Raw genomic sequence first — 72,089 nt, 5'->3', positions numbered from 1 at the left:
CTTTCAGGGTGATAAAACTATTCTGTATGATAATGTAATGGTGGATACACAATAGCATGCACTTTTCAAAATGAACAGAACTATAAAACACGAAGAGTGAATCTTAATGTAAACCATGGACTTGAATTAATAATGATGAGTCAATACTGGTTCATTAATATAACACATATACCACACTAATGCAAGATGTTAATAGAAAAACTGGAGGGAACTATTTGCTCAAATTTTTGTAAATCTAAAACTATTCCAAAAAAGTAAAGTTTAAAGATAAAGTAGAACTCCATCTCCAGTGTTTTTATAGTTGTTTTCACAGCAGACTTTCATGAGAGAGTTTCTATGTTGATGAGAGGGCCTTTTTCTCTAAGACTTAATGATTGAGCTCCGAAGCTCCACAAAATTTCTCTCCTTGGATGTCTTTGTCATATGCACCACAGATTTTGCCTTATTATACTGTCCACTGTCCAAAGGTTTAATAATGGAATGTTGGACAGTGTATTTGATCATTCCTGACACGGTCACACGCAGACATTCTCTTTGTAGGTTTTGGGTCATGGGTCGGTGTAGAAGAGTTGGGAGGCAGGAGAGTGTTTCCTCTACTTCTTTTCCAGCACAGCGTGTGATTTTCACTCACTACTTTTCCCCTCTGAAATCTCCTTTTCAGTGTGGAAAAGGAGACATTATACATAAGTGAACTGACCTATTTAAAATACATCAAACCATCAAATCTTTAATGCCTTGTCAAAACCAGGTTTCCCTCAAGAAACGTGCTTCATGATCCAATGGTTTCACCTGCAGAAATATTTTTTTTCCTGAATTTAAAATGAATGAATTATGTGCCATTTGACCTGCCTATCCCATTTTTTTATTTTGAGCACTGATTCATAATCCTTGGTTAGTTCTTTTCTATGTGGACACAGACACTTTTAACTGAGTACATATAATCATATATTTACAATAAAAATATATTAAGTCTCTTCTCTTATCTGACCTTTCTTCCCCTAATTTCCAGTCTCTACTTCTTAATTGTAAGTAATATAAAATAGTCTGCCAGCTTCTTTCTCATCAAAAAAATTTGCTAAATCTTTCTCCTTAGAAAGTTAGATGGCTCAGAATGTGACAAATCAATCATAAGGCACTGGAAATAAATTCTTACAGTGTGGGTTTTTTCTTCTTTTTATTTATTTATTTATTTTTAATTTTGGTATCATTAATATACAATTATATGAGCAACATTGTGATTACAAGATTCCCTCCATTATCAAGTCCCCACCACATACCGTATTACAGTCACTGTCCATCAGCATAGTAACATGCTATAGAATCACTACTTGTTTTCTCTGTGCTACATTGCCTTCCCCATGCCCCCCGCCCCACTACATTATGTATGCTAATCATAATACCCCTTATTTATAACCTTTCTCCCACCCTTCCCAACCCCCACCCTGAGTCCCTTTCCTTTTGGCCACTGTTAGTCTATTCTTGGGTTCTGTGAGTCTGCTGCTCTTTCGTTCCTTCAGTTTTCACTTTGCTCTTATGTTCCACAGATGAGCGAAATCATTTGGTACTTGTCTTTCTCCACCTGGCTTATTTCACTGAGCATAATACCCTCTAGCTCCATCCATGTTGTTGCAAATTGTAGGATTTGTTTTCTTCTTATGGCTGAACAATACTCCATTGTGTATATGTACCACATCTTCTTTAGCCATTCATCTACTGATGGACACTTAGGTTGCTTCCATTTCTTGGCTATTGTAAATAGTGCTGCAAAAAAAATAGGGGTGCATATATATTTTTCAAACTGGGCTCCTGCATTCTTAGGGTCAGTTCCTAGGAGTGGAGTTTCAGGGTCAAATGGTATTTCTATTTTTAGTTTTTTGAGGAACCAACATACTGCTTTCCACAATGGTTGAACTAATTTACATTCACACCAGCAGTGTAGGAGGGTTCCCCTTTCTCCGTATCCTCACCAGCGTTTGTTGTTCCTACTCTTTTCTATGTTGGCCATCCTAACTGGTGTGAGGTGATATCTCATTGTGATTTTAATTTGCATTTCTCTGATGATTAGTGATGTGGAGCATCTTTTCATGTGCCTGTTGGCCATCTGAATTTCTTCTTTGGAAAATAGTCTGTTCATAACCTCCACCCATCTTTTAATAGGGTTATTTGCTTTTTGGGTGTTGAGGCGTATGAGTTCTTTATATACTTTGGATGTTAACCCCTTGTCAGACATGTCATTTACAAATATATTCTCCCTTACTGTAGGATGCCTTTTTGTTCTGCTGATGGTGTCCTTTGCTATACAGATGCTTTTCAGCATGATGTAGTCCCATTTGTTCATTTTTGCTTTTGTTTCCCTTGCCCTAGGAGATGCATTCAGGAAAAAGTTGCTCATGTTTATATTCAAGAGACTTCTATCTATGTTTTCTTCTAAGAGTTTTATGGTTTCATGACTTACATTTGGGTCTTTGATTCTTTTTGAGTTTACTTTTGTGTATGGGGTTAGACAATAATCCAGTTTCATTCTCTTACATGTAGCTTTCCAGTTTTGCCAACACCAGCTGTTGAAGAGGCTGTCATTTCCTCATTGTTTATCCATGGCTCCTTTAACATATATTAATTGACCATATATGCTTGGGTTAATATCTGGACTCCCTATTCTGTTCCACTGCTCTATGGGTCTGTTTTTCTGCCAGTACAAAATTGTCTTGATTACTGTGGCTTTGTAGTTGAGCTTGAAGTCGGGGAGGGTAATTGCCCCCACTTTATTCTTCCTTCTCAGGATTGCATTGGCTATTCGGGGTCTTTTGTGGTTCCCTGTGAACTTTAGAACTATTTGCTCTAGTTCATTGAAGAATGCTGTTGTTATTTTGATAAGGATTGCCTTAAATCTGTAGATTGCTTTAGGCAGGATGGCCATTTGACTATGTTAATTCTTCCTATCTATGAGCACGGTATGTGTTTCCATTTATTGGTATCTTCTTTAATTTCTCTCATGAGAGTCTTGTAGTTTTCAGCATATAGGTCTTTCACTTCCTTTGTTAGGTTTATTCCTAGGTATTTTTTCTTTTTGATGCAATTGTGAATGGAATTGTTTTCCTGATTTCTCTTTCTGCTAGTTCATTCTTAGTGTATAGGTATGCAACAGATTTCTATGTGTTTATTTTATATTCCACAACTTTGCTGAATTCAGATATTAGTTCTAGTAGTTTTGGTGTGGATTCTTTATGGTTTTTTATGTACAATATGATGTCATCTGCAAACAGGGACAGTTTAACTTCTTCCTTGCCAATCTGGATGCCTTTTATTTCTTTGTGTTGCCTGATTGCCATGGCTAGGACCTCCAGAACTATGTTGAATAAAAGTGGAGAGAGTGGGCATCCTTGTCCTGTTCTTGATCTTAAAGGAAAAGCTTTCAGCTTCTCACTGTTAAGTATAATGTTGGCTGTGGGTTTGTCATATATGGCCTTTATTATGTTGACGTACTTGCCCTCTATACCTATTTTGTTGAGAGTTTTTATCATGAATGGAATTTGAATTTTGTCAATGCTTTTTTAGCATCTATAGAGATGTGATTTTGGTCCCTCTTTTTGTTGATGTGGTGGATAATGTTCATGTATTTTCAAATGTTGTACCATTCGTGCATCCCTGGCATGAATCCCACTTGATCATGATGGATGATCGTTTTTATGTATTTTTGAATTCGGTTTGCTAATATTTTGTTGAGTATTTTGCATCTATGTTCATGAGGGATATTGGTCTGTAATTTTCTTTTTTTGTGGGGTCTTTGCCTGGCTTTGGTATTAGAGTGATGTTGTCCTCTTAAAATGAGTTTGGGAGTATTTCCTCCTTGTCTACTTTTGGAAAACTTTAAGGAGGATGGGTATTAGATCCTTACTAAACAGTGTTGTTTTATATTCTAACTTGACTGGATTTAATGCAGCCAGGTTCAAATCTGACTAAGGAAACCAGATAATTTCTCTACTGGGGGGAATTGGGAAAAACAACCACTCAGAAAACATGAAGAGATCAATCATTCATATCAAAGGTACAAAAAGTGTACAGACCCAGTTAGGCCTAGGAGCTTCCATATTTCTCTCATAACATCATTTATCAAATTATAATGTAACTGTCTGTTTATGTCTTTGTCTCACCCATCTTTAAGCTGCATGAGAATAGAAATCATGTCTACAGTTTTCAAACTTTATCCCTAGCACCTAGCAAAGGGCCTAGTTATATTAGGTGCTCATTAAATAATCATGAAATAAAGTAGGTAAGTAGACGAGATAGTCTAAGCAAATTGCAAAGATTCTAGCAATGTGCCAGGGAATCATACATTGTTATACTCTCTATCCATCTACTTCCAACCAACTCTCAAGCAAGCATAATTAAATATTTTCTATAATTTAAAAATATCTAAAAGTTTCTTATTAACAAATTCTAAAGCACACACAAAAAGTCTCTTTGACCTTTCATCATTTTTTCTACCTTTACTTTACCTCATGTGCCCATTTCTTAGTAGACCCATTGTCACCTCCTAACTCTCTCCATACTTGTAGTTCGTCTCACTAAGAAATAAGCTAAATTATTTTGAGCATATTTGCAGTTTAACAGAACTCAAAGCCCAATCTGGCAGTAAAGTGCTTATACAAGCCTTTAATCCATTTCAAAAATCAGAGTTGTGGCTTTCTTACTGTTACATAGGAGTCTCTTGTCAAATGTATGTATTACAAATACATACTATGGGTTTCTTGTCAAATATATGTATTACAAATATCTTCTCCTACTCCATGGTTATCTTTTCATTCTCAAAGTTGTTTTTGAATAAACCAAGTACTGAATGCAAATCAAGGCCCAGGAACAGTATGATCTTTATGGTCAGTGCTTTTTGTGTTCTATTAAAGAAATTATCAATACAAAGTTTTAAAAGATATTTTATTTTCTAAAATAGACATTGTTGTATCACACTTACTTAGGAATACAATCCATGTGAAACTGTTTGTGTGTGTGAAGTGATGTTTTTTTGTTTAATATACATATGTATTCAATTGATCCAGCTTGTTGGTTCACAAACTGGCCCCCATCCCTGGAGGGCCCGGAGGAACTGAAGCAAGCAGCAGACCACTCCAGGTTGGTGTGCGGCAGTCTGAACAGCAAGGGAACTGATATATGACCATGTCATCTCGTGCAGCCTCAAAATAAGCAGGTCTCCACACCTGCCCACCAGAATCTTATAAGTTTATATAGAGGCCTTAACTGAGTTCAGTCACATACACCATCCAGAGAGTCTCAGTAACATACTGCTTTCTCTAGGCCCATCCTTGAAAATGGCTCCATGGTGGGTATGGTGGGCAGGACACACATTCCAGGGACAGAGGAGAGGGAGAAGAGCCTCCATTGCCTGGGTCCAGCTCATGGGTCAAGTCACATTTCCTGATGACCTCCTTCAACATAGCTCCACTTAGTTCCCCACTGCATGTATCAGAGAAACCTACATCTCACCTTAAGCTACCCAACAAGCAGTCTAGACCAAAGGGTGTATATGCAGATAATTTATTTTTGAAAGTAATTCCAGGAAACTAAGAAGAATCTAAGAAGACCAGAATGAGTAGGGAAGGAAAGCCATTTATGAGCTGTTTATCACTTATTAACTGGGGATCAGTTCCTCTAAAAAACAGTGTAGAATGTGCCTCACAATTACACACATGTGACATGAACAAGAGAATATTTATTCACTGATTCCCATTCCCTGATTAATGGTTGTCTCAAGGGTGTTGAACCCCTTGCAGTTTCAGATGTACATGCATTAGGATGGCTGAGTGGGTTAATGCTGGCTTATAAGATGCACATAGCAGCAGACAATCCTGGAGCAGAAAGCAATAGATACATGGCAGAGATGAAGTGAAGTGTTAATGGCTATATCTCATGCAGCTGGTTACTGTAATGCTCAGAAAAAAAAAAGTGCAACGAGAAGATGTGGATCAGGACAAATAAAATGCCTGGTATACTTCACCCCTTATACCAATCAGATATGTTCAAATCCAGTCCATCACAGAGATGTCCAGAGGCCCACTTTGATCCATTAAAAAAAAGTTTGAATACAAAAGTATGCAAATAACAACTCGTTTGAAGCTGAAATTGATATTTATCACCTTCCTCCCTCAGAAGCCATTCTAGATTTATCTCATCCAGACATCACTTAGTTTCTCCAGGTGGCATGTCCCAAAAGTGACACTAAGTTTCATTACTAATCAATGCATTCATATGACTAACACTTTCTGGGCATGGTTGCTGCAACCTCTCATTTGTAGTTAAAAATGGTCATAGAAACAGGGAGAAAGACTCCGAATGAATCCTCTGAGTTTTAGGCAAATCTTCCCATTTCCCATTTTTTAGCAAAAACCGTTGAAAATCAGTCAAGTACCACCAACAATATATTTTTATCTGCAGGTCAATTTGCATAAGAAGACCAAAAGGATAAGATGATAGTTTTAGTGTCAAATTCAATATTATTCTTGTTTTATCATTAAGCAGAAGCATCCCACTGACCCTGGAAACTAGAACATTTAATCTAGAAGAGCCTGAAGTTGTGAAGAAAGGATGAAACTGCAGTGTGTTTTCTATCTGCTCCATACATCTTTCTAACTCATTAGACTACCAGCTACCTCCTGCACATGAAGTCAAATTAGTATGAAGTCATCAATAAAGTGTCCAACAAAATGTTCTGTGAATGTCAAAATGATCAAGTTCTCTTTGAACCATGTTGTGATTAAGGGTAGAGATTTATTTTATGTACATCAATATAAAAAATTAAAAAAATAAAAATTGGGATAATTATCTTAAAAGGTAGTTGTGATGATTAAATGAACTACTTACATGAATCTCTTAGCACACAACATTGTAAATACTCAATATATGTAATGTTAATAAAGTTACACTCAAAATGGGGTTAAAAAAAAGACTGGAGAGTTAACATAGTCCTAGAACAAGACTGAATGTATACTACTGTCCTTTGCACATTAATATGAACTTTTTGATTATCTTTACCATTGGACATTGGGAAAAGTATATTCGCCATACCAATAGCTACTGTGTTGGTCCATTCCAGAGAAGATGCATTTAGTTAGTTCGATAGTAGTTCAATATTCCAATGACTATGTTCATTGTATGAAATCTTCCCTAGAGCCCCCCAGCTAGAAGTGATTGATCAATCAATCCAAGACTTCTGACCTAGTTAGACCAGTCAGATTTTTTTCAAGGGGATATGGTGTTTAAGATAGAGAGCAACAGAAACTAGAATTCAGGTTAGTGCTGTTAAAGGCTGTTAAGGGCAACTATCTAGAGAGAATATCAGGAAACTCTTAATAAGATTCCTGGAAGACAACCTTTGCTGCTTTCCTTTCTGAGTCCTTAGCTGTTAAATTTTTCCTTTAATTTTTGTGTTATGTTCAATAGTATTCTAATAGACCTACCATTTTCCTTAAGGTAAATAGAGATGGGTTTCCTTTTATAATGAAGTAATCTAATAAATAATATTATGCATCTTTTGATTGAAATATAGTTAATATACATTATATTGGTTTCAAGTATACAACATAGTGGTTCAACAGTTACACACATTATTAAACCCTCACTCCAATTAATGCAGTTACTATCTGTCAACATAGAAAGATGCTAGAGAGCCAATGATGATATTCTTCATGCTGTACTTCTATCCCTGTGATCAACTTGTATTACAATTGAGAATTTTTCTGCCCCTTTATCCCCCTCACTCACTCCGCCCACCTACACTTACCCTTCAAATATGGTAATTACCAGTCTCTTCTCAGTGTCTAAAAGTCTCCTGCTGTTTTGTTCATTCTGTTTTGTTTGTTTTTAGATTCTACAAATAAGTGAAATCATATGGTATTTGTCTTTTTTCACCTAGCTTTTCCACTTAGCATAATATCCTCTAAGTCCATTCATGATGTGGTAAATGTCAGGATTTATTTCTTTTTTATGGCTGAATAATATTCCATTGTATATTTGTACCACATCTGCTTCATACATTTATCTATTGATGGACACTGTTGTTTCCATATCTTGGCTATTGTAAATAATGTGGCAATAAACATAGGGAGCATATGTCTTTTCATATCAGAGATTTTGTTTCCTTCAGGTAAATTCCTAGAAGTAGAGTTACTGAGTCATATGATAATTCTAGTTAAGTTTTTAGTCTTTTTTTAAAAAGAATTAGCAGAGTTTACTGGTCCAAAATCATGACAGATATTCCAACATTTTGCTTTTAGGGTCCTTACTTTGCCCATCATTTTTCTTTCCTCATACTCAACTAGCATATAAAGTGATATCATTTGTCTGTTTAACATACACCTATAGGTTTATAAACATGTTTTGGGACAAAGGATCCAATTGTTCTGACAACAGTAGCAAGCAGTTTGGTTTTTGTTTAGCAAACATACCTGGTAATTACATTAAAATCACAAGATGGTGATTTTGTTCTCCCCAAATCATTGAAGAGTCCAAGTTAAGAAAGGAACAGAAATAAATAGAAAGGAGTACTGGAAAAGAAATTACTTATGAAATTAAATTTACTACTATTAATTCTATGTGATATTATTTGATATACCTGAAAGGAGAAAAGTACCCCTCAATAAGCTGGAGAAATGTTAATTTAAACCAGGTTCACAGATCACTCTAATGCCAGTCATCTCAGAGCCTTTAATACCCAATGCTATTTCCAATATCTGGGGAGATAAGGAATTACTGAAGTTCATATTCTGCATTCTCTTTGACGAACTTTGCCCTGAGATATAATGCTGTGTAATAGATGTTGAAACAATAAGTGAGTAGGTTAATGAGTGAGTACTGTAGTCTTCCCCTTATCCCTGGGACATACGTTCCAAGAACCCTAGTGGATGCCTGAAGGAAGCCCTATATATACTGTTTTTTCCTACATACACATACTTATGATAAAATTTAACTTATAAGATAGGAACAGTAAGAGATTAACAACAACCGATAATAAAATAGAACAATTTTAGTCGTATACTTAATTAAAGCTATGTGAACGTGGTCTCCCTTTGTCTCTCAAAATATCTTACTGTATTGTACTCCTACTTATTTTCCTTGTGATGTGAGATGATGAATGCCTACAAGATGAGATGAAGTGAGATGAATGATGAAGCATTATGACATAGCATTAGGCTACTATTAAATTTCTGATGATACATCAGAAAAAGTGTGATCCACTTCTGGACTATGGTTGACTAAAGGTAACTGAAACCACAGAGGGCAAAACCACAGGTAAGGGGGAACTACTGTATTTGAGTAAATGGTTAAGCCAATGTCATTACAGTGATAGGAAGATGTGACTATTTTTTGTTTGTTTTAGTTTTTTCATCTTTTAATGAAACTTTTTGAATGACTTGAATATATACATACTATACAAAGTAGTTATAGACTTTGTTAGTATTAACTCACTTAAACCTCACTCAAAATCCCATGATATAGGTATTATCATGATTTCCCATCTCACATATTAACAAAGGTAAGCTTAGAAAGCTAAAGTAACTGTCCAAAGATATAAAACTATTCGGTGGAAAGCAAGACTGAGAGCTGAGTTCCTTCTGCCCCTGGATCCTGCATTCCTGGGCAGTATGATAGTTCTACCATTTGATTTTTAAAAAACCCTAATAGGTATAAGAAGTGAACAAGCCCAGTTTTTCTTTCCTTTTGGAATTGAACTTTAAAAAAAGAAAAGAAAAAAGGACCAAAGTTTAAGTGACATCTATGCCTTACTCCCATTCACCGAGGCTGAAAGGTATGATAGAACATTCCCAACAGAAGTCAATGAAAACTGGACTCTATCCCAGCTCTGTAGACTATTAGACCTTTCAGTTTCCTCATTTGTAAAATGAAAATAAGACTTACCTTATAGAGCTGTTCTGGGGATTTTAAAATTATACATATAGAGGGATAAGCATGATAACTATATTATTAACTCTAGAGCCAGACTATCAGGTTTTAATTCCACCCCTAATATTTTCCACTAAGTAATCTTGTGCAAGTAATTTAACCTATCTCTGCTTAGTTTTGTTATCTATAAACTTGATTAGTAATCATCTCTACCACATATGGTTATTGAGAAAATTAGATTAGTCTATAAAGCACTTAAATCAGTGTCTCACTCATGGAAAAGCACTAGGTATGGGGTTCATAATAGGTAATCTACAAATGGTACCTTTTTTATGTATTGGTCCCAACAGCATGTGGGAAAAGCATGAGGTTTTGATAAACTTTCATTTGATTACAGCCTCTGCCATTAGTAGCTTATGACCCTGTCAACTTGTTTAATTTTTCTGACCATTAGTTTTCTATTTTGCATGAAAGAAACAAAAATCCTTTAACTCACAGTATTTTCAAGAGGATTCAATTACTCATCATATGCAAAGTCTGGAACAGTTTTTCAAGAAAAATTAGTACTTTTTCCCCTCCCTCCCTTCTTTCTTTCTATCCTTCTTTCCTTCCACCCTTCCTTCCTCTCACAGCAGGCTTGCTCTGTAAAAGTCTCAAATACCACATAAAGATATACCTTTGATAATTTTTGGTGAATTTTAAAAGATAGAATCATCAAGTACAGTAATGTTTTTAAGAGGGCTCTGGATATTAATAAGTCAATTCAGATACTGTGATAGGAAACACATAAAACTCTTTCTTTCTTTCTTGGAGGCATATATACTTTTTCAACTGATAAATCTTACTAATAAATTTTGCTACTTGCCTTACCAGGATGCTTAAATTGGTAAATAAAGACTCTAAGGAAACTAGGCAAATAGTCTCAAAATCTTGAGAATATTTTAGAGGTGGCAAGAACCTCATTTTCTTTATCAAAGAGTAAACTTTCTTTCAATCCTCTGATTTAATGTAACTTTAGTGAGGTAGAAAAGTGTTGAGTCAAATGATCTCTTACTAATGCTAACCCTCTAGGGCCCTGTGAACTTACTGATAGCTTAATGTACAATCCTCAACACAAGCATTATGGAAAAATTGTCATTATGAATAGTATTGATGCTGTGATTAAAAGCAATCCTGCTTATGTCCTTTGAGAGACTTAACATATTACAAGCTGGAGACGTATAAAAATGTTCTAACCAATCAGCACTAATAATACCTCACATGTATATTGAGTTTCATAACTCACAAAGGAATTTTACATATATTATCACACATCATCTCTGTGAGGTAAGCAGCACAAGTATTATCATCTCAATTTTATAGATTAATAAGACATGAACAGATGAAATGGTATGCCCTAAATTTCGCAGCTTATAAATAGAGATACAACTAGAATACAAGCATTATCTTAGTCTAAAAAATGTCATTTCTGCTGGGCATGCTACTTCCCAACAATGTAGAGGGAAAATCTCTTCAAATATAAAAGAACTGAGTAGTGATATTTTAAAAATAAGTCTTTATCAGTGCTAGTGATTAATACTACACTAGGTTTACTAGTCAAATCAACTCCCTTTTGCCAAAGAATGATCTCTTGCTTTTCCTCACTGTCAAATCCCTGACATCCAGGCACACTGAAATGCTAGGACATGGCAATGGTCTTCTGAACCTAATCTTCCCCTTGGAAGGATCTCTATGTGTCACTATAACACCAAAATGTACAATCCCTTCTCCCAATCTCTTTGAAATAAATGTGTGGCAGAAACAGAGCTGACCCCTACCAATCTTTCAATATTGTTTTTCTTTCTCCTCATTATTTTTTAAGTATACTACAAAGTACCTTTAAAGTCTATAATCTTTACAATGGGATATACAAATCTATCAATAATCATTGCCCTTTGCAGGATGGTTGAGGACTGCTTCACATTCCCTATGATCAATTGATAGTTGATGATGAGAGGGTGGGGGATGACTAAAGACAAATAAGGAGAAAGAAAATTTTTGTATTGGGCATCATTAACTTTCCTTGAGAAAAATAGTAAAGTGCCAAAAGATTTTAAAATAAAATGTTTTCAGTCCTAAGGATGTCTTTTAAGTAATGTGTGAGTGAGTGTGTGTGTTTTAAATAAAAAAGGAGAGCCATCACTCAAAACTGAAAGGTTAAACTTGCATTTAAAAGCAAGAGACAAGTCCTCCTCTGGCACATAAAACTTTTATAATCATAATATTATTTGTTCACTGCTTTTTTTTTTTCTGCCACCCCTATCCCTCGACTATTCTTCACCCTTTACAAACAGAGGTGACTGGTTGCATTGCTGAGAGAAACCCAGAGGGAAAACAATGTTGCTTATTTTTATAGCGCTAGGGTTTCTCTCCTTAATGTCTCATCTCTGAAACTACCATCTGTGCCGGAAGAGATAGCTGGGGAGAGTGATGACAGACCACTGAGAGTAAAGGCGACGATTCCAAAGGGGAAGCGAAATCACCCAGCTGCCAAAGCTTGAGATGCTGAAAATGTCATTTTAATAAATAATCCAAGCCTCTCTCTACAATTTGAAATATGCACCTCTGCTCCAGTGGCCTTAGCCCCACTGCTGCGTGTGGGGAGGGGACTGGCAGTGTAGATCAATGGCTTCACGCTGACTGAACACCCAGCTTTGCTAAAGCTCAGGGGACCTCACAGTGCAGAACAAGTGGATGCCCTTTTTTTGTATTTCCCAGAAAAATTGATTCACCAAACTGTCTCTGGTCACTTCTCCATTCTCTTCTCAGGATTGTCAATTTAAAATATTTATCCCTAGTCAAATCTGCTTGGCAGATAGAGGAACCCTCAAGAAGCATAAAGTGTAGGGGATTCAAAGGGGTAAGTAGTGTAGTAATAATCTGGAATCATAATAGTTCATTTAAAATCCGATTATAATTATTTTGTTATAAAAATAAATACATTGGAATGGAAATTTAAAACAAACTCAGCATAGCTCATAAATCTCCTAATTTCACATTTTCTATAAAGGCTAGAAGAAAGGGATATAATAATATGATCAAGGCAATTTTAGAAGAAAAATTCTATGGCAATGCAGAAATTTCCAGCTAGAGGGATTTAACAGATCACTTTGCATTACCTCCTTACCTCCCACCCTTTACTTTGCAGATTCCAAGTCTCAGGCCCAGAAAACATTTCTGACTTGCTAATTAATGACTGAGCTAGATATAGAAACCATGTGTCTGAATCTTAAGAGTTTTTTTCTTTATACCAAGTAGCATCATTAAATAAAATTATATTGTGAGTTTATATACCAGTCATCAAACCAGACTAGACCAATCTAAATTTTTCAATGAGCTGAAAGTATTTTTTCTATGGTTTATCTAGAAACAGAATCAGGAGGTTAAACATTTGAAAATTCTCTTTGACACTGAAGACCTAAAGTTATTATACTTCCCATTTTTTTCTAACCAGCAAAAGATTGATTTAGGGTCAATTAGTGGTTAGAAAAAAAATCTCACTCTTTTATGCTTAATTGTGATGAAAACTGAGTTTTACCTTTTACTATAACTAGGAAAATGGAAGTTAATATGGCAAACCCTACTAGTACCTTATTATTTAAAAAAATAGATATATCAAGTTCATTTCCTCTGAAGGCTCATTTACCTCTGCACACACACACACACACACACACACACACACAAACACACACACATTTGCCAACTGGGCCATTCAGGGGCTATCAGGCTCAGATTCCCGTATAAATATAGGAATTACAACTCGGGCTCTTGATCAACAACATATTCTCAATATGCTCATGAAATAGCAAAAAAAGAAAATGAAAAGAAACAATCTTCCCAAGTACTAGGCTTGTTATTACCTTATTTTCAATTCCATATGTCAAATGGAATCCTAGAGAGATCAGATATAATACTGGAAAGTACATTAGAAGGAGAAAAAATGCTCTCTATGAGTTTGATGAAAAAACTAGGTGAATAAATATTTCTTTTTCTTCTCCAATTTTCTAGTATGGCTTCCTGCCTGCAGGTAAATTACAAATAGAAGCAACTGAATATCTATGTATCTGCCTATTAGTTTATGGCTACCCAGATATTTTAAAATGAAATGTTCAACTATGTTTCATCCTTATACCTCCAGTGGAAAGAAAAGATTAAAACAATAAAAAAGTGATGGGTATAGTGTTTTAAAAGCTACTAAGGTAGGACCAATCTTGAATTTCAAGAATCTTGAAATGTTTTCATTCATAGGAAATTCTATTGTCGATCACCTGAGTGTGTCATCATATCAAAACGATTGTTAAAAAAAGAAAATGTTCAGGTAACTTCCATTAGATAATTTAATAAAATGTAGATAGTGCTGAAATCCATTGTAAAAAAGAAATGGTTTATTAATGAGTCATGAATTAACATCTGGAATATTTTAAGCACAAAAAAAAGATTAAATGCAATATTCATTCTCAAGCTTTAGGCCAAGTTAGGAATTCCTAAAACTGCTTAATTTGGGTACTTGTATAAGACCATCCCTCATTCTTGGTCTTATGAGATCAGACATTCTTAGAAATGTATCTGGTCTAGATGGATGTGTTCAATTAGAGCAAATGGCTTTAACCAATACTAAAAGTAAGTAATTTTAATTCTTGATATTACTAGTACTTATTGATTGTAAGTTTGGAAAAGAGGGATTTTGAAAAATTGGATTTGCCATGAGGTGATTTTATGTTCATCTGGTCATTTTAAAACTCCAGCTTAAAAATTATCATATATTAAGTCACATAAATCTGCAAAGGACTTTGTGAAACACTCATTCAAACTTTGTCTACTATTAGTTTCTCTGACTCTGTTTCAAGGTTAGAATAACTTTGATAATTGCTATAATCCTAGTTTTCACCAACGGGACCATATGGTGGGTCGAAGCTATTGTGTGGTAACCAAGTCTGTGAACCAGAATATTCTAACTCCACTGCATTTATTCTAAGCCACTACCAAGGGCATTACTGTCCACCACATTTACATTCTGCCTTGCCTTTGTGAGCTACTGGCCAGCAATGGTACATTTTGCTCTCTAGCCTAAAAAAATTGGGTCAGAAGATGTGGTCTAACCAAGCAGCATTAACGATCTTCATGCCAGAACTGCTATTTATCATCAAGGAATCAAGAATGATGAAAAAAACTAGTCAAAAATGCAAGAGAAGTAGAGGTTATTGATTAACATATGTTCATGGCAGGCAGGTTTCATACCTGTCCTGTTCATTACATCAGAAGTATATAGAACCTTCTTAATAAATATTTTTAAGTAAATAAATGAATAATATTAAGAAGGCAGAACTGAAGAAAAAAAATAAGAGGAAGAAAGGCCACCCTGATTCACTTTTCTCCTCATCAAAACCCTTTTCAAGCTACCTATTGCAACTTATCTTCTCAGGCAATCAGGAAAATAATAGTTATTTTTACAAAACATCAGTTATGTGAAACTGTGAAAGAGGATACATAATACCATCAATTCCTGTTTCCTTGGCAAAAATTACAATGTTGCCCAGTAAATATGAAATTAGATTCAGAATCTTTCTTAAGACAATGTGCCACGACTTGTACTACCAAACAAGAAAGTAAAAACACAAGCCACAGACTAGGAAAAAAAATATTTACAAATCATACATTGAAAGGGAACTAGCATGTGGAATATAAAAAGACCTATTAAAACTCAACAGTAAAAAAGACAAATAACCCAATTTAAAAGGGGGCAAGGGATTTGTATATTTCTCCAAAGATCTATACAAATGTCTAATAATAAGCACATGAAAAGATGTTCAGCATCATTATTCAACAGAGAAATGCAATCAGAACCACATGTACCACTGCACATCCATAAGGATGGCTAGAATAAAAAACACAGGTAAAAAACTTTGGTGAGGATGAGAAGAAATTGGAACCCTCACACACTAATAGTGGGAATGCACACTGGTGCAGCTGCATGGAGAAAAGTCTAGCAGTTCATGTAAAAGTCAAGCATGCAGTTACCATATGCTCCAGTAATTCCATTCCCAATATATACCTAAGAAACATGGAAACATATGACCAGACAAAAAATTGTACACAAATGTTCAGGGTAGCATTATTCATGAAAGCCAAAACATGGAATTAACCCAACTGTCCATCAACTAGTGAATCAATCAATAAAATGTGGTATATCTGCATAATGGAATATTATTCAGCAACAAAGAGAACTGAAGTACTGATACATGCTATACAACAGGATGTGAACCCTGACAACACAATGCTGAGTAAAAGGAGTTAGTCACAAAGGAAGAACTATTGTATGATTCTGTTTATAAGAAATGTCCAGAATAGGCAAATCTGTAGTAGCTTAGAGGTCACCTAGGCCTCTACGGATGGAGGAATGTGGTAAAAGAGCAAAAGCTAATGAGTATGGGATTTCTCTTTGAATTGATAAAATATTCTAAAATTGATTACAGTGATGGGTGCACAAGTTTATGAATATACCAAAAGCCACTAGACTTCACACTTCAAATACATGGATTGTATGGTATGTGAATTATATTTCAATTAAATTGTCAATAAATTCCAGTTCAAAGGACTCTCAGATCTTATTTTTCCACTTTTCACCTAAACAGCACTTTCATTCTCTGTGCAATGAAATGAGTAATGTCTAAATAGAACCGTGTATATGTTTTATAAACATGTCTGTGTATACACACATATCATGTGCTCAAATTTATATACACACATACATATATTGTAGCCTGAAAAACACTGTTCAACAGGTTGATCACTCGTTTTCTCATTTCAGTCAATCACAGCCAGTTTTCTGACAGTCTCTCTCTAAGGGTTTTGTGATCAGGATAAATCAGGCAGTGTGGCTTTACTGGATTCTTAGGGCTTGCCAACAGTTTGGTGAATTGCACAACTGTCACATCAGTTCATAACAGTCAGCTGAATGACAGTAACAATAACAAAAACACCCAGTTTGCCGATCATAGGAAAAAGAAGAAACTAAACTTCTCAAAAGTAGTTGTGGAACTATTATGGGGGAAAATAAGCATAGTTAATTTCGGGATATTTTACACATGGAAGTTGTTTGCACATGGAAGTGCACAAGGGCACAACAGGAACTCAGTAAGTGGTTGAAAATGATAGACCTATCTTTATTTCTCCCAATGCATACACTAAAATAACTTTAAAACCTTACTGGTCCTAAGAATTCTTTCTTTAGGGAGAGTACACCCAACAAAATATCAAACAAATAGATATTATCTACACCCTACCATCCTACATACAGAGATAAAGAAGTAGAGCCATAGATACAAACAGAGCTACATATGTCTACATCTATCTCTCTCTAGATCTATAAAAACAACTTGAAAGTCTTTATTATAATTTTCTTAATTTGTGGTTTGCTATGTGAATTGGTGCAAGTTCTCTGAAAAGGTCATCATGAATGCCAAGATAGGACTAAATGTGCAGGGAATTTATTAGAGAAAACAGAATGCTAGTAAGAGGGGCACCAGGAGAAGCTAGGAGAGTCATCAGACCATAATTAAAGTCTGACACTGACGGAAAGAGGGAGAAAAAGTTGGAGGAAAACTTCCTACACTATTGTGCACTCAAGGAAGTTTTGACAAGGTTATTGGGAAGTTCTTGACACAAAATTAGAAATCAGAAGAGGGCCATGTCTCCCAGAAACAGGGATACAGTTTTAGTTTCTCTGTCTTACTCAGTAATTGGTTGGGAGCAGTTCATGGGATATATGGCTTCAGTGAAAATACAGAGATGGCTTTCAGAGCAGCAGCTGGGGGCCTTGATCAGTTACACTTCCTGTAGTTAAAAGGCTGCAATATGTATCCTGATGGCCATGAAGCTGTGGTTCATGAATATCATCTGTTCTCCAGAACTCTTGCACTGTAATAATCTGAGATATTTTCAAATGCAAAGAAAGATTTACTAATACTTTACATGCCAATAACGAAGTTGAAAAAATACTCGAAATGTGATGCTTAGTAAACATTTGTCAATTTTGATTTTGTAATTTTCTTTATTAAAGGCGGTTAAGTGCAGAAATAACCCCAATTCTTCACTGTGCCTTGTATCAACCACCTTTGCTATATGATTTTGCAAATTCTTCCAAGTCCTTCCAAGTCCATTTTGGATGTGCAGAACCACTGACTGTTTGACTTGTGATCAATAATAAATGATTGTTATTTTAAGCTTCTAAGTGGTAGGGTGATTTGTTATTCAGTAGTAGCTAATTAACATGCTAGTTCTTACATATTATAAAGCTTATATGATAAGCCCTTGACTATAATCTTAGTGGATTTACCACTATACCACAACACAAACTCATTTGCTTACATAGCATGTTGTATGGACCAGTGAGTAGGACTTTTACCTGAGTTTGTGCCTTGAGGGCAAGTTAATGTCATGGGTAGATGACATGTCTTCAGCCAACAGGAGAAGGTTCCCAGGCTAGCTGCCCATTTATCCCATGAGATGGTGTAGTGACTAGGAAAAAGATCTTGAGAAGGTGAGTCATTACTGCCACTGAAGGATGGTACAGAAAAAGATTCCCTCAAATCTTATCAGAAAATTAGGAATAGATGCTTTAGATTCTACTCTAAAGGCACTGAAAATCAACCATTATCATCTGCCTATTATGAACCTTTATAATAGGTCTGGGAGCCCAAATGAGAATAAAGTGATCCATATCTATGTCCAATATTTAAAGATAAATGAACAAGAAAATTATTATGAAGGTATTAAACATTCCATTTTCATCTGGGAATACCATACCAGTAAAATATCTGATCTTAGCATAGTACTTGCAATCTTAATCTTCTACAAGATCTTCTGCTTTTGTATCTACATTCACAATGGACTTTATATTAAATGAATTAAATATTTTAATTTAAACAAGGCATACTGTATATCTAAGCTGCCAAAAGTAGTAATTCTGAGGATGCTTTTATATGTCATTTAATTTCGGGACAGCAATTTTCCTGTTAGGGGAGCTACAGACATATTATCCACAGCATTACCACAAACTTGAAATGGTGTCTTGAAATGATGTGACATGAAGCCACACACTTCCTACAGTGTCCTCTCCCATACCTACTAACATTTAAACAAAATCATTCAGATTTTGGGTCTATAAAACTCTTAGTGCTACTTTTTACATCTGTAAGAGATGCATTTGGGGTCCTAGTTTTGGAATGTACTATGGAAACATAAGATTTGAGCAAATCAGAGACAGAAAGCCACTAAAACTCCAGCCAATCATTTTTTCCTCCCATCCTTTTTCTTCAGTTCTTTACATATTGACTGACAGAAAAACTATTCTAAGGCATCGCTGGTACTATACCATACCTAGTTTGCAAACCATCACAAACAGTAAAATCCCATGTTCCAAAAGCCCTCTAAGATCTGGCTACTGATTCCCTTACTAGCAGTGACCTCTGATGAATTTGCCCATTAACAAACACACCCAACTCTTCATTGTTCTCCCAGTTGATTTTTGAAACTTCCTTTCTACTTACAGTAACCTCAGTGCCCACTTCAACTATTTCTGCTTATAGAAATCCTGATTTTCCACAACACAACTCAGTGGCCTCAACTAACATAAAAAAAAGTTATTTTTAAACATGGCTATTTCACTTCATACACTATAAACTCCTTGTGATCAGGGGAAGTTCATTTTTGCATAGTCAATAACATCTGAATTTGTACCTACAGATTACAGTAGTATTGGTAATAATAATAATGATTATATGAGAATGCTTGCAATAAATATATTCCACTTTGTATCCCTAGAAAGGAGACTTTTGCAAAGTTAACATATTTTTGTTGAATATTAGATCCATATGCATTCATATATTTTTCACATATTTTTTCAAGGAAATTCAGGACACTTAACATTTTCAAGCTTTAGCCTAAGATTTAATACATGTTAGTTATTCCCTAAATACTAATCCTTGCTCCCCTTCTCCTATGACAAATTTCCCTCCAGAGATTCAAGGTCTCTTTTGCAGCTTAGTGGCCTCATTCAGCCCCACTGTGTCAGAGATGCCACCTAATATCTTGGACATTGAAAGTGAAAGAGTCAGAGAAGTATATTTAAAATTGGGGATTTTACTGTATTTACATTATACTTCAATTAAGCAGATTTTCTTTAAAAAATGTAAAAATGTGATGATCCCTTCCTCAGTAATGTCATATCTCTACACCGCAAAGGTTATGGACAGAGACAACCTCTGTTAGGCCAAAGAAACCTCCAGTCATGCCATTTCCTAACACCTTGATATGATTAATATTTCTCAAGTAGTGTTTTTCCAAAGAAATTTAATACCCCTAACTCCAGAAATAAAGGCAACTAATAGTTTTTCAGTTACCTTCTCTGTCTTAAAAAATTGAATGAAAGAAAGGGAAAAAGAAAGATGGAGGAAGCCAATAAAATTTACAATTTATGGTAATTCCCAGATTTCTTTAAGTTTTACTATGTGAGAGGCACTGTACTAAGCACTTTTATATAGATTTTCTTTTAATCCTCACGACCACCCTATTGTGTTTATTGACTGAGGAACTGAAGAATCAAGCAATAAAGAATTTACCCCAGATCACCCAGGAGGTGAAATGTCAGATTGGAAAGTAGATTGAGATCTGTCTGATTCTACTGCCTAAAATGTTGGCCACCAAACTCAGCAGCCCCATTATAGATGCCCTTAGGAGTGGGATTTCTTAACTGAATCAGATGTATGTGATTCATACTACCTTAAAGAGGGAAAACCTACTTCATCCAGTTTATTATCATGGATTTTCCACATATTGATAAAGATACACAGAACAAATATATAGTGAGTGATTATTCAGTGTATGCTTCTCAAGTTAATTAAACTGGCTCCTCTCTGTCACAGCATTTCTTTGTTGGCATCTGTTACACGACATCCATACACATTTTCTTCTCTTCCCTCATCTTTCTGTACTGTGCCACCAGGGCCTGATGAGGCAGCAGTATTATCCTTCCACTAAAAGCAATATCAATATTCCACAATACATAATTACCACATTTTTTTAAAAGTGACAATTTTCCACTCTAACATTTTATAGTGGTTGCAATTGTCATATAGCCATTATGATCATGCTGCATTCCACAGATATCTTATGCAGCCTGCATCCTTTCCATTCAGGCTTTTTTTGCTCTCATTTCCTGCATATTACTATTTGGTGGAATTGCATTTGGATTCGCAAACTATGTTCTTAGATTTAGCAGTTTAAAACACATTTTTTCCTTCTGCATTCCTAACAGCTCTATTAAGCTTTTACTCTTGCCTTGGGATCATCTTTGTTGTCCAGCACAGTGACCAGTGAAGTACCTTTTTTGCCTATAAATACTAAGTATAGTGACCACACATTGGGAATAAAATTCTGAGTGTTTGTTATTTTAAAAACATTTTGTACTTTTCCATCCTGCAGACAGTAAGTTAAAAATAATGGCAAAAATATTGACATATTATTTCATAGGACTATAAATGTACTAGATTAGTATATAAATAAGGAATTGGGAGTTAAAGACAATGTGTCTTACATTCATTACCACATGTGTTCAATAGCACATATGTTAATAGAGCATGTTCATTAGCACATGATTTCTTGACCATCAGACACTTGCTTCATAAATATGCCCAGCATACCTGCATATGTGAATATATTATTTTTTTTATTTACCTATTTACTTTGTTTTATTTAATTTTCCTTCACTGGAAGGAAAGAAATGAAGTAAATAAAGAAGTATCATTTGAACAAAAGAAGTAAATAAAGAATCATTTGAACAAAACCTGAAAAAATGAAAAGGATATTCAGACCATTATTATGTCCTTCAGACTATAAAAATACACATGGGAAGATGTATATTTCCAAAATGCATAGAAATCACTTTGAGATCTGAACCATGAGCTGTTGTGTTCCACACACTGATTCATTTCCATTGCTCTTTTATAGGAAAAATTAGTTAGTGGGAAGAACATGTGGCCAGTTGCCAGACAGGCATGCTGCTTATCAAGTATCATAGTCATAGAGTCTCAGTTTTCTCATCTTGAGATTAATATAATAATATCTACATACTGATGAGTTGATGAAATTAAATGAGATTTTATATATATATATATATATATATTTATATATTTATATATTTATATTTATATATAAAGTACATGCAAAGAGATTCTCCAGTTCTTACAGGATTCTCAATAATGGTAACTGCTACTATCACTGGCTATAGGCTTTAAAGTTACCTTCATAACTGTAAATGGTCAAATGCATAAAACTGTTTTGAAAATTCAACATGAATTTTGCTGTCTTGATCTACATTTTCTGAACACTAATGGCTATTTATCAAGTATTCCCCAGTTTACTAAGTGAAATTTCAATGATGAAGTTTTTTGATCATTCAAATTCAGCAGGATAACTGCAGGGTTGCAGAGGAAAAGCACCTTTCCACTACACTCTCCCCAAACCAATCATTTTAAATTAAAAAGTCATGCGTATTCCACTAAGTGGCAAAAGGGAGAATGCCATTTTATATTATACACACAATTCAGTAACTAACTCATACATTAGATCAGAAATATTGCTATAAAGGAAAATAAAGGAGGAAGGAGATAGATAATGTTGGAGAGGGAGGGATTCCTGTTTGAAACAGCATACTGAATAAAGAAGAATCATTTGAACAAAACCTGAAAAAATTTCATATGCATAAAATTAAGGAAGAGCATTCCAGGCTGCTGAAGCCCCAAGACAGAAATGTGCTTTGGTCAAAGCAGAGCAAGGAGGGCAACACTGAGATCTGTGAGAGCAGAGACCCTGGCTGGAAGGACCTGCTATAAACACTGATTTATTTAACACAAGGTACAAAGCAGAAGAGTAATATGATCTTTCATATTGTTTTAAAGAAATTGGGTATTATGCTTAAGTGAAATAAGTCAGATAGAAAAAGACAAATAACACATGATTTATATGTGGAATCTAAAAAATAAAACGAACAAAACAGAAATAGACTCTAAACATGGAGAGCAGACTGGTAAATGCTATAGGGAAGGTAAGGGCGATGGGAAAAAAAGGTGAATGGAAGGACTCGGGAAAAAATGGCAGCCTGAGAAGTAAGGCAGAAACCTCCTTTCAAAACCATGTATGACATGAAAATACAGCAAATACAACTAATTCTGAAAGAGCGACCTGAAGACTGCAAAACAGACTGCCCACACCTGGGGAAAAGAGAAGACTTAACAGAAAAGAGTAAACTAGCAAAGCCATGATCCAGAGGGACCAAAGCCCACCCCCCACACCAGCCCACAGGCATGAGGAAGAAAAACAGAACTGGGAGGGAGTATAAGCCCAGAACTGCTAAACACCCAGCTCTGGAGATCTGCTCCAGGAGCATGACCCACATTGCATGGTGCTCTGGATGTTTAATGGGGTTGGAAAGCATGGACAAGCAGAATACATGGAGAGACTGACATTCCAGATGCTTTTGAAGAACAGGTACACAAAACTGGCCACTCAGGAAAAAAAGAAAGGTGGGCACTTTGAAGGACTTCCCAAGAGTGAGGGGGGAGCTAAAGGGGCCAAGATTACACAGAGCTTGCTGCTCAGGAGAAAGGACAGGTGGACAAAATTGTCCTGGCACACTCAGCCCAGCAAATTGGGAACTCTAAGGAGCTTCAGACACTCCATCCCCATCTGGCAAGACAGCGCTGAGGCCACCCAAGGTGGTAGGCAGCCTGCTGCTCCTTCCTTCATGCAGGCACTAGTCTCACATACCTGCTGCCCCAACATCACACCTGGCCAGCCAGAGTGTGGCCTTGCCTACTGCAGCTACATGGGCATAGAACAGAGTCTCCTCCCTGCATGCTTGGCCACTGGACCTGGCAGTGCAGGCAGGTGCTATAGCCAGGAAGCAGGAAAGAGCTCTTTGCTCCCAGCAGGAGCAGATGCTGCAAGCCTGTGACCCCTGGCCATTGCTACAGGTGCTCAGCAGCTCCAGAGAGTAGAGCTTCTGGGCACTAGACGGCACCACTTACACAAAGTTATTATTCTATAGAAATCACTAAAAAAAAATGAAACAGCAAAAAAATTTTGTCCAAACAAAAATATAGGAAAAGACAACAGAAAGAGGGCTAAGTGAAACTGAAATTACCAATTTTCTTGATAAAGATTTCAAAATAAAAATCATGAACATGCTCACAGAGCTACAGAAAAATATTCAAGATGTTCATGGATAGGAAGAATTAATATTGTCAAAATGGCCATCCTGCCTAAAGCAATCTACAGATTCAATGTAATCCCTATCAAAATACCAACAGCATTCTTCAACAAACTAGAACAGATAGTTCTAAAATTCATATGGAACCACAAAAGACCCTGAATACTCAAAGCAATCCTGGAAGGAATAACAAAGCTGAGGAGATTATGCTCCTTAAATTCAAGCTCTACTACAAAGCCACCCAGTACTCAAAAAAACAATTTGGTACTGGCACAAGAAAAGACCTAGAGATCAATGAAACTGAATAGGGAACCCAGATATAAACCCACACATGTATGTTCAATTAATATATGATAAAGAAGCCACAGATATACAATGGCAAAACGACAGCCTCTTTAACAGCTGTTATTGGCAAAACTGGACAGCTACATGCAAGAGAATGAAACTGGATTATTGTCTAATCCCATACACAAAAGTAAACTCAAAAAGGATCAAAGACCTGAATGTAAGTCATGAAACCAGAAAACTCATAGAAGAAAACATAGGCAAAAATATCTTCAATATAAACATGAGCAATTTTTTCCTGAAAATGTTTCCTCAGCAAGGGAAAAAAAAGGAAAAATGAACAAATGGGACTACATCAAACCAAAAAGCTTCTGTACAGCCAAAGACACCATCAGCAGAACAAAAAAAGGCATCCTACAGTATGGGAGAATATATTTGTAAATGACTCATCCAATAAGGGATTAACATCCAAACTATGTATAAAGAACTCACATACCTTAACACTTAAAAAACAAATAACCTGATTTAAAAATGGGTGGAGAATCTGAACAGACACTTCTCCAAAGATGGCCAAGAGGCACATGAAAAGATGTTCCACATCAGTAATTATCAGGGAAATGCAAATTAAAACCACAATGAGATATCACCTCACACCAGTTAGGATGGCCAGCATCCAAACAACAAGGAACAACAAATGCTGGTGAGGATGTGGAGAAAGGGGTACCCTCCTACCCTGTTGGTGGGAATGTAGTGGAAAGCAATATGGAGGTACCTCAAAAATCATACCATTTGACCCAGGAATTCCACTCTTAGGAATTTACCCAAAGAAAACAAGTTCTCAGATTCAAAAAGATATATGCACCCCTATGTTTATCACAGCACTATTTACAATAGCCAAGATTTGAAGCAACCTAAGTGTCCATCAGTAGATGAATGGATAAAGAAGATGTGGTACATACACACAATGTAATATTATTCATCCATAAGAAGAAAACCAATCCTACCATTTGCCACGACATGGATGGAGCTAGAGGGTATTATGCTCAGTAAAATAGGCCAGGCAGAGAAAGACAAGTATCAAATGATGTCAGTCATTGTGGAGTACAACAACAAAGCAAAACTGAAGGAACAAAATAACAACAGACTCACAGACTCCAAGAAAGGATTAGTGATTACCAAAGGGAAATGTCCAGGAGGGTGGGTGGGTAGTGAGGGAGAAGGGGATTAATTAGCAATCACAATAAAAGTATGTCACAGGAAAGGCAGAACAGCATAGAGAAGACAAGTAATGACTCGAAAGCATCTTACTACACTAATGTACAGTGATTGTAATGGGGTTGTTGGGAGCACTTGATAGATGGGTAGATGTTGAAACCACATAAGATTGTATATCAATGATACCTTAATTAAAAAAAACAGAGCTCTGTCCAGTGCTCTGTGCTGCATGGCTGCAGGAGAGCAAAGACTGGAGTGGTGGCAGTGCCTAGGATGGAGACTGAGATGGCTGCTGGGGCAGAGAGGCCCAGAGGCAGAGACCTGATTGCTGCATGCAGACTTGCTCTGAGTGGATGAGATTCTAGTGATTGACCTGCCACCAAAAAATAAAATAACGGGAATAAGGTTGGGTATAAACCCTTTCACTGCCTCCCCCACAAAAAAAAAAAAATGTAAAGAGAATAAAGAGGTATAAACTTATAATTTTATAATATAGACTTTAGTTAATCACAGGGATGAAAGTAGATTATAGGGAATACAGTCTCTAATACTGTAAAATAGCTTTGTATGTTGACAGATGTTGACTACATTATCATGGTGAGCTTTTAGCAATGCATACCTGTATATATATATATATATACATACAATGGTCAAATCATTATGTTGTACACCTGAAATTGATATATTATGTATCAATTGTATTTCAATAATTTTTTTTTAATGATCACTATTTTTTCTCTATGGAGATAGACTGTAGAAGGCCAGTATGGAAAGAGAGAGATCTAACAAATGATTGGCAAAAATCTAGGCAAAAGACAGACTAGTGAGCAGAGAAAGTGATGAAAAGTATTTGGATTCTGAATATACTCTGAAGACAGATATAACAGGACTTGTGAACAGATAGGATATGAGATATAGCTAAATCATGGTAAGTCCAAGATTTTTTGTTTGAGCAACATGAGGAAAGAGATAGTCATTTATTCAGAAGGGGAAGCCTGATGAGAAGCTGGGAGGTAAAATCAAGTGTTGAGTTAATGATATGGTGATTTTTGAGATTTCCATTAGATATCCAAATATTTAATAGGAAGTTAGATATTCAAGTCTACTTTTGGGATTTTAGGGGACAGGTGTATGCTAGATATACATAGGCATCAACATCATACAGATAATATTTAAAACCTTGAGAATGGGTAAAATCCTGTAGGAAATTATAGGTAAAGAAGGATTATTCCCTGGGATACTTCAAAATTTAGGGATTGGGGGAACAAGAAAGTAGACCTAGGAAGATCTGCCCATGGTAAAGAACTAAACTAGGAGTTTCATGTTGTCTCAGAAGCTAGATGACAAAAAAGTGTATCAAAGAAGAGGATATGATAACTGAGTCAAATGCTGCCAATAGGTCAAGCAAGGTGTAGACTCTGAATTTAACATTGGATTTAACAATGGGGAGACCACTACTGAAGTTGACAGGAGTGGTTCCAGCAGACTATTAGAAGAAAAATACTGGTATAAATTAATTAAAAAGGTAATAGGAAAAAGGAAATTGAAGACAGCAAGTACTGACAACTCTTTCTAGGCATTTTGCTGTAAATAGAGACTAAAAAATGAGACCAGGTCTGAAGCAAAATGTGAAGTCAAGATATTTATTGTTTGCTTCTTTGTTACATTGATTATTTTTTGTTTTGGGAGAGTTCTTTTGTTTTGGGAGAGTACTTTTCAAATAGAGTAATCTCCCCATGTCCCACACCTTCCCTGTGTCCTGAGGGTGAACATTGTTACATTGGTGAGTTGGAGGACGGAATTCATAGAAACTGACTTCAAAAACTTCTCAGCATAAAATCTTTGTGAAAATCTTTCTTTCTAAACTGGTCTTAGCTGAAAACATTCCCTGAATCCCATTTGAAAGGAATGCCACAAGACATAAAATATTCTAAGATCCTTTTTAGCAATGGGAACTCTATTAAGTATCACAGAAATCATTAATAATTCCTGGTTATTTATATTGCTTAGATAGTGTTTCTATCAACTTTTTGTTACTGTTTTAGAATCCTCAGGATGCAAAAATGCTTATTCCAGTGTAGAGTAATAATTGTCACTTTAATATCTACCTCCTTGTTGTCAAATTTTAAGGGATTTCCCATTGCTGATGGCTCAGATGTGCTAACTTACCTGTAGCCTAAACTGAACCTGTTGCTTAATGCTTTGTGAAAAAGTCATTCAAACAGTGTTGCAACCATTGTTATGAAATTCCCTGGATTCAGAATGAAGAAAAAGTAGTAAGGTAATTTTTCAGTGGGGTCCTGTTAGCTCATACTTTGTTGGCTTTCAGATTTTAGACCATTAATAGAACAGTTAATAAAGGTTGGACAAGTAAACAGCTTATTTTACTTTAATATAAATATTTTAGGGTAGACACAAAAATTAGTCCATTGCTCCCAAACCTGGTAACAGTTGTGATTGTGTTTGTAATACATAATAACATAAGTCAATTAAGTAAAGTAATTTAATTACATAATAATGTAATGAATATTATATAAACTTATAAAATATGAATATGAAAGGAATTTGCTATTTCTATGAAAACTAGGATGAATCCTCTGGTAAGACTCAATAAATAAAAAACATTTAAAAAATGCTGTCAGGTTGAATATGGTAAGCTGTCTTCAAAAGATTTGGAAAAAACAATCACAAAAATATAGGATGGTGCAGTCAAATTTCTTTGCTAGTGTTTGAAGTTCTCATTCTAAAAGAAAATCATAACTAATGTATCATGTATACATGGCCAGAAGAGTACAATTTAAATTTTTAATTATAAGTTACAGATTTATAGAACACCCTTGTCTCATAAAAAGATTGGTGAATGTATATACATTTGTATGTTTTAGATATTAAAAAATAATCTTTCTATATATCCATTTTTATGATTTCCTGCTTTAACCAGTGTTTTGATTAACTACTATGAGTCAGGATTCCCCAGAGGAAAAGGACACTTCGGAGTTACAGAAATAGGTATAGATATAGATATAGAAATTATAGATAGATTACAGATATGGACAATACACAGACATTTATCAAAGGAATTGGCTCACATGATTATGGAGCCCTGGGAGTCCCACGACCTGCAGTCTGCAAGCTAGAGAACCAGGAAAGATGGTTTTGTAATTCAGTCTAAGTCCAAAGACCTGAGATCCAGAGGAACTGATGGTATAAATTCCAGTCCACGGCTAAAGGCCCAAGAACCAGGAGTGCTTATGTCTGAGGGTAGGAGAGATGGATGCCCCAGCTCAAGCAAGAGGGAAAAACATTGCCTTTCCTCTTTTGCCTTTTATTCAGGCCCTGGAAGGATTCGACAATGCCTGCCCATATTGGTGAGGATATCTTCTTTACTCAGTCTACTGATATAAATTTTAATTTCTTCAGGAAACATTTTCACAGACACACCCAGAAATAATGTGTACCAGCTAGCTGGGCATTCTTTAGCCCAAATGAAACATAAAATTAACCATCACACTGGCCATCTATCTATCTGTCTTGATAATGTCAGGAGAATACTCTATTTTTCAAGTAATTTATTTTGTAAATATTCAAGTGGCCTTCTAAAGTATAGGTAAATCAATCTTTATGTTAAGTTTTAGACTGAACTTATTTCAAATAACCTTATATTCCAAATATCATCAATATTATTATTGTCTTAGAGATGATATTTTAAATATTTAACAGCTAGTTTGATAGGGGCCAAACCAGTTAGAATAGACCACTGGACATTCAGAATTTAAGAGTCATACACAACTTGTATGCATAGTACATACATACCTATATGCACAAAATCATCATTTTAATAATCATCTTTCAAATGGCTGGGCCATATTTTACTTCATTACACCACTGAAAGTCTGCTTTATTTTTTCTCTGATACTAACAGTGCTGCAACAAACATATGCCAATCACTATTTTACTCTTCTGAATAGAAAATTCATTCTTTTCTTTAAGACAAAGAAGTGAGGGAGACAATATTTATTGCTCTTCAGTAACTGGCCTTCTCGCTTGCTTATCTGCCTTCTTGCTAGTTAGCTATTTACTGAATTATTTGATTCAGAAAGTATTTAAAATGCAGTGAGTAGTGAATAATATAAATAAATTCAATTGTATTCCTTAAAATCCAAGTTCATACATTTAGCAGGTACACTTTATTCTCCAGATAATTCTTTGAAACTCACTTGGTTTTGGCGAGATTAGAAAAATGAAGTAAAAGGTGCTATTACTTTTTCCCCCAAATTCAAGGTAGAATGTAAAATCTGCATTGCTTAGTATTTCAGCTTCCTATGCTTGAATTTTGTGTGAAACTATATGCACTGCTATTCGAAAGTACTATAGCAGGCACTATGTTAACATTTGCCTCATGCCATCCCAGAGGAGTCAATGAAAATTCTATTGCTGAAAGAACTTAATATTTTGATATTGATAGTTTTCCAGATTGTACCACAATGTGCCATATTGCTGTTCAATGTATACATAACGGTACTGAACCTGGACTGGATTGCCCAACGGAAGAACCAAACGGCATTCGGAGGTCTTGGAGGGTGGGAGGTTTATTTCACACCGGCGGGCTCAGAGAAGAGTGATATCTAAAGGTCTGAGCCCCAAGCACAGGCAAGGGGAGCAATTTATACTTTTCTATTTCCGTGTATGTGGCATTTTGGTGCCCGCGGTAAGCAGGGCAGAAGAACTCGGAAGGGTCCTAAGGTGGAGGGCGCTGAGACTCCCCTGGAGCTAGCCCTATCGGCCATGTTGAATGTTTTCCTTATCAATAACACTTTAAAACTGCATTATTAAACATCTGGACACTCAAAAATTAAAATCTAAATTTTTTTTCCTAGGCATACTTAATTCATAGTAGTATGTGATGGTTAAACATCTCATTGATTTTGAATGTGTCTCATTCATTTTGAATATGTCAAATACAAAAGATTAAGATAAGCGTTCTGAAGATTCCTAAATTTTGAACTCTCTTCAGAAATGTATGTAAGAAATACTCGGCATTTTTTAAGTTTTCACTTAGACAATTCATAAACTGAGTAAGAAGACATTATGTTCATCAATCTCTTAGCCTAACACAGGACATTAATTTCAAAGTGGTAGATACATGAACCTGGGAGTCAATAAATTTTAGGACTTAGAGGTACTTAATATAACCATATAGTCCTTCTTCATTTTATAAATGAAGAAATTCATGCCTAAAGACTCCAAAGAAATTATTTACAGTCACAGAGCAAATAAACTCCTAGTCCAACTTACTTTCACTACAATATACTATCAGGATCCTGTGACTATTTCCCTAACATAACCAACTAAAAAAACAATACAAACCCAACAAAACATCATATGTATTATCTCTCCATAATGCCACACTTCAGTTTGGGTTTTTTTTTGTACTCAACATACTGGTTGTTACAGCATTGTAGAGATAAAAACAATACTACCAAGCTGAAAATAAAAAAGTCCCAGTTCTGGTTTCCCCTTCCTGGGCTTTCTGAATTGAATCCTCCCCTCCCCAACCACCTGTGCTAAAGGGGCAAAAATTGAACTCTGTGCTACAGAGTAGAGACCAACACATACCAGAGAGTAAGAATTTTGTTTCCTCACTTTGCTTAGATTACATTTGATGCTTCATTTGTCTTTCACCTATATAACCTTCATTAAAAGTAATAGGAGGTCCGATCTGCCAGGAAATTGATAGATGTGCATAAATTCAAATGAGTTCACTGAATTTGCCAATATCTCATGGAATGTTCTGAATGTCAATGTGCTCTCAGAGTGTACAAAAGAAAGCTACTTTCAATGGACACAAGTTTAGTCCACCACACATTCCCCAGAAGTCTCCAATTTGGGTGAATTTCCAATATCAGAACTACATTCCTTTCACCTCATACCAAAGCACAGAATGTTTCATCTTTCCTATCTGTGCTTAATTGATACATTTTATTTCTAGGTTCGTACCAAAGGAAAGAGAAGTGTAAACTGAAATGATTGGCATTTCAAAGACTTAGAGACATCACACTGAGCTGTAAGGTACCTTATGAGCAATGGGAATCACCTGAAATATAGAAACATATTAGCAATTTTGTCCCTTGCCAAGAGTACTTAGTTTTCAAAATGAAATCTTGAAGACTCTTTGTACCCCACATGACCCTTCATTTCTGAGGTTGTACTGGCAGATCATTTAAAGCCATCTAGCTAAGCTGCGTAATATTATAATTATACTGTCACATAAGAAGATTTCACATGAAATTAATGAAACACTATACACCTTAGACAAGAACTGTGAAAGCTTAGAAAACTCTCCTGGGGTACACTTTTTTTCTATCAAATCTGCCTTAAAGAAAAAAAAACTTCAAATCATAATGCAAAATACAATTCAAGAAATCAATTTTGTTAAAGGCTTCCTAAAGGTTTTTGTTTTGTTTTCCTCAATTTGAAGATATTAAATTTCCTCTAGTCTATCATAAACAGCAGATTGTTTAATTAAAATCAATAGAAAAAATTATAAAGAGAAAAATAAACACAAAGAAACATGAAAATATCATACCTTGAAAATATTAATTATCCTTCACTGGTCTCCATATAATTTCAAAGTAGAAAAACATTTATTAATTCTTTAGGGATACCAAATCTCCATGTGCTCTCTCCAGATATGAAATAGAATATTTCTATTTCTTTTTTGGGTTGCATTTTTAAAAATTAAATAACAATTATCTAGTTACAGAATGAAGGAGGACAAAATATACACCAATGTCAGCAAGGAGTTACATTTCAATAATGGATTTAATTATTTTAATCTTTCAAGATGAGTGTTCTTGATACTAGTTTTTCATAAAGAGGAAGAATGTGCAAAACAGCACTTGCCTTTTTAGCTTGTCTAACTTGTGTTGTTTGATACTGATATTTGTCTCCCATGTTCTCCTTTGTTTACCAACACCTTATTATCCAGCTATTCAATTCACCCCAATTCTTGTTGCATATATGTTATATGTTAGATTCTAGGCCACTAGTCTACTTATCAGCAATGAGATTAATCAGCAATAAAATTTATTTATTTATGCACTTACACATTTGCCAAAGAGTTTTCGCCCTCCTGTGAGAAAGGTGTGGGCTGAGCACTGGAAATACACAATTGAACAACATCATATCCATTGCCCTTAAGAAGCTTAGAGTACAGTACAGTACTTCCCAACATCTATTTAGTTTTCAGTATAAGGACCACTTTTAAAAATTAAATAATTTTGAGTGCCACTCCACATACACTTTATGAAAGAAAATACAGTGAAAGTGAAGCTAGTATTGTGACAGGCAACGGGTTCTTGGCCTCATGGAGAGCAAGAATTCAAGGACAGACACAAAAGCAGTTAAGATTCAGGAGTTTATTAGAAAATAAGAATTTAAAGGAAAGCTAAATACATGGAGAAGTGAGCACAAGGAGACACCAGAGGCTGCCCTGAGGAGTCAATAGGGAACTTTTTTATGTGAAGGGAGATGAGCATTTATTTATCAAGTTGGACTTGGTTTCAAAGGGAACAGGCCACATCTGCAGAGTTTCTTCTTGCTCTACTCTCGTGTTGAGCAGGGACGTTTTCATATATTTCATATATTTGGTTCTCATTGAACCTTTCATAGCAGTCACCCCCAAAAGGGAGTTAAAAATGCAAATGTCATGGTAATGACACTATAATGAGCTTTGGGTTGAAATTTGGGTTGACTTTTCCTCCATCTTGGAATTAGCAGGTTTCAGCTGGTCTCTTACCTATATTCTCCCTCCACACATCCATGGAGAACAGCTTACACAGAATGTATAGAATGTAAACGAACAGTTGGCAAAAGTCCCCACCACCCCTTCCCTGCTCAGGTCTGGCTATCTACCTACTCTAACACTATGAAATCATTGTCTCTTTTAGCTAATTGACAATTAATCATAGAGCCTATATATTTTTAAATGAAAACATCCATTCATATGAGAAATAATATTTATTTATGTAAGGGGTTAAGGGCCTAGTATTTTGATTGGACTATTTAGAATTTGATGCCTAGCTGGGATATCTACTTGCCAAGTAACCTTAGACATGAACTTTGGCTTCTTTAAAATTCTTTGTTCAATAGAGGAAATAAGCAAAATAAGTCTCTACTTGCTAGCATTCTTGTCAGGGTAAGTAAGGTGACACATGTAAATAATAGAGAAAGTACCTGGTAGAGCTGTTTTTGACAAGTGAAATTTTTAAAAATATCTATTATATCTACAGACAATGGCTGGGGAGCACTGCAGAGTCCAGTGAGTGAGGAATTGACACCAGTTAGGTCTCAGGGACTAAATAAGTTTCTGAAAGAAAGATAACCTCTAAGAGCCTGCCAGCAATGGACATCCCTAATTGTAGAGATGAACTAATTGTAATCTCCAGGAGAACATGAATTTACTGTGTTCACTTTTGCCTAGAGAAGTTCTTGGCACTGGAGACACTCAGTGAATACTTACTAAATTCATTATTGCCAAAATTAGGATAAGGTAAAGGAAGGAAAATCCATTTCAAACTTCATGTGGATGAAGAATCACACAAAACTCTAAATCTGGAAAAACACACAAAGGAATTTGATTTTCCCACAGTGTAGTACAAAATTCAGACTCCTTCTAAAAACTGCTCATTTCTTAGCTTTATTCCAAAGTTCTGATTATGCCACTTGTCTCCAAACATAATATTTTAATACATGTGTCTTTCTTTACTTTACTCTTATTTTTACTAATTCAAACTACTGATCTGGTTGAAAGAAACTATAGGCTTGGGTATACACGGTGTGTGTGTGTGTGTGTGTGTGTGTGTGTGTGTGTGTGTGTGTGTATATGTGTGTATATATATATATATATACTGTGTGCCAACCTGAACACAAAAGAGGAAAAAAAAGAAAAGCAGCCTACACACCAGAGGACAAACCTGAAGGTAGATCTTAAATTTTTAAATGTGGATGAACTCATTTTATGAAAAATATATGGCAGCTGTGAAGCAGAGGTAAAATGGGATTCATTTTCAATAACAGCACTATGGACTATGACCCTCATGGTCCCATTTCCACTTCACTTTCCCAGATTACACAACAAACAGCACTTAAAAATACATTTAACTTCTCTCCAGAGAGTATTAAACTTTTAAAGCATTAAAGAGTGCCTGCCAATGAAAAGAAACTCATCTACAACTTGAACATTAGTAGTTGCTTTCCCACTGAATTCTAAGAAGCAAATTTTCACTTCTCCATTCATACTGCACTCTGCATACACCTATGAATTAATTCACCACAATATCTTGTTGGTACGACATTTCTTCCCTCAGTTGGGACTGATAAGGAGCTGCAGGAAGAACGTCTCTTCCAGCCCATTCCTCAATCCAGTCCAAGGGTTATTCAAAGTACAAAATTAAGAAACAAAAGGTGGTTTAAGGAAAGCTAATGGAGTCTGACTTACCTGTGACTGAGGAATTTTGTTAGGTGAAGGTATCCTGACAACTGGTCTCAGACTGACAGGGAAATATTCTAGATAAATTAGAATATCTTTGGGCAGAGTCTGTATCAGTGTATTTTTAAAAACTCTTCAGGAGATTATAATATTTAAATATCTTTATAAGTTATCTGTAGTGATATTGCAAAAGGGAACCACTTATTGAATTTCTCAATGAATTAGGCACTGTCCTGAGAAATGTATATGCATTTTAATACTTATCCTTAAACAAGTTTATGATTCATATATAATTTCCCTTATTTGCGGGCAAGGAAACCAAGACTATGAAGGATTAAGTAACTTGCCCCAGACCACACAAACAGTAAGAGACTATATTAAAATCAAAATCTAGAATTGCAGGATTCCAAGTAGGTTTTGGAATTTACATAGGTTTTTAACTCTATGAAAATATATGTCATCTTTTCATCTGCTCATTGATGGTTAAATTTCTATTTAAAATGTGTTGAATAATTATATTGCCAATTTTGTTAAGCTGGGAACTATGTTTACAGAAAACTTTTCCCATCTGGTTCTGGGTTAGAATTAGCCAAAAGAAGATTGCCTGAGATCAGGAGGAGGGAAGAAATAGAAACAAAATAGCACAAAATTACTCTCCTGTCTTCATCCGTAGTTGCCTGTGTATGCCTGGTGGGTTCCTGCTTTCCTTTCTCTCCCCTGCACCGACCCTGCTCTGCTTCCCCAAATGCAGGTCCCACTGACCAAGAGATGTGCCAGCCGACCCACAGAGGCAAGAGCTTCCAAGAGAAGAGACTTCTCCTCAATTTCCTGGTCCACATCTCACTTCTGCTGTTGGACAAGCTTAGCTTTCCAGACTGAATAGTTAATAACCAGTGGTGTATAAAATTCCAGTTGCTCCATATACTTGTCAACACTTGGAATGTCAGTTTTAATTTTAACTATATTATTGGGTATATATTCTTATATACTATGGGTATATATATTATATTGTGCATATATTTTTATATATTATATAAAAAATATTGTTTTAACTTGCATGTCCATGATAATTACTGTACTTGAGCAATTTTTCCTGTATTTTTTGGTATCATTTATGATGATTAGATTTATACTAAGTCTTTTCCATTCTTTTATTTCTCTATTTTTAATTCTGTGTATTTTGATGTGACCTAGGTTCTACCTCACTAATTTTCTCTTCAGCTGTATGAATTCTGGTGTTAAACCCACCATGTAAGATCTTAATCTGTATTATTCTATTCAGTTCTTTAACTTGCGTATATTTTTCATATTTTAAAATTCTTTGTCAAATTTCTTAATCGTGTAATATACTATGAAGCTATTTCTTATTTTGATTACGTAACTCCAGTATATGGAGACCCTTCTATTGCCTTTTTCATTTTTCAGCTTTTCTTTGTTCACAGTGCCCTCCTTATTCATCTCATTATTTATTTCAAGCTGAATATTCTATTACAAACACTTTGGGAAACTACAAAAACCAAATGGATCAGGATGACATTTTCACCAAGATTTAATTTTGCTTCTCCTAGGGAGATGGGGCACTATCTTTCAAGAATCACCTTAGTTCACTTTCAGGGACTGGAATGATATTAAACTGAAGTACGGTTTCCTGACATCCTTGTTGAATGCCAGTTCACACTTAGTTCTGGGGTACCACCCTATTGCAGGGCCTGGGACTTCCAATCAAAGTACCTTAGCATGGAAAGGATGTCCAAAGTATTCTTCAGCTTTTCAGCATCTCTACTGCTCACTAAGGACCAACACCCCTCCTCTCTGAGAATAAGTGGCTCTGAGCATGAGTTAGCCTGCCCAGGCTTCTCTCATCTGCATATCTTAGCCAGTTCATTCTTCACTATGTTATTCACAATTGAATGACTTTAAGCAGACTATTTTCATACTATTTCCAGATGTTGTATCTGTGCTCAGTGGAGAACTGGTATAAATTACTTAGTTTGTCATAAATGGAAACAAAAGTGTGCTAACCCTTTACTTTTTTTGAGGTCTAGGCAAATTGTTTTTTTCCCTCAAAACCTCCACGTGGAAAGGGGATAGACTTCCACAAAAAGTGTGATGAATCCATTTCTACTCTGTAATGACTCCCTTTCTATCATGGTTGAGATAGGATGACTATTGTTTATAAGTATAGATTTTAATATGTAAAGCCTATAAAATAGAAAGTTACTCATATTCATTTATATGGAGAAAAATATGATACATATTCTAATAGAAACACACACACATACATCCATGAACCAACTAAAATAGTGGCAAGGTAAAGTATGGGTTTAAAATGTTACATACCAGGAGATGATTAGAACAGCATGCTGGCCACTCCTTGGAGAGAGCCCATCATAACCATTCCAAATTGAGATAAAACCTTCAAGCAGAACACCAGAGAAAGAAAAGCTTCACAGCCCTGGCCCCCTCAAAACTCCATGAAGAGGCTCTCTCATCTTCTCATTTACCTGAGTGACTACTGAGCAGCTGAGACCTGTTCAATGTGCATTAAGGGTGCCTTCCTGGAGCCATAGGGCAGGAACCAGCTCTTGGCCTCTGCCTGTTCAATCTCCTTTTCAATCTGAGGTAAATACTTACAGAACATTGGGAAAACAATAAAATTTCAATTAAGAAGCTCCCAAGAATCTGGCTTTATTTTTAGTTTTCAAGCAAACTAAAGGTAAGTATTTCAAGTACTTATTTCAAGTAATAGTAGATAAAGAAGTTAAAAAAAACAGTACTCTATAGCATCTTACTATGCTAATGGACAGTGACTGTATTGGGGTATGTGGTGGGGACTTGATAAAGGGGGGAATCTAGTAACCACAATGTTGCTCATGTGATTGTATATTAATGAGACCAAAATAAGAAATAAAATAAAATAAAAGCCAGGAGAAAAAACAAACAAAACAGTAAATTGGATTTTGAAATTTAAAGCCACACTGTTCAGATTCTTCAAATGTAAAATGAGAATTATTTACACCTAACTTGTAGATGTTGCGTAAGGATTAAGTGTGGTAATTCATTAAAACACTTTCTATACTTCTTGGCACTTTTGTCTAAAGAAAATTCAGGCTATTGTGGCTACAATGTGAATTACAGTATATGTATTTTAAAAGTGTACCCATATAAGAATTATTGGTTGTCAAAATAATTAATGATCAACCTTACTGCCTGTTTACAGAGCTCTACTTTTTTTGCAGTCTAATTTGCTCCTTGTACAAACCATGCGGGAAGCAGCAGAAACTCAATGAAAAGAAAATTTCGCCTGGAGTTAGATCTGGATTTATGTCCCAACTGTGCCATGTGTCAACCAACAAACTTTGCAAAAAATTATCTACTCTCTGGCTCAGTTTTCCTATGTGCAGACTGAGAATAGTACTTACCTCATAGACTTGTCAGGAGTAATTGGATAGCACGTGTACAGTGCCTACCATTATGGGCAAGTAAGCACTCGGGAACGGTTATTGTATTGCTAGCCCCATTTCAAGATAAAGGAACTGAGATTCAGAGAGTTAAATGGGTCAAAGTTGCTACATGAAAAAGAAGTGATGGCACTGAAAATAAAATTTTTATAAACTTCTATTCCTGTACTCTTCCAAAGGACCAGACTATGTTTTTGCATTTGTGAACAATACCTTTCATATTAAATATATGCTGAATTTTATTCAACTTTTCCTCTCTGATTCTGCAATCATTTTGTGTCTCAAAGACCCACTTAGAATACTACTCATATATAAGAATATAAGTATGGAATCATGATGTTATGCTGAAAGTTTCCTAGTTGTCAGAAATTATCTCACTCATTATAGATGAGGTGACAGATCATAGGTCATTCAGAGAGTATGTGGAGAAGGTGAGATATTGAACTGAATATGTACTAGAGGCTGTACAGAACTCTGAAAGTCACTGAGTTCAAAGAAAATGCCATCATCAGCTTGTTTGCTTTCCTTTTGTTTCTTCCTTATAAAAATCACATATAATATGAAAATAAAACAGTTACGAAAGAATTTCAGTTAAGCAGGAACTAGTCTTAATAGGCTTCAAAACCTCTCAAAGTGCTGTACAGCTTAACAAAGATTATTGAAAGAAGAGACAAGCTAATAGAAAAAAATGGCTAAAAGCATTCTTAAACATAAAGAAACATTTCACTGTTTAATATATTCTCAGATGTGAAATTACAACAATCTGTAGGGCCTCAAAATGAAACCAAAAATATGGTTTCCTGATTGAGCAATTAAATTGTAACCAGCACAGTGATGATCAGACATTTATAATTTTACATTTGCTAAGAGGACCATCTGGTTAACTTAGAGCAGGTGAATTCAGCTAATACCCTTTCAGAATGAGACCGGACTGTGTGAATGAACTGCCCTTCATGCCTGGCTGCTTAGAATCCTCATTTTCTTGACCTTTCACCTCCCTTCAAGGCCTGAGCCAGAGAACTCCATGATTTCATTATAGGAAATTAGATGTCACAAGCTGTTGTAATAATCTGTCAGCCAAGTTTAACAGCAACATTGCAAGTCTTCTTGCTACTCTCCAAGAAATCAATAATCTCTCCCTCTGCAGCAGGATCCTGAGATCAGACCACTTTGCCACATTTCAAAGCAAATGACACAGCATGTGGAAGTGGGCAACAGACAGAAAGCAAAGTACAGAAGTATTAAAAGTGTTCAATCCAAGGAGGAAAAATTAAGACCTTGTAAAGAATCTTCTAATTACATTCTCTCCATCTAACTATCTTTCAGAGGACATTCAGAGTCTTTTGTGTTTTTAAAAATCAGATTACACCTTCAAAATTTCCAACCAGCAAATTTCCAATAAATGGTGATTCATTTTAAAGTAATGGAATTGGCATCAGAAGTAAATAAATAATCCAGATGGCCTGGTGGCATGGGGCAAGGTTTTGGAGCATAAGGAAGCCATTCTCTATTGTCTTATAAATTATAATGATTACATGATAACTATTGCTATTATAGTCATTGGTTTTATTATAATATTCTTTATAAATTATGATTTCCAACTCACAGATAAATTAAATACAACAAGCAAAGTCCTCTGAGTGATTTTTTTATTAAATGAAAGGATTTGATTCACCGCCATTCTGCACTTTAATCTTGAAAGAACTTCTTATGTGGAGGTAAAGAGAAACAGTGTAAATCATGGTCAACAAATTGCAGACCACATATTAAATGTGGTTCACTATCTGTTGTAAATACAGTATTATTGAACAATCAGACTCATTTGTTTCCACATTGCTTACGGCTGCTTTCCTGTTACACCTGCAGACTTGAGTACCTGAGACAAAGATCATTGAATCGCAAAGCCTAAAACATACTATTTAGCCCTTTACAAAAAGTTTACTGGCTCAAGGTCTAAGCGATGCTGAGTTTATCTATCGTTCCCTTTGTGCAAATGAAAACAGAAAAATCCCAACTCAAGTGGCCATTCTAAATTCTATTTTAGGGCATATTTTACAAGAGAGATATTTGCTGGAGGATAGAGTAGCCTGTCGCCTAAATACATAGGGGGAGGAAGACTGAAAAGTAGAAATAAAATACACTGTGTTTGAATTATTTACTAAGCACAGTGATAGGTTCTTTACACATCATATTAATTTCCTAAACTTGTTGGCTGAAAATACCACTAATTTATTATCTTAGAGATCCAGAGGTCAGAAGTCTCTACAATGGGTCTCATTGGATTAAAATCTAGGTATTGGCCTTCCTACATTCCATCTGGGAGCTTCATGCGAGAATCTGTTTCTTTGCCTTTGCTAAAGTGAAGAGGTTGCCCACGTCCCTTGGTTGGCTTCCACCCCTAAAGATAATAATGACCTAGTAAGTCTTGTTCATGCTGTTTCTTCCATATTTAAGAGCCCTTGTGATTACACTGGGCCTGCCAACATAATCAAGGATCATCTACCTGTTTGAAGGTTCATAGATTAGCAATGATAATTCCATCTATAATCTCATTTCTCCTTTTTCATATAACCTAACATATTCACATATTCCAGGGATTAGGACATGTACATCTCGGGAGGACAATTATCCTGCCTACTATACACACATTCTATTATTTAATGTTCACACTAATCCTATGAAAGAAATATAATATTATAACAAATCTAAAACCTAATGCTCAGAGAAACTAATTATCTTTCCTAAGGTCACAAAGCTACTAAATAGTAATGATGAGATTTAAATCCAATGCCTTCCAATTCTGAAGACTGTTTCCCTATCAAACACTGAGGAAGACTACCAGAGACAACACTTAGAAGACATTCACTCACAGAATACCTCCTTGGTCTCTCAGAAATCACCTGGGGCAGAGAGTATCATGTTTGCATAGCCATGATTTCTCCTCTACTGTTCTGACACCATGTGAATGGGCAGAAAATATTTAGGAAGAGACATATTAACAATGTTGATATTGATAACAATTTTAAGAAATTGATTTCTTAAATTCTAGTTTAGCCAGAACAATGGAACTTTTAGAAGAGTTTTTAAAGGAAGTTCATCACTGATTTCTTCACTAATTTTAGGAATCAATCACTTCTCTTATGGATCAGCATGGCAAAGATACATATGGACCTAAAAACTTAAGGCAAGAAAAAGAAATTTCAGTACTGGAGCTACTATAGAGATATTAGCCTAGCAGTACTTGGCTAAGCACTTCACCCAGAGAATAAAGTATTGTACTGACCATTAGATGCAGTGTGAAGGCATATCTCATTCTACTGTGCTTTGCTTTATTGTACTTCCTAGATACTGCATTTTACACCTTAAAGATTTGTGACAACCCTACACTGGGCAAGTCCATTGGCATGATTTTTCCAATAGCATTTGCTCACCTCATGTCTCTGTGTCACATTTTGGTAATTGTTGCAATATTTCAAATTTTAATTATTATTATTATATTGTATGATGATCTACAATCAACAATCTTTAATGTTACTATTGTAATTGTATTGTGGTGCCACAAAGCCCACTCATATACGACAGCAATTTTAACCAATAAATGTGTATGTTCTGACTGCTCCACCAACCAGCCATTCCCCCATCATTCTCTCTCTCCTCAGGCCTCTCTATTCCCTGACACAATACTGAAATTAGGTCAACTAATACCCTACAATGACCTACCAAGTGTTCAAGTAAAAAGAAGAGTTGCATTTCTCTCTCACTCTAAATCAAAAACTAGAGATGATAAGCTTAAGTGAGGAAAGTACATCAAAAGCTGAGATAGGCTGAAAGCTGGGTCCCTACACAAAAGAGTTGGTCAAGCAGTGAATGCAAAGGAAAAGTTCTTTAAGAAAATTAAAAGTGCTTCTCCAGTGAACACATGAATGATAAGAAAGAGAAACAGTCTTATTGCCAGAATGGAGAAAGTTTCAGTGGTCTGAATAAAAGATCAAACCAGCCATCACATTCCTTTAAACCCAAATCTAATCCAGAACAAGGCCCTCATTCTCTCTACTTCTCTGAAGGCTGAGAGAGATGAGGAAGTTGCAGAAGAAAGGTCTGAAGCTAGCAGAGGTCAGTTCATGAGGTTTAAGTAAAGAAGCCATCTCCATAACATAAAAGTGAAAGGCAAAGCAGCAAGTGCTTATGCAGAAGTTGTAGTAAGTTATCCAGAAGGTCTAGCTAGGATCATTAATGAAGGTGGCTACACTACACAACAAATTTTCAGTGTAGATGAAACAGCCTTACACTGGAAGACAATGCCATGCAGAACTTTCATAGCTAGAAAGGAGAAGTCAACGCCTGTTTCAAAGCTTCTAAGGATGGGCTGACTCTCTTGTTGGAGGCTAATGCAGCAGGTGATGGGGTTGAAGCCAATGTTCATTCATCATTCTGAAAATCCTAGGGCTCTTAAGAATTATGCTAACTCTATTCTGCCTGTGCTCTATAAACAGAAGAACAAAGCTTGGATGACAGTACATCTGTTTGCAACATGGTTTACTCAGTATTTTAAGACCACTCTTGAGACCTACTGCTCAGAAAAAAAAAAAATTCCTTTCAAAATATTACTACTGTTGACAGCGCATGTGGTCACCCAAAAGTCTGATGGAGATGTACAATGAGATCAATGTTGTTTTCATGCCTGTTAACACAATATCCATTCCACGTCCCATGGATCAAGGAGTCATGTCAACTTCCATGTCTTACTATTAAAGAAATACATTTCAGAAAGTTATTTCTGCCATAGATAGTGATTCCTCTGATGAATCTGGGCAAAGTAAATTGAAAGCCTTCTGGAAAGGATTCACCATTCTAGACGCTATTTAAGAACATTCTTGCTTTATGGGAAGAGGTCAAAATATTAAAATTTACAAGAGTTGGGAAGAAGTTGTTTCCAGCCCTTATGGATGACCTTAAGGAGTTCAAGCCTTTAGTGGAGTAACTGCAGAGGTGGTGGAAATAGCAAAAGAACTAGAATTATAAGTGGATTTAGAGGATGTGACTGAATTTCTGCAATCCCTTAAATGGATGAGGAGTCACTTCTTGTGGATGGGCAAAGCAAGTGGTTTCTTGAGATGGAATCCACTCCTGATGAAGAAGCTGTGCAAACTGTTGAAATGACAACAGAGGATTTAGAATATTACGTACTTGATGATAAAGCAGAGCAGGAGTTAAGACGATTGATTCCAGTTTTCAAAGAAGTTTTACTCTGTGTAAAATGCTATCAAATAGAGAAATGATTCATGAAAGGAAGACTCAATCAATGTGGCAACCATGTTGTCTTATCTTAAGAAATTGCCAAAACTACTCCAGCCTTCAGCAGCTAACATCCTGATCAGTCAGCAGCCAACAACATCAAGGCAATACCCACGACCAGCAAAAACAATCAAGACTCAGTAAAACATCAGATTATGCTTGGCATTTTTTAGCAAAAAAAGTATTTTTAAGGTATGCACAATGTTTTTTTAGATACAGTGCAATGCACACTTAATAGACTACAATATGGTATAAACGTAACTTTTATATGCTCCGGGAAACCAAAAAGTTCATTTGACTCATGTTACTGTGATATTCTATTTATCACTCTGGTCTAGAATTAAACCCACAATATCTCTAATATATTCCTGTAAGTTTTTTAATTAAAAAAAGAGAATTTTGATTGATTAATGAGTAGTATAATTATTTTCTTTTCTTTATCTCACTGAATTCTGCTTCTGTATTTATTACTTCCTACATTATAGTTTCTTTTATTTACTTTGTTAATCCTTTCCCCAGTTTTTCAGCTGGATATTTCAGTTATTTTCAGTCTTTCTGATTCTTTTCATTCTTTTCCATTCTATTTACATTCTTCCCTTCTTACTATTTTTACTGATAAGATAGTTTAGTAATATGTATTTTCTTCAAATCTCTATTTAAAAATTTCTCTGACATATAGTGACATTTTTTTTTAATCTGTAATTTCACTTTATATTTTCCTTTCAACTGATTCTTTAATTGAACTTTCTAAGTGGAACATCTTTTTTTGTATTTTATTTTTCTTAATAATTTCTGATTGTGTTACCTTGTGATACAAGAGTAGTGGGTATAATGTTTACACCTTACGGAATTTACTGACAATTTCTTTGTGATGTACTAGATGATTATATTTTGTCATAAATATTTTAAAACATAAAGCATTTACACAAGTCTTTCACCTTTACTCCCATCTTTCCTTTAGTCTTACCTTTTCTGTTTATATATATTAAAATACTGACCAACAGATCTTTTCTGTTTCTGCAGCCACTTTCTGACTGGATTTATCTCATGCTCTATTAGATTCTTCAAGAAGGGTTCACGGATGCAAAATTTCCTGTTTTTACATGTTAAAATTGTTTTTCTATAGTCCTGATACTTGTAGAAAACTTTACTGGATATAAAACCCTGGGTTCATACTTTCTACTTTATCTAACTGTAACTTTTTCTTTTCTACTTACACTTACATTGAAACTTTGCCATTCTCTGTATTTAAATTATGCTGAGCACACAATCTTGTATAATTTTATTTTTCCATTCTTGTTTTCTCTATTGTTTTTGGAAGAAATATTAGGAGGTATGGACCTATGCAGCCATCATTGTTGATACTGGAATTCCTCACTTGTAATATTTTATGCCATACTTTAGTCTTTCCCACCTTGATCCAGTAGCATCAGAACTCTGTCAAAATTCTTTTATATTGTGGCAAAGACAAATGGCCTAGGAACAGTTTATATTTTGTTCTTATTTTCCCATTGCTGGACATCATGGGGCTTTCCCAACCTGCCTATCCATGTTATTTCAATCCACCTGAAGGCAGTGATCATCAACAGTCCTGAGGCAAAAAAATGAGAACAATGTGTTCAACTGGACATGTCATAAGCACTTACAGAGATAATGCCAAATTCTACTAATTTGATTGCTTCCAGTACTGTGTTGAAAGTTGTTTGCATTGTAGGTAGCTAATTACAATATACCTTAGGCTTCTCATAATTTTTTCTGTTGAAAGAGAATGCTTAGCTTTTAGCCATACACATTTATTGCACATGTGATTTAAATAGTTTACAGAATAGCCAAAATACTGAAAATGAATTTCTGGGCAAAAAAATCCCCTTTTCCCACTGCCAATGCATAAAGAACCCTCAACAAGTATTTATGGTTGATACATACTTTGCATATACATGCTCTCTTAAAGTAAGAAAATGTACAAAAATAAATATTAAAAGGAGATTTATAGCATATATAGAAGTTTTAGGAAACAAAACGAATTCTCCAAAGTTTTTGAAGAAAATTGCAACTTGTCATGTGTGACATTTGGAAACTTTCAAAACTTTCTTTACTGAGTAATGAACAAATGTTCAATATCCAAGCAGTTCTTGTCAAGTTACCTATAAAATAAATTAAGTAAATAAATGCAGCAAAAGACTTTCAAAGAAGAAAATTAAATATTACAGTATATGTGAATCATAAGAATAATAATCAAGAATTTGATTATTAGCATTATATAAACAAGTAATTTGTAATGTGCATTTTAAAAGCTTGTTTTAATTAAAAAGTCTTAGGTGTCCATATTTTGGGAAACTTCTTGTATCACTGGTAGCTGCCTAAAACCTATACATCATCTTAATACACATTTTTTTAATCCAGTAAGTAAAGAAAAGAATCATACATTTAGACACACACATGCACATGTAAGACCTCAGAAATCACTAGATTCAAACAAATATCTGAAATGCTTTCTGAGTATCTGTAGAAGTATATTAAAAGGGTCATAAGATAATGATTTCTTGGAATTTATAGGTTACACTGTGGCATTCTTATCCTGGCCCTCATTAAAGGAAACCAGGGTTTGCAAAAAACCTATTCTCAACCTGGTTTCCCAGGGAACAAAGGTGCACAGATTTTCTATGTGTCAGTATGCTTCTACCAAAACCATCCTATCTATGTGCACAGAAAAGCTGTTAAAATTGGAAAGAGAAACCCAAGAAGAAGATTTTCACTAAATTAAAGCATACAGTGGTCATTAGGTGATATCGGTGACTAGCACTCTACTTTTGTGGTTTAAAATTATTCATTAATTAAGTCTCTGGCCAGGATTATTACCTGTCACCATGCTGATTGTGTACTATACACTTTCAAGGAGGACACTGACATAGATTATAGATGCATGGTGCGCATGGAGTAATGCAATGCACAATCTACCCAAAATCATATATAACAAGCCTTCAATCCAATACCACCCAACTCACTGAAAAACTAAGAGAAAAAACTGAAAAACAAATTCAGTTAATTTCAGGTAAGTATAAATAAAAAACCAAATGTTCAAAACAAAAACACAGATTGTGAAAACATCTAGACATACATCATAATTGTCAGTTGCTCTTATAAGCAAGTTTGGGATATTCTTTAAATTAGTTAATCAATTACTTTAAATATTAATTGCAACAGATTTCCAAAATATGTTCATTTGTACATTTAACAAAAATCAGCTGAGTCTTTACGTGTGTACTAGGATCATCTGTATTACGCACAATGGGAAATAAACCTTGTTTCAGGCAGCATTCTGCCTTCTTATGCTGGAGTCTGAGAATATTAGATGGCCTCTCATTCCAATATTAAAATTGTAACACTTAATTCTATAAATATCTAACCAATGAAATATCCACTGGATACAATGGGAAATTAATGTAGCCTGAAAAGTGGAAGAGGTTTTTATTTAGGATTTTGTTTCTGTTGTTGTTATTGTTGCTGTTGTCAAATATATGGAACTTAACCAACACTAATATAGGCAATAAACATGTTGCTCCACAAAATAGTAGATATTGCGAATTGTTACAGAATAAGATGGGCTAAAAGAGAAGAAAGATCAGTAGCCATGTTGCTTGAGAAAAGGAGTAATGGAAATAGAGATGGCCTACAAGGGAAAACCTTCACTAGAAGGCCTGAAATTTTTTGTGAAAAATGAGAAGAGATAAAAATTCAACACTATTTCAAGATACACTATTCAGGTGGCAAAGGAAATAAACCTGAAGTGACACAATTCACATATAATTTAGACTTACATTCTGGTTTATTGAAGGGAGACATGTGAAATTACAATATAGATGAAGTAATGGCTATCTGATCAGGGACCCACAGGATCAGAAGAATGCATGATGTTTTGGGTAACTCATGAGAAATATCATAACATATAGGCTTGATGTTGCAAATTAAAACTTAAACAAGAAGTCTGATTATTGCTGTGATGGTATTCCAAGTAGAGTTGTTTTGTGACTAATGAGATACCACTAAAGATTTGTGTAAATAAAATTCATTTCTCTATTCACTCCATGTACAGTGAGCAAGCAGAAGATGACTGGAGCATGTAATAAAAGCTCACCACAGAACTGCAAACTCTTTCCAGGAAGTCACTGAAATAGACAAGGCTAAACAATGAGAACACGTGGGAGACATTCTCATCAGCCACTCAGAAAGATAATAACTGCAGGATCAATACAGGGACTCACTGAAGAGCTACGATGGCTTAATCCATGGAAACTACAAAAAATCTTGAGCCTAGTCTCTTTTAGAAGCAATTCTTAAAGGGAAGACTTAAGCTTTGACATAAAATGAGTCTTATTAAGAAGAAAGAGTCCTGTGAGGATATGACATTCCTACGAATGTATTTTATGGATTCCTGGACATTCCAGGAAAATAGCACAAAACCTCCAAGGCTCTTTACCTCCACAGAAACAAAAGCATCTTCCCTCTTCTCCAATATTAATGGAGTCATTGAGGTCCCCATACATAGTCTCTCAAGAACATCAGTAACCTCGGTCCTAGAAGGCAGGGGTTGAGGAGTAGAAATGGTATTATAATCCATTACAAAAGCTACTCCTCAACAAATGGACTCATGCCACATGATTCAATATTACTTTATATAACAAATTCACTTAAATCATGTATGCCATTGAATGGCTGGTTCTGACTTACATAAGCAGAACAAATTTGTGCTTGTACATTAATGATAGCAAAAAAAAAAACATACCCACCAAAAAAAATAATAATAATAATTAGGCATAATATATCCTTAAGAACAATTACAGAATATTGAACTACACACACTGGTTGATGCAATATAATGAAAACTTTTTTATCTCCTCTTCCCAAATCTGTTCTTACCAGAGAATTTCTCAAATTCAGATCTCAAAAATGCTCAATAGGGAATTTTACTGTGTGTATTTCTTTGCTTAACAATAGTAACAAGTTACTTCGTTTTACATTTCCTCAAAGTGTGTGGGTGTTATATTAATTAGGATGAAAATAACAGAACGAGCTCCCACTGGTTTCAAGCAGAAGGAAACAAAAAGAAAATGAATAGAAAGAAAAATGTGGGTGTACATTTTTTACAAAGCAATTATCAGTTATAAGGAAACACTGAACTCTCAAGTAACCCAAGGTCTGGACTCTTCCTTGGCTACAGGAAAGAAAAGAACACTATCGGATCCAAGGGATATTTTTTCTCCATCTCTCATCTCTGGTCTCTCTGCAGATCGTCTTTGTACATGAAAGTAAACAGCTGCATCACTGCTCCTGAGCTTTTTACATATTCTTATTCAGTTGATTCTAGAATCCTGAGATTGGACATTTGACTGGCCCAAGTTTGATCAGGTTTTCACTCATCATATCCTAACTAAACTAGAGGAAACATGACTACCTGGAGCCTCCACTTTTGAAAAGTGTGAGCAGTACTCAGGAAAGACAAACTCAACTAAAAAATCAGTGGTTTCCACCATCATATTACAAGTTGTTTGATATATTTCTTGTTGTTATATTTTTAGGAAACTAGTAGCTGAACAAATCTAACAGATATTAGGAACTGCCTGTCCCAGCTCCGAGGAATGACTATACATGCATGCAGAGAAAATAACCTCTCCCCACAAAATGTATAAGCTGGAATCTAACTGACTAAAACTAAATAAGATAAGTATATTTTTAAGTTTTACAGTTTCCATAAATACATTTTCTTCAACTATACTAACAAGCTACTAATCAAAGTGCCAACATTTAAGGATTCTGACTTTTAGTTTCTAACATAAAGAATATATTTGCAAAGATGTTGTTTTAATATATCCATAAGAAAAATTGTAGGATATTAAACCACACACTCTGGTTGGTACAATATAATGAAAACTTTCTTATCAGGCAATACATATCTGTCCTCTTGTTTGCGAATTCTGAAATATTCAACTGTATTTCTCAGTTCTCACGTAATGTTTCAAATTATGTATGGCAAATGTATATAAATATTATTTTCTAACATTTGTAGTTTATCATCAAATATCACACATGACTAGGGGACAGCTAGAAATGAAGCAAGAACAGAGAAAAGGCTGTGATTCTCAGACTGCAATATAGAGCCTATAACTTCAGATGCTTCCTTGTGAGTTCACTGAACCTCTAAGACTGAGTTTAACCCCCAGGAAGACTTAGCAAGAAAGTGTCATAACAGACTTAGTGATAGATGGCCCAAAACCACACACCTATATTTTGACAGCATTTACCTGTGTACCCTTTTACATAAAATTATTCAGAAAAAAAAATTGCCTTCCCCCCTTTAAAACTTTAAAGAACTACAGAAAATACACATAAAGAATCTGCCTTACAAAAGGAAATGGGGGAAAAAGCAGAGGATTTGAACAAATTTTCTATACTTTAAAAAAGTTAACATCACTGTAAAGAGAAGTCAAACTAGAGATTTGGTGATAAAAGAAATTAGACAAAAGTTGGAAATAAAAAGTATGACTTAAATAATTGAAAATACAAAAATCACATTAGAAATAATAAATATATTTTTTAGAAAGTACAGTAAGGTATCTTTAGACCATTGTTTGTTGGGAGGTTTTTGATTGCTGATTCAATCTCCTTACTAGTAACTGGTCTCGTCAGATTTTCTGTTTCCTCATGATTCAGTCTTGTTGATGATATGTTTCCAGGAATTTACACATTTCTCTAGGTTGTCAAATTGTTGGCACTTTTATCTTAATAATATGTTTGAGTTCTCCATCTATATTACATAAGACTTACCAATATTTCCTATTGTGTTTTTTTTTTGTCCTATGTAAAACATCTTTGCTTATTACAGGGTTGCAATATATCTTATAGACAATGTAAATTCCTGTTTCTTCCAGACACATTGCAAATTTAATTTTTGTATTATACTTACCTATTTTTAATTTATATATAATAAAAGGAAATGTTTATTTTTTCCATATTAATATCTAGTTGTTCTACCATTGAGAAACTCTAACCTTTCTCTCTGAATTTCCTAGCATCTTTGTTCAAAATCAGTTAGTCATATTTAGGTGCAGATAAAGCCTTTGGCCAAACACAGCTCTGATTGATGACAAAAATTCCCAGTGTACTAGGAATAGAAGATAAATTTGTCTGTTATTAACATAGCCTTTGCAGTTCTTTTTTAAAATAAGTTCTTTTAAGACATATCATTTTTATCCATTTATTTTACCTATATATTTCTTTATATTAGAGTAGGTCTCTTGTAGACAGCATATAACTGGATCTTGCTTTTCCATCCAATCTGATTATCTCTGACTTTTGATTGGAGTGCTAAAACTATATACATTTTAATTAATTTCTGATATGCTTAAGGTCAAATCTTCCATCTAGATATTATTTTCTATTTGTCTCTTTATTCTTTGTTCCTCATTTTCTCACTTCTTGATTCCTTTTCTGTTAATGATGTAGTTTTTAGATACTTCATTTTATCATTCTATTATTAACTCACTAGCATAGTTTCTGATGAGGATTTGTGATAATTCTTTTACTCCCTATATGGAATTAATCAGCTATTTGTAAGGCAATAAAAGGCATTTATTTTTAACAGTTTTAATTATGATGCACCTTAGAGTGTTTGTCTTTATGTTTAGTTATATTACATCAAGTTCATAGAGCTTCTTGAATCTATGGGTCTGTCATTTTCACTAAATTGGGGAAGTTCAGTCTTTATTTTTTCAAATTTTTTTTGTATTCCCACTTATACATGTTATACTACTTTATGATGTCCCACATATCACTGACGATCTGTTCTTTTATATTTCTAGGTTTTTATCCTTATGCTTCAGTTTTGATATTTTATTTCTATTTAGATTCTAGTCACTTATTTTGTCTTTTGCAGTGCCTGAATTTCTTTTAATTTGGTCACATGAATTTTTCATTTTAGATAATGAGTTTTTCATCTCTAAAAGTTCCATTTGGCTCTTTTTACCTCTTTATCCTTCCATTATGTTCTTGTTCTCCTTTAAATTTTTGAGCCTATTTAGGATATACATGTAACAGGCACTTTACACTCTTCATATGCTAATTCCATTATCTCTATCTTTTCTGGGACTATTTGTAATGACTTACTTTTTTTGTTTTAGGACATTTTCTTCTTTCTTATGCTTAATATTTTAATTGGGTGCGGGACATTTTGGATGTTAGATTATTGGATGTTGAGTTCTGTTTTCTTCTTTCAAAGAGATGACTTCTTCATGATAGGCAGTTAATTTACTTACTGATAAACTTACGTTTGTTTCTTTAATCTTGTTTATCTTCATTAGTGCATGTTTAAAGAAGCCTTCACTCTAGTTTAGCCCTTCAAGTTGGTATGACCCTTATTTGGACTCTACTGAATATGCCAGATGATCAAAAACGATTCTCCATTCTGGCAGTTTGTACTCAGAAGTCCCTAGCCCTGAATGGGCCTGCTAAGTTTTCTATGTTCATTTCCATGGTTGTTCTTGGCATAGCTTTATAAGTTCGCCCTGTATGTGTGCAGCTTTACATTCAGTAATAGGTGTTAGAAAACCCATGCAGATTTCTGGAACTATCTGTAGCTACTTCCTTTCTGTTCTTGTTTCCTAAAATTTATAGCTTCCTTAACTTCCTCAAACTTAGCTTTCATTTCTTCAATTAAAAATGACTTTAAAAACTTCATGCTTTGCATTTCACTCTTCTCTCTCTCTCTCTTGTCTGGAAAGTAGCTTTTCATTGAAACATGGGATCTCTTAGTGCTTGTTTGTGTTCCCTCTATCAGGGATTGCAATTCTATGATGCATAATCTCCAATGTCTGAAAAGATGTTTTGTCATGTTTTTTTTGCTCAATTTTTTAGTTGTTTGCAATAAGAAGCAAGTCCTAGTTACTCTGTCATAGCTGGATCTCACTTCTATTTTACACTGTCATCTGCAGTAGTGTGAAGAATGAATTGGAACACACAGAAGCCAATGGTGGGGATAACAAGCTACAAAAGGTTATAGTAGAGTGAAGAAGAAAGAAAAGAAAATTTTTGAATCAGTAGCATCAATGGAAATAAAGAGAGTGTCAAGACAATTTCAAAGAGAAATGAAGTATTTTGGGAGTAAGAGTGTTATCAGTAGCTTCTAAAATCTTGATCTTTGCAATCCCATCCCTTAGCCCTATTAAATATAATCATATACACTTAAAATACATGCTTTATCATCTGTTTTTATGACTATTCCAATCAGTGCATTTTAAAATGATTAATACATAGAAAGCAAGTGCCATGTCTATGTAATATTTGTTGTAGAGGGAATTTTTGTAAACATTTCTTACATACCTACATAGAATAAAGTAATCTATTCCTAGATAATTAAAGTCACTCCTTATTTTCATGAATAGAGGAGCATAGTGACACAGATAATCCAAGAGAACAGGTACCTCAGCCAGTCTTTATGATTTTTGAAAGCTTGATAGGATTTTATTGACAGATTGTTAACCTTCTAATCATCTTTTACTTCATTTATATTCCATGAACATACACCAAATTTGATTAAATATACCACTTGATCATGATGTTATTGTACATATGAAATCATATTTTTTATATGAGTGTGTGTATGTATACTAATAATGGAGGAAGCAATGCAGGCAAAATAAGTGATTTAGTGTTTGGAGTTACAGTACAGTCATGTTAGAGATATTAGAGGCCAAAAATAAAGAGAAGTTTAATTCTGTAATAGGCTGGTATTTGAGCTAGCCTTTAAGGAGCCACAGGGGAAAAAAAGTGTGGAGGAAAGCAATTCAAGGAAGAGAGAAGACAACGTGAAAGGAGGAAGAGTGAGCTGACAGCATATGCTGCTCACGAGCTTTGTTGGACTCATTCTCTTCTGATGCACTGATCTCAGCGTGGTCTTTCAGTTAAGTTTCCTAACCATTTTGAGACCAATGGGACAACGATACTTAGACAGCACTGGACCTACAATGGAAACTGGTATTTTTTAATTAAAAGCTTTAGCAGCCACCCCATTAATAATACAAGAATTAAACTAGATAAGTAATCATTATCACAGCTGACACTTACTAAGCACTAGCTATATAGGAGGTAATGTTCTAAGGATTTCACAAATGATCAGTTTGTTTAATCTTCACAATCTCCCAACAAAATGAAAGAAAGAAAGAAGGAGGAAGGAAAAGAAAATGGCCCTTTTGCAGTTACTAATCACCAATACTGATTCTTTATTGTTGTCCATCTGGCCTGAAGTCTTCACCCGGAAACTGAATGAAAAATAGAACAGAACAAGACTCCAACTGACACACAAATACAGACACATACACAAGCCCACACACCAAACATACACACGTAGGTACTCGTTTACAATAGAGACTGTGTGACAATACCCAGACCCTCCGTTACACTCAGCCTTGCTAGGAATCCCAAGGGCTCTCTTCAGAGCAATGTTCACTTCACCCCATATGGTAGAATCCCAGTTTTCTGTAGGTGCCTGATTCAAGAAATTCTGATTCAAAATAATGAGTAATTATCTTAAAAAATTAAATGTAGTAGTGATATGATTAGATTTCATTTTTAAAAGCACAGTAGTAATGTGATCAAGTTTAACTTAATGCATGATTGCATTTTGCAGCCAGCATTGATTCCCCCTTTTCTGATTAGAGTATTTTGCCTGAAGAACCATATCACCCCCACTTTCCAAGGGTAGCATGGGATCTAGACCTGGCCAACCAGTCAACACATTTTCCTAGCCAGGGTGAATGATTTAAGGAAAAGCACACCCATAGCCAGCATAATCAAGGCTAATTTCAAGACTTTTTCTTTTTTAACAAACTAGAGATTTTCTTTCCTGTTGCAATATTCATGAATGAAATAAACCAAAATTTATCAAAGCCATCATGTCAAAAACATCTATAAACAACACATCATAACAAAGAGATGGACAAAAAGAATGAGAGAGAATGGGTCTGATAAAATCACATGTGCTATTGTATTCGACCATGCTTACATCCAAAATTACCACTGCGTTTGTCACTGGAGACTGTTGAGTGGATGTGGCACTGGACATTTCAAAACATGCACCAGTGATGGCTGGCCCTACGGCACCTTGGTGAAAAGCCTGGAAGCTGGCTTCCAATGTCTTCCTGGAGTAACAGCAGAATGACCCCCAAAGATCACGGTAGTGTACCCCAAATGGCTAGGAGGTAAGAGCATCCTATAGGGAAGTTTTGTTTTATCTCTCTGGCCAGTGCATGTACCTCCCGTACCCCTATATTGACCCATCTGTAACTCCAACAGGAGAAGGGAGTTGAAAGGAGGTGAAGTTCTGGTATGCTAGGCCAAGACAAGACCCCATTTCTGCCACTGTCCTATCACAGGACCACTCTCTTGCATGCATCCTACCTGATGTACAAGATTAACCTATGCTAGTGTCATTAAAACATGTATCTTATTGCTCTTAAGATTATTCTCTTCTATAATCCTTGCTGCTGCTTGCTGAGTGTGCACAGAGCTCCCTATTCATTCAGCTGTTGGTCTCCTGTGGAACGGGAGAGCTTTCAACTTAATCTGACTAGGACTTTGAACCTATGTGGATACTTAGGGTTGAGAATTATCATGATTTTATTGCTACCTGTATTTCTGTTGTTATTGTATATTAGTCTGGTTACAGTGCTCCAGCTTTCTTACTAGGATCTATTGAGGAAGATGGGGAGCAAGTAGATTGTAAGGCAATAATTCTAAAGGGGTGGGTTGTGGGGTAAACTGCAATATTTCCAGGATCCCTCACCTGGCCTTAGCCCACTTACATATACCATTGCAGCTTTTTGCTGTCTCAGGGCAAGGGGTGGAAAGAGGCTGCTCTCTCTTCCCTTCTGGCACCTGAAGCAAGTGCATGCCATGACTACAGAGATGGAGAGCAAGAGCAGCAGCCAGAGAGGACCAACAAAGCCAGGCCTCACTGTGAGCAAAAAAATGGTTTCTCCCAATCTAGCCTTTCCTTAGATTGATTTCAGTCACACCAGTTTATTCTCCCTGGGCCGGGAACACCACTTCCCTGCAAAGCTACACCCACCTTGCCCTAACTGTTTTTATCCCCTTTCTTACTTTTCTCCTCCAGAGCTCTTATCTTCCTCTGACATACTACATGTTTTACTTATTTGCTTATTTTCTTCTCTACCAGAATGTAAGTTCTTCTGGGGGCAGAAATGTTTGTTTTCTTCACTGCTTTATTCCCATAGCCTAGATATGTGTCTGGTATATTTAATATGCGTATACTAAATATTTGTTGATTGTATGAATATCACACACAAAATAATGAGAATATTTTCCCAGGAAGTCCTTTTTGTTTTTCATTTCACTCTAAGATAATAACAAAGTATTTATCATCATTTTATATGTTTTCAAGTAACAACTTGGGTATCATAGCAAGCGAAAATATAATGTCTTTCAGTAAATCACATAAAATACAAAATGTGCAAATATGAGCAAACTGACTATTCACAAAAATATTCTTCACAATCTTTGAAGATATTTTGTTAATAATAAACATGCAAAATGCCACCCGTTTACCACAGATAGAAAAATTAAGTTCCTATATCTCTTTCAAGTATTGACCTTAAAGTATTATTGTAAGTTGCAAAAATTAATGGTCACTTTCACAGGCAAAAAAATACCATGTCTTTTTGTGCTTTTATACAGAGAGAGGTAGAAAGAAGTATCTTTTTCAGAAGTAATGACTACATTTTTCAACTTTGTTAAAAGAGAGATTAACATGGATATTGCTAGTTTCAAGAAATATTTTTTCAGGTCCTCCTGGATTAAAAAAATATATGTAGAAATAGAAAGTTTACTCTGTTGTTACCTATTAGGTAGTTTCATTCTTCTGGTTCAAAGAATAAACGTGGACATGATATGCACACTGTATTTATATGCCTTTTGTTTGCTAATAGGCATTTTTAGAGGCCATCAGTTTCACTTAGCAGGCACCCACTTTGTTTCTATTTATCCTCTACATGCTTTTTTGATTTCTTAAGTACTTGAATGTTAAGTTTTTGAGCAAAAAAAAACTTGGAATGTAAATAACCAGAAGCTTTTATCAAGTGTTTTCTGCAGCAGCCCTAGGTATAGCATGAAAATAGGATTTAAACAAATAAAGGCTGTTTGCCAGGTACCAGAAAGACTAATTTAGTTTATTTTAGTGGAATAAAATGTAGACTCCAAAACATGAAATCAAAATTGTCAATATAAATAGCCTTAAGTGGAAGAAACCTCTGAAATATTAAGATCATTATTATAACTATTTTCAATATTATCTTTTAGAGCCATGGCCAAGGCTAATCCATAAAAATTCCAGTCATGGAAATTTTTCCTTATCATTTTTACTCTTCTATAGTGAGAAGTTACTTTATTTATCATGTTGTGCCAATAGTCCAGCATGTCCTGGGTTTTCTGATGCCTTAAGCTTAGAAAGGCTTCCAAAGATTTGAAGCTTCCACTTAAATGACAGTATCAAACAGTCAACAGTGGTCTTACTAAATCCAAAATGCTTTTTACTATGTTGATAGATACAATTAGAGCCTAAAGCCCAGCAGGCATAGTCAGAAAATAATGAATTCATGGTGAAACTAATCAAAAACTACTAGCATTCTTTTTCTTCATCATCATCAAAACTAAGAACTGGGAAATAAAAGTACAAGTAACAAATGACCTTTCCAGCGTCCAAAATGAAAATGGCCTTTTGACTTCTCCAGTAATGAAATCCAAATGCAACATGAAAAGAATAAATGGATCACTCAGCATATTGGTTTAATCCATTTTAGAAATGAAGGTCTTGCTCCCACACAAGGTAAAAGAACCGCTCCCCAACCATTTCAATCACAACTCTTGGTAGAACCAATCAATCACACACAAAATAATGGACATGTCAGTATTTCCCCACTCAGCCAATCATATTTTTATAAATGAAACAGTTAATAACCACAACCAAGAGTGTACACTCTGATATTGCTACTAATATACTAGCTTAGTTTACTCTGGAAAATGTCCTAACTCCAGAATTTCCTTGTACTGGCTGCCAAAACACCATCCCCCCATCAGCTGAATCATTCTCTCATACTTTATGAATTTCATGCTGAAACATTCACAATGATATGAATAAAGCCTCAGGATCAGGAAAATAGAAATTTAAAGCTGGAAAAGATCTTAATGAACATACTGTTCAGTAATTTTAAGTTATCTGGTGATATGTGAGCAGGCTTCTGAAATCTTATATTTTGATTCAATAAAAGCATTTTATTTTATATGTTTTATACATCAATATGACATATAATATTGCCTTTGAAAAACAGGTCTGATATAAACCAAAGTATGATAGTTTCATATTAAGTCAAATTGTTTTATATTCCAGATGGGGAAACTGAGACTTTTATCTGTTCAGAGACTGGAACTCATGAAGAGGCCAATAGTTACTTAGCAACTAGTTAATACAACTCTGTTCTTGTGGAAAAAGGCAAAAATTTAAGCCAAATAGGCTTAAAAGAAAAGGAAGTGTAGTTGACCATATAAAATGAGAAACTCAAGGTAATTTAAAATAAAGTTGGATCCAGATGCCCAAAACTGACATCCTGGTGTCCTTCTCTCTACATCTCTCAGGACCACTCTCCTCCATGCTGCCTTTATTCCTAGGTAGGCTTTGTCCACAGAGTTGCCCTGGAAATTTCAGATTTGTATTCCATCAGCCTCAAGTGTAGTATAAAGAGATCTTCCCTTTCATGTGAGTTTCATAACATTTGAGCCAACATTGAGCTCTGCTGACTTGAATCATGGAACTAAATCAATCACTGTGTTCAACATTATGGAATATGCTGATAAGCTAGGCTTAGGTCACATATCCTTTCAGCAGAGGTAGCCTAAGACCCCTTGAATCATGTGGATGCATCGTGGAGGAAGGGTGGAGCTCCTAATGAAAATTAAGGCTCCATTATCAGAAATATCAATGGACATTGGAAGAGCAACAACACAACATGTGCACTGCCCTTGGCCACCTGATTCTCCATCCAGAGCTATTAAGCCATTCTACATCCTTAAATGAGAGTGGTAGTGGCACACCTGAGAGAGGCAGAAATGGCAGCAGGCAAATGCAAGAAGCTGTCAAATGTCTCACCTCTCCTTTTTCCACTCATTGTTCTTAAGAAAAACCTTCCATCATTCTAGGTGACATGAGGATGCCTGGACACCACTTGTTGTAAGAAAAGCCACAAATGAATTAACTTTCTCTTTATAATGAGTCCTAACCTTTACCTAGGTCAGGTACATCCTGCAAATTTTTTCCCTGGGCACTCAGTTCATAGCTCTATTAGATCACCTGCAATTCGATACAACAGTATTTCTGTCCTATGTACACCTGAGCTCAAGGGCACTCTTTTAGCTCTATAACATTGACACTACTACAAGGGTTGGCACATTATAAATGATGAATAAATGTGAAATATTGTTATAATAATGATGTAAGGCAAGATCTCCAAGATCAGTTCCCCAAAACACTATTCTGTCATATGTTCTACCAAGAAAAGCTCCATGGTCAAATAAATATTGAAAAGATTGTAGGGAGAGATTAAACAAGATGGCAATGTCAGACATGAGACAGAAACCTCCTCCCAAAATCACACATAACATGAAATTACAGCAAATACAATTAATTCTGAAAGAGCATCCCAAAACACTGCCTACATCTGGGGAAAAGAGAACACCTCACAAAAGGGTAAAGCAGCAAAGCCATGAAACAGCAGGACACAAGCCTTCCCCCAACCCCAGCTCACCAGCAGGAGGAAGAGAAATGGAGCGGGGAGGAAGTAGAAGCCCATGACTGCTAAACACCCATCCCTGGAGATCTCCTCCAGAAGCATGAACAGACATTACATGATGCTCTGGAGATGAGTGGGGGATGGAAAGCAAAGACACATGGAATACATGGATAGACTGAGATTCCAGCCATATATGGAGAATAGGTACCCACAACCAATCACTCCAGGATGAAAGAAGAGTGGGAGCTTAGAACGACTTCCCAACAGTGAGAGGGGTGCTAAAGGGGCAAAGATTACACAGGGATTCCTGCTCAGGAGAAAGGACAGATTGATAAAATCATCCTGGCACACAGCCCAGCAAGTTGGGAACTTCCAAGGGCTTCAGGCGCTCCATTTGCCTGGCTGGCATTGCAGCACCAAGGCCCCCTACTGGGATACAAAGCCTGCCACACCACACCTTCTGCATGGCCAGCACTGATTAGCAAACCTGCTGCCCCTACTGTCAAACCAGGCCAGCCAAAGGGTGTCCCAATGATGGCAGCTACAGGGGCAGAGCACAGAGGCTCCCATCTGTGCACATGGCCCACTAGCCCTAACAGTGGAGGCAGGCACTGCAGCTGGGAAGCAGGAAAGAGTTTTTTCCTCCTGGTATGCACCAGCAACACTCGCCTGTGACCCTGCCACCAACCCCAGGTGATGGGCAGCTTGAGAGAGTAGAACTTCTGGGCACTAGAGGGTGCCACATAAACAGTTATTATTCCACAGTAATCATTAGAAATATGATATGGCAAAAGAATCTTGTATAAACCAAAATCCCTCAAACAACAGAAAGAGGACTCAGTGAAATTGAAATCACCAATCTTCTTGAAAAAGATTTCAAAATAAAAATCATAAACATGCTCACAAAACTACAGAAAAATATTCAACACATCGGAGAGGACTTCAAGAAAAAGACAGAAACCTTGAAAAATACAGTATCTGAAATAAAACACACAGTGGAGGAATTGAAAGGCAGATTAGATGAGGTAGAGGAGATGGTACATGGAATAGACATTAGAGAGCAGGAAAAAAAAGAAGCTGAGGCACAAAGAGAAAAAAGTATCTCTAGGAATGAAAGAATAATAAGAGAACTGTACGGCCAATCCAAACAGAACAATATTCACATTATAGGGGTACCAAACAAGGAGAGAGAGAAAAAGGGAAAGAGTGTGTCTTTGAGGAAATAATTGCAGTAAACTTCCCCAATCTGGGGAAGGAAATAGTCTCTCAGGACATGGAAATTCAGAGATCTCCCAACACAAGAGACCCTAGGAAGACAACACCATGACATATAATTATTAAAATGGTAAAGATCTTAGAAAAGGAAAGAGTATTAAAAATGGTCAGAGAGAAAAATGGTCACATACAAAGGAAAGCACATCAGGCTATCAGATTTCTGAGCAGAAACCTTATAGGTCAGAAGGGAGGCCATGATATCTTTAATGCAATGAAACAAAAGGGCCTCTAACCAAGAACACTCTACCCAAAAATATTATCATTTAAATTTGAAGCAGGGATTAAATAATTCCCAGATAAGCAAAAGCTGAGGGAATTTACATCCCAAAAATCACCTCTACAGTCTGTTTTGGAGATACTGCTCTGGATGGAAGTGCTTCTAAGGCTAACTAGCTGTCACCAGAGAAAATAAAACCACAGTAAAGAAACTGCACTAATCAATTATTAAGAAATTGCAAAATTAAATCAGCTACCCAAAAAGTCAGTCAAGGGATATACAAAGAGTACAGATTATGAAACCTAAAATATAGAGTGGAGGAGAACAAAAAAGATGGAAAGAAAAGAAAAGAACATTTATATTGTACTTGCAATAATGCAATAAGAGAGATAAGTTACATTGTTAGATAGTAAAGAAACTGCCCATGAAACTTTGATAACTACAAATCTAAAGCCTCCGATGGCAATACGTAAATACCTATAGAAAATCACCTTAAATGTAAATGAACTGCCTGTATGAATCAAAAGACACAGAGTTACAGAATGGATAAAAAAAACATGACCATCTTTATGCTGCCTACAAGAGATTCACTTCAAACCCAAACACATTCACAGAAAAGTAAAGGGATGGAAAAAGATATTTCATGCAAATGATAGGGAGAAAAAAACAGGAGCTGCAGTACTTGTATCAGACAAAATAGACTTCAGAGAAAAGAAAGTAACAAGAGACAAAGAAGGACATTACATAATGATAAAGGGGTCAGTCCAACAAGAGGACATAACCATTATAAATATCTATGCACCCAATATAACAGCACCTAAATATGTGAAACAAATACTGACAGAATTAAAGGGTCAAATAGAATGCAATGCATTCATTTTAGGAGACTTCAACTCAACACTCACTCCAAAGGACAGATCAACCAGACAGAAAAAAAGTAAGGAGACAGAGGCACTGAACAACACATTAGAACAGATAGACCTACCAGACATCTACAGAACACTCCACCAAAAAACAGCAGGATACACATTCTTCTCAAGTGCTCATGGAACATTTTGCAGAACAGAACACATACTAGACCACAAAAAGAGTCTCAGTAAAATCAGGATTGAAACCATACCAACCAGCTTCTCATACCAAAAAGTTATGGAACTAGAAATAAATTATTCAAAGAAAACAAAAAAGCCCACATACATGTGGAGGCTTAACAACATGCTCCTAAATAATCAATGGGGTAATGACCAAATAAAAACAGAGCTCAAGCACTATATCAAGATAAATTAAAACAATAGCTCAACACACAAACTTCTGTGGGATGCAGTGAAGGATGTGCTAAGAGGGAAGTATATAGCAATACAGGCTTATCTCAAGAAAGAGGAACAATCTCAAATAAACAGTCTAAACTCACAATTAATGAAACTAGAAAAAGAAGAAAAAATGAGACCCAAAGTCAGTACAATGAGAGACATAATAAAGATTAAACCATAAATAAATAAAATTAAGAATAATACAATAGAAATAATTAATGAAACCAGGAGCTGGTTCTTTGAGAAAATAAACAAAATATATAAACCCATAGCCAGACTTATTAAAAAAAAAGAGAGTCTACACACATAAACAAAATCAAAGGTGAGAAAAAAAACAGAAAAACATCACTATGGACATCATGGAAATACAAAGAATTATTAGACAATACCATGAAAAATTATATTCTAAGAAATTGGATAACCTAGAAGAAATAGACAACTTTCCAGAAAAATACAACCTTCCAAGCCTAATCAAAGAAGAAACAGAAAATCTGAGCAAACCAGTTACCAGCAATTAAATTGAATTGCTAATCATAAAACTACCTAAGAACAAAATCTCTGGACCAGATCTCTGGCTTCACTGCTGCATTTTATCAAACTTTTAGAGAAGACCTAATGCCCATCCTCCTTAAAGTTTTCCAAAAAGTAGAAGAGGGAATACTTCCAAAATCATTCTATGAAGCCAGCATCACTCTAATACCAAAACCAGGTAAAGACACCACAAAAAAGAAAACTACAGACTATATCCATGATGAACATAGGTGCAAAAATAATCAACAAAATATTAGCAAACCAAATTAAAAAATACATCAAAAAGATCGTTCATCACCCATCATGATCAAGTAGGATTTATTCCAGGGATGCAAGGATGTAAAAATATTTGAAAATCTGTCAGCATCATACACCACATGAACCAAAAGAGGGACCAAAATCACATGATCATCTCAATAGATGCTGAAAAAACATTTGACAAAATTCAACATCCATTCATGATAAAAACTCTCAACAAAATGGGTACAGAGGGCAAGTACTCCAACATAATAAAGGCCATATATGACAAAGCCACAGCCAACATCGCACTTAACAGCAAGAAGCTGAAAGCTTTTCCTTTAAGATTGGGAACAGCACAAGGATGCCCATTCTCCCCACTTTTATTCAACATAGTTCTGGAGGTCCTAGCCACGGCAATCAGACAGCACAAGGAAATAAAAGGCATCCAGATTGGTAATGAAGAAGTTAAACTGTCACTGTTTGCAGATGACATGATACTGTACATAAAAAATCCTAAAGAATCCACTCCAAATCTACTAGAACTCATAAATGAAATCAGCAAAGTTGCCCAATACAAAATTATTCCACAGAAATCTGTTGCATTCTTATATACTAACAATGAACTAGTAGTAAGGGAAATCAGGAAAACACCACCATTTACAATTACATCAAAAAGAATAAAATACCTAGGAATAAACCTAACCAAAGAAGTGAAAGACCTACACCCTTAAAACAACAAGACACTCATGAGAGAAATTAAGGAAGAAACCAATAAATGGGAATACACCCCATGCTCATGGATAGGAAGAATTAATATTGTCAAAATGGCCATTCTGTCTAAAGCAATCCAGAGATTCAATTCATTCCCTATCAAAATAACAGTATTCTTCAACAAACTAGAACAAATTGTTCTAAAATTCATATGGAACCAAAAAAGACCCTGAATAGCCAAAGCAATCCTGAGAAGAAAGAATAAAGCTGGGAGCATTATGCTTCCCAATTTCAAGCTCTACTACAGAGCCACAGTAATCAAAACAATTTGGTACTGGCACAAGAACAGACCCATAGATAAACGGAACAGAATAGAGAGCCCAGATATAAACCCAAACATATACTTCCAATTGATACATGATAAAGAAGCCATGGATATAAAATGGGGAAATGACAGCCTCTTCAACAACTGGTGTTGGCCAAACTGGGCAGCTACATGCAAGAGAATAGAACTGGATTATTGTCTAACTCCATGCACAAAAGTAAAATAGAATGGATCAAAGACCTTAATGTAAATCATGAAACCATGAAACTCTTAGAAGAAAACACAGAGGCAAAAATCTCTTGAATATAAACATGAACAATTTTTTCTTGAACACATCTCTTCGGGCAAGGGAAACAAAAGAAAAATGAACAACTGGGACTATATCAAACTAAAAAGCTTCTGTATGGCAAAAGACACTATGAGTAGAACAAAATGGCATCCTACATTATGGGAGAATATATTCATAAATGACATATCCGATAAGGGGTTAACATCCAAAATACATAAAGGGCTCACATGCCTCAACACCTAAAAATCAAATAACCCAATTAAAATATGGGCAGAGGATATGAACAGACACTTCTCCAAAGAATATGGGTGGCCAACAGACAAATGAGAAGATGCTCCACATTGCTAATTCCCTGGGAAATGCAAATTCAAGCCACAATGAGGTATCACCTCACACCAGTTGGGATGGCCAACATCCAAAAGACAAGGAACAGCAACAGCTGGCAAGGATGAAGAGGAAGGGGAACCCTCCTACACTGTTGGTGGGAATGTAAATTAGTTCTTCAACTATTGAGGAAAGCAATATGGAGGTTCTTCATAAAACCAAAAATAGAAATACCATTTGATGCAGTAACTATTCCTAGGAATTTACCTGAAGAAAACAAGATCCTAGATTCAAAAAGACATCTGCACTCCTATGTTTATCACAGCACTATTTACAATAGCCAAGATATGGAAGCAACCTAAATGTCCATCAGTAGATGAATGGATAAAGAAGAGGTAGTACATATACAAAATGGAATACTATTCAGCCATAAAAAGAAATCAAATCCTACCATTTGCAACAACATGGATGGAGCTAGAGTGTATTATGTTCAGTGAAATAAGCCCAGCAGAGAAAGACAAGTACCAAATGATTTCCCTCATTTTTGGATTATAACAACAAAGCGAAACTGAAGGAACAAAACAGCAGCAGACTCAGGGACTCCCAGAAAGGTCTAGTGGTTACCAAAGGAAAGGAGGTGGAAAGGTTGTGGGGAAGGAGGGAAAAGGGGACTAAGGGACATTATGATTAGTACACACAATTTAGGGGTCACGGGGAAGGCAGTATAGTACAGAGAAGACAAGTAGTGACTCTACAGCATTTGACTACGCTGATGGAAAGTGACTGCAATGAGGTGTGTGGTGGGGAATTTGATAATACAGGTGAATGTAATAACCACAATGTTGCTCATGTGAAACCTTCATAAGATTGTATATCCTTAATAAAAAAATTAAAAAGAAAATGCTGTTTAATATAAACCATCTTAGAAATTCATTATTAGGTTATTAGCATATATTAGGTGTTCTTTTGAAGAAAATTGCTTGACTTTGTTTAAAGTTGTTTTCAGTATTCACAATTTATTTTATGTTAAAATATTTATATCCAATGAGATAAATTTTTAGAGAATATCTGGGAAATACTGCTTCTTTTGACATTTTGAGGAGCGTATTTTGTTTTACAGAAAGAATTTGCAAAAGGACATACTTAACTGAGGAAAATTGCTCTCATCACTCTCTCATTCATTCAGCCAGTCTGCATTTTCTGGGTACCCACTGCTCTTGCCTTCTGAGAGTCTAAATCCAGTAACTGGAAATAGGCAGGTACATTTTTACTACCAAATCATCTTACCCTTATCAGAATTTGAGTAATTCTTGGGCAAAACAAGTGTGAAAAAGGTTGATATAAAGGGTCTAGGCATGCATCACTGCAGAAAACAATTGATGAGAAGACTCAGGAATGTTAAGAGTTTGTCATTTGGTGTTAGAAACAGAAAGAGAAAGAGAGGGAAGAAAAAAGAAGGAAACTGCAATCAGCAATGCACATATACTGTCCAAAAAGCTACATACTGCCCTCCGTGTTTCTTTTTACCCTACAAGATGGCCTCCTTCTCTTGTTCTAGAAGCCTCAGAACTCTACAGCAGAGGCCCAGAAACTAATGGCACCTGGAACACTGTGGGGATGACAGGGAAGATAATGTGCATTTCAAGCATTCATGTTATTCAAAAAGACAGCTATTTTCTTTTCCTGCTCAGACTCTTAATCTAATTGGTAATGGAGTACAGATTTGGTTCACAAACTATTTTGATATGGTATGAAGACTTCACCGAACATGGTCACTCAGTGTTCAGTGTTAGTGGAACTAAATAAAGTTCACTTTCATTTTCCCCAAGACAACTTGTCTGAAAAACTGTGTGGGTGTGTGTATGTGTACACTAAAATTAAAGCAATGTTGCCTACCCAGATTTTTCTTCAATTTTAAAGCCAAGTCATTTACTATATATGTTACAGTAAAAGTACTGATGGTAGATACTTAGGATGATTCTTCAGCTAAAATGTTTGAAGGATGTTTTTTATGCAATTAGTACTTTTATTCATACACACTTCATAAATGCTTACTCTCAACCACTGACACCATTCTGGGACTACAAACAGAATGACATAGTCTAGGGCCCAGTCCCAGTTCACAACTCAGTCAGGTGGGAGAGAGAGCATAATGTATTGGACTACTGTATGTCTGAAAGTAAAAAGCACCACAAACCTGGGTGATCAGAAAATATCAAAAAATGGGAGACACTGGGGCTAAATTTTGAAGGATAAGGAATAGTTTTAAAATTTATAGTTCTTGGATTTATCTTTGACCATAACTGTAGAAAAATCTTATTTTTTTTCTTTCCATGGAGCCACTCTGTATGAATCTATTTGTATTCCATTGTGAAGTTATCTAATATCCTTGCATTCCCGCGTCACCACAGAACTGTTCTATGTTGGCTTACTGGCAAGTTTGTCTATCTTGGCCATTTAGTTTATTTCATTCTATTTTGACTTCACTTTTCTTGTACACCATGTAGCTCCAATAAACAGATGCAACTCCTTAAGTGTTTCTGACAGGTTCTGCATGATTAAATCAACTAATGGAAATGCCTTAAGACAAGTTATGTGCTCTCTTTAAAAAAGTTTCAGGTTTTTTGAATTGAGCAAGCAAATGTGAAAAGGAAGCCTAATAAAAGATTGAATTTTGTTTATTCTAAGGAAAAATGTAAACCAAGAAAATGGCAATAATTCTTTAAAATGAATGTAATAATTACACTGAGCATCTGATACATGCAAGTTAATGGAGCTTTAATAAGTTTTAATTTCATAAGTACTAAATTCTTATTGCATATTTTAAACAAATATTAGTAAATAAACAAAAATAATGAGAAAACAAAAATCACCATAATCTCAATGCCCAGAGATAACCACCATTAACATTTTGGAGTATATTTTTCCAGACTTTTTCCTAGACATTTACTATTTACATAAAAACAAATGGATTCATATTAAACAAACTGCTCTGTAACCTACTTTTACTGTTTAATTATTTGCCATGAATATCTTTCACTATCAATAAATATGTTTCTATACCATTATTTTTAAGATTTGCATTGCTTACTTAAACAATAAAATACGAATACAGGATTTTGCAGTTGGAAACTTCAACAAATGTTTTTACAGACACATCTTTGTATATGATTTCAATTACTTAATTGAGCTAAATTTCTACTAGAATTGTTCAGTCCAAAGATATGTATTTGTAAGAATTTTTTGAGCTACAATGCCTAATTTTTCTTCAAAAAGTCCTATCAGTATAAATACCACCAACAGAATATAATAGTGCTCACCTCTTATTTTGCCATTACTGAATATTAGTTGTTTTTGTTTGTAATTTGCCAATCTAAAAGGCAACAATATTTTATTGTTCTAATTTGCATTTCTTTGATCACTAGTAAAGTTTAATGGGTTTAGGTTTGGGTTATTTTTTTATTTCTAGTTTATTAGCTCTACTGTTTCTTTTGTGGGTTACATATTTGTGTCCTTTGAAAATGTCCTATGTAAAGTTAAAAAATAATTTTAAAAGAATTATATGCTTTATACATTTCAGCAATAAAATATTGTGACAAAGAGGTTAAGTAATCATGTTCATGCAAGCTTTTTTTTTAGATGAGATATTAAGTGAACCTTTTTGAATGATGCTTTTTATCATTGCTTCCTGAGCTGCCACTGGGAGGTAAGAAGAGAAAAGGGATTTTTTTTCATTATTTCTTTACATTTCTTGACATTCATGATCTTGAAAATTTTGAAAATGAAGGGCCAGTAATTTTATAAAATGTTTTCAATTTCTGACTTTTCTTCACAGTCAGACTCAGATTATATACCTTTGGCAAGAACATCACAGAAGTAATGCTATGTTCTCACATATGGTTTCCATTTGTCCCACTACCAATGATGCTAACTTAACTAAGGCAGTGTCTGCTAGGTTTCTTCCCTGAAATGTTAGTCTTTTGTAATTAATAAGTAATAAGAACTTTGAGACTATGTAAATATTATGTCCCTCAACAAATTTTTTGCTTTTATTTATTTTGTGACCATGCAGATCCATGGATCTCTATTTTACTCAAGGAATGTGGTTTATTAATTAATTCTCAAATTATCCTGGTTTTAACCAAAAACAACCCCTTAAACTTGGTTATTATGTCCCCATCATATTTTGATAATTTCCTTAGTTTCTTTCACAAGATATTCTAGGCTCATCTTGTACTTTCCTTGCCCCAGCCTGAAATCAGCAATCCCTCCAAGACCCCGATTCCTTCTGGTGATGAAGGGTTTTTAGACCCTCCCACTGGACAGACTTGGTAAATATATGTAAAGCACACACACACACACGCAAATGTTAACACCCATATTCCTGTATCTATGTATATACATTGAAAACTCGAATACCCCTGATTTCAATCTAATACTACAGAAAATATTCTAGTTTTCTTCCTTTCTATATTCTTTCTATATTTGCAATTCTCTTTCCCAATAATGAGCAACTTGTTCCCAATATCCTTATATATTTCCTAGTGTTATCAATTCCCTTATGTAATCTATCTTCCACAGTTGCTGCCACCCCTTCCTCACATGGAGACCCTCATCACCTCACCCAGATCATTACCCAGCTTAGGCTGCAGCACCTCACACAGCAACGCCCTTCTCCATGGAGGCCCTCTTCAGCCTGCTCAGACTCTGACAGCCTGTTCGAAGCTTCTCCTCTCCATTCACATTCTTTTCACCCTTTTCAGGTTTCACATCAGTCACCCTTTCTAGGGACACTGTCACTGCCCTACTTGGGCTTTGAACCCTAAACAGAGATGCCCTCTTCACCCAACCAAGGTGTCAATATCCTGGGTGGCCACCCTTCACAAGGAAGACATCCTCACCCAGCTTGAACTCCACCTCCTGGCCAGGCTGTCCCACAAGGGCATCTTGTTCACCTCACTCATACACTAACACCCTGACACCCTACATGAGCCTGACATCACCACTGGGCTGCTCTCCTAGATAGACTTCTCTTCTCTCTTTTCTCTGTACATTTTTCAACACTTTGTGCTGAGCAACCACCTCCCAGCAAGGACACCCTCTTTAGATGGGTTCAGTACCCCACCCTGCCCAGATATGGACACTCATTTTGCTTTGCCCTTTCTAATTTTGTGCCAAATTGCACAAATAGAAAAGAAAGGAAAAAAGAGAGAGAGAGGAAGAAAAAAAAAGGAAGAAGAAGAGGAATAACTGTGTTTTAATAAAAATGGATTTACAGAATTCTTAACCTGATGTCTTAGCACATAAATGGGCCTTCCCTTCCATACTGGAAATGTTCTTAATGTTGTTAAACCAAAATAATGTTTATTTTTCCCTTCTTAAAAAATGAAGTAGCTAAATATTGGGAATGAGGAAACCTTATACTCACTGGGGGCAGAAAAAAAGGACTCTGAAGGATTTGTCTATGCAGGGCAAGTAGATTATATCAAACACAGATATTTTATGAGTGGAGCCAATTTAGTAAATCTCTCTAATTCTAAGAAGTATCTATATTTTACACATTTCTTAGCCTTTCTCTGGATCACCACTCCTTTTTGAGAATCTAAGGAAAGCTATAGCTCTTCTCAGAAAAATATATGTACTGATTAAGGTGTACACACACATAATTTGCATTCATATTTATAGTGTTCACATTCTTTTCCATGTAGTGTTTCATCTCTAGGTCAAGGACAGAAATAAGTCTTTCAATAACATCAGTGTTTGCCTCTATAAACATAACACAAGCATCTGGTCTTTGTAGCCAGATCGACCTAGGCTTAAGAAAAACTCTACCACCTAATTGATGTATAACTCTGGCCTTATGAATTAATTTTTACTATGTGACTATTTGGAATCATCTGGATATTTTATGAAATGCTTCAGTTTCTCACTAGATGCTCAGTGCCATTCTAGAGAAGAGGTTTTGAAAACCCAAGTTCATTCAACTCCTACCCTTTCGTCCTTTTGTAAGAAGGTACTGCTTAGTAACAATTCTTGAGATGTCAAGGAAACAACAGTGCTGAATATGTGTAACTCTTCCATTAAAATCAGAGATTTCAACCTAAAATGCCTTCAGAGGTCCTCTGTGAGAGCAAAGCAAGTCAGATGAAAATAACAGGAAGTGGTGAAGACAGGAGCAGCCCATTCTCAGCTCTGGACCAGTGCTCCAGTTAAAGAATGTGGGCCTAGGTTACTAAAGAACAGAAATTATTCAGAGAAGTAGGGAATCTGGGTTTTTATAAGAAATTTATCAATTGTAATATATCATGTAATATAACAATTTGCAACCTCTGCCTTAAATGGAGATATGCCTATATGTCAATATTGGTCTAGCTTTTGTATAAAAAGAAGGGAAAATCATAACTACATAAGATTTTTCCATAATCAAAGGTCTAAGATACTAAACAGAAAACAGAAACTGAGTAAACTTGTTGGCAATTATACAAGACAGCCATAAAATCTGAAAAGAGAAATAATATTTTATTTTAATTATAGCTTGAAGATGACATTGATATCATTATGTATATATGCTCATTATTTCAAGCTTTATGGACAACACCATAATATTAAAATATTCAAAACTAGTGTAATCATGAGGGATCTTGACTAAATATATCCAGAACTTAAACTTCACTTTATTTATAAATTCTAGAAAAGCCAACAATGATATTTGCTCTATATAGTTTTTATGTGATTTGATAAAATTGTGATTAATCTAAGTATAACTTGTTTAAAGTGAAAAACTTTTCTTTATACATTCTCATTAAAATGAAGCAGTTCAAGGTAGAATCATTCTTATCAAGCAAGACTGAAACCAAAACACACAGTACTTTCCTAGAAAAAATCATGAGTTTTGAATCTTACTATAAATTAAGAAAGTTCTTCCAAATAGTGTGCTTTGGACCCATTCTTTCACTGAGTTCATTTCCCCCATCTGGCTTTACAAAACTGGAGCCTAAACAAATACTCAGTTGAATCATCTGAACCTCAAACACTCTCAAGATGTCAATGAAACACACA

The 72,089-nt window shown here is 35.4% G+C and overlaps 1 pseudogene; it reads left to right on the top strand.

Annotated features, from left to right (window-relative positions):
- The first annotated feature begins 23,062 nt into the window (after positions 1–23,062).
- On the top strand, positions 23,063–44,107 carry LOC130684475 (tigger transposable element-derived protein 1-like; annotated as a pseudogene).
- Positions 44,108–72,089: the final 27,982 nt, after the last annotated feature.

Source organism: Manis pentadactyla, chromosome 8 (assembly GCF_030020395.1).
Source record: "Manis pentadactyla isolate mManPen7 chromosome 8, mManPen7.hap1, whole genome shotgun sequence".
NCBI classification, from domain to species: Eukaryota; Metazoa; Chordata; class Mammalia; order Pholidota; family Manidae; genus Manis; species Manis pentadactyla.
Note: the sequence above shows the minus strand (reverse complement) of the source record. Positions and strands in the feature narration are given on the sequence as shown.